The 70459-nt window shown below is 47.3% G+C and overlaps 6 protein-coding genes across 10 annotated transcripts in view; all 6 read right to left on the bottom strand.

Annotated features, from left to right (window-relative positions):
• Window positions 1–3124, bottom strand: part of LOC149465097 (gastrula zinc finger protein XlCGF53.1-like) — a 3994-nt gene extending 870 nt beyond the window's left edge. The window contains exon 1 of one of the 2 annotated variants that reach the window (XM_089673752.1): window positions 3041–3124. The gene's annotated coding sequence lies outside the window, so the exon portion shown is untranslated. Of the gene's footprint in view, window positions 1–1864; window positions 3021–3040 lie in introns of those variants that run through there. The other variant, XM_089673753.1, reaches the window with a different exon arrangement.
• LOC149465096 (uncharacterized) overlaps window positions 1–14165 on the bottom strand; it is a 21319-nt gene extending 7154 nt beyond the window's left edge. Inside the window, exons 1-6 of one of the 3 annotated variants that reach the window (XM_089673652.1) lie at window positions 14046–14165; window positions 13628–13929; window positions 13342–13539; window positions 13016–13234; window positions 12761–12896; window positions 11046–12460 (exon numbers count right to left, since the gene is read on the bottom strand). In XM_089673652.1, coding sequence (XP_089529778.1) covers window positions 11478–12460; window positions 12761–12896; window positions 13016–13234; window positions 13342–13539; window positions 13628–13929; window positions 14046–14130 — 1923 coding nt within the window. In that variant the 5' untranslated portion in view covers window positions 14131–14165 and the 3' untranslated portion in view covers window positions 11046–11477. Of the gene's footprint in view, window positions 1–11045; window positions 12461–12760; window positions 12897–13015; window positions 13316–13341; window positions 13540–13627; window positions 13930–14045 lie in introns of those variants that run through there. The other 2 variants (XM_089673649.1, XM_089673654.1) reach the window with 2 other exon arrangements.
• Window positions 14166–25975: 11810 nt separating this feature from the next.
• Window positions 25976–30122, bottom strand: LOC149465095 (uncharacterized). Of its 2 annotated transcripts, none has more exons than XM_089673682.1 (7): window positions 29960–30122; window positions 29748–29845; window positions 29306–29668; window positions 28990–29217; window positions 28606–28908; window positions 28315–28450; window positions 25976–28054 (listed from the first exon to the last, which is right to left on the bottom strand). In XM_089673682.1, the coding sequence occupies exons 1-7, from the start codon at window positions 30042–30044 to the stop codon at window positions 27417–27419; spliced, it is 1851 nt and encodes a 616-aa protein (XP_089529808.1). In that variant the 5' UTR covers window positions 30045–30122; the 3' UTR covers window positions 25976–27416. The 2 variants fall into 2 exon arrangements, with proteins under 2 accessions (XP_089529808.1, XP_089529809.1); XM_089673683.1 differs by having other exon boundaries at window positions 28708–28908; window positions 29960–30120.
• Window positions 30074–31511, bottom strand: LOC149465094 (uncharacterized). The gene is made up of 3 exons (XM_089673748.1): window positions 31435–31511; window positions 30661–30769; window positions 30074–30304 (listed from the first exon to the last, which is right to left on the bottom strand). The coding sequence occupies exons 2-3, from the start codon at window positions 30742–30744 to the stop codon at window positions 30074–30076; spliced, it is 315 nt and encodes a 104-aa protein (XP_089529874.1). The 5' UTR covers window positions 30745–30769; window positions 31435–31511.
• An 11481-nt stretch (window positions 31512–42992) lies between these two features.
• On the bottom strand, window positions 42993–60653 carry LOC149465092 (uncharacterized). The gene is given in 8 exon segments (XM_089673760.1): window positions 42993–45165; window positions 54973–56704; window positions 56972–57113; window positions 57237–57634; window positions 57751–57874; window positions 57961–58128; window positions 58331–58447; window positions 60244–60653. Coding segments are annotated over 7 exon segments (4011 nt in total). The 5' UTR covers window positions 58415–58447; window positions 60244–60653; the 3' UTR covers window positions 42993–43802.
• LOC149465093 (gastrula zinc finger protein XlCGF66.1-like) lies at window positions 45758–46671 on the bottom strand. Its single transcript, XM_089673779.1, has 4 exons — window positions 46560–46671; window positions 46263–46430; window positions 46053–46176; window positions 45758–45936 (listed from the first exon to the last, which is right to left on the bottom strand). The coding sequence occupies exons 1-4, from the start codon at window positions 46641–46643 to the stop codon at window positions 45758–45760; spliced, it is 555 nt and encodes a 184-aa protein (XP_089529905.1). The 5' UTR covers window positions 46644–46671.
• Window positions 60654–70459: the final 9806 nt, after the last annotated feature.

Genomic DNA, 70459 nt, shown 5'->3' with positions numbered 1-70459 from the left:
AACATTCAGTTTAGGGTTTGCTATGGTTTTAGGGGTCTGGGAGTCTATTGAGCTTTACTACCAGTAAAGAAATCTGAATAAGATTGTCAAACACTCCTCCATCACATATTCCCATTGAGGGACGTTTGCAATGTCAATTTTTATTGAAAGTAATCTTTTTTTCCATAAGCTTCCTTGCCGTTTAAGCTCATTTATATAAGGCGCAGACAAGATGGCAAGGATTTGGTATGTTTTTGGGGCTCCTGTACCCTCTCACCTCTCACCATTGTCTATCGGTTTCTAATTGATTAATTGACAAACACTCCTCCATCCCATACTCCAATAAATTTAAAGCAAGCTTTGACATTGCAGAGTGCCGACCTCCAATTTATATCTAAAGCATCAATTTTTTACATAAGGATCCTGGCCCTTTATCTAAGGCGCAGACAAGACAGCATCTACTGACAATGCTCCTGACTTCCTCATCCAGGAAATGTTCCTCCCAGACTGACTACTACTCTGTCCTCCCTGTAATATGTTCCCTCCACCAATCTCTCCACTATAGTGTCTTCTCTCCCTAAACTCCCATTCCTGCACCCATCTTCTCCACACAAAATACGTCTTTCCTATCTAATGACACCTCAAAGCAACTCATTCACTCCCAGCTTATCTCCCATCTTAACTACTGAAACTCTCTTCTGTTGGCTGACCTCTACATAGACTATCCCCCCTCCAGTCCATCATGAATGCTTCTACCAGACTCATCCACCTGACCAATTGCTCAGTGTTCTCCACCCCTCTCTGCCAATCCATCCACTGGCCTGAGTTCAGTGTCCTCCACCCCTCTCTGCCAATCCCTCCACTGGCCTCCGTTCAGTGTCCTCCACCCCTCTCTGCCAATCCCTCCACCGGCTTCCATTCAGTGTCCTCCACCCCTCTCTGCCAACCCCTCCACTGGTTTCCATTCAGTGTCCACCTCACATTGCCAATCCCTCCACTGACCTCCATTCAGTGTCCTTTCCTTTGTACCAATCCCTCCAGTGGCCTATATTTAGTGCCCTCCACCCCTCTCTACCAATCCCTCCACTGCCCTCCATTCAGTGACTTCCACCCCTCTCTGCTAATCCCTTCACTGGCTTCCATTCAGTGTCCTTCACCCCTCTCTGCCAATCCCTTCACTGGCCTCCACCCCTTTCTGCCAATCCCTGCAGTGGCTTCCATTCAGTGTCCTCCACCCCTCTCTGCCAATCCTTCCACTGGAATCCATTCACTGTCCTCCACCCCTCTCTGCCAATCCCTCCACTGGAATCCATTCAGTGTCCTCCACCCCTCTCTGCCAATCCCTCCACTGGTTTCCATTCAGTGTCCACCTCCCATTGCCAATCCCTCCACTGACCTCCATTCAGTGTCCTTTCCTTTGTACCAATCCCTCCAGTGGCCTATATCCATTCACTGGCCTCCACTCCTTTCTGCCAATCCCTGCACTGGCTTCCATTCAGTGTCCTTCACCCCTCTCTGCCAATCCCTTCACTGGCCTCCACCCCTTTCTGCCAATCCCTGCAGTGGCTCCCATTCAGTGTCCTCCACCCCTTTCTGCCAATCCCTCCAGTGGCTCCCATTCAGTGTCCTCCACCTCTCTCTGCCAATCCCTCCACTGGCCTCCACCCCTTTCTGCCAATCCCTGCAGTGGCTACCATTCAGTGTCCTCCACCCCTCTCTGCCAGTTCCTGCACTGGATTCCATTCCATAAAAACATTTAAAATACTAACAACATACAAAGCCATCCATAGATCTGCCCTGAGCTACACTACCAGCTTTGTCTTGGTATATACTCCTCTGCACTCCTCCCATGACCTCCTGATCTCCACCTCCCTCCCATGCTCACCTCCGGGACTTCTCCAGAGCCTCTCCGGCAAGGAAACCAAGAGCAGGTATCCTGTGAAACAGTCGTAACCAGAAATGTGTGGACTTGTACGGAGATCACCAGGTAGACATATGATATAAAATAATTAAATTTATTAAGAATAAAGTTAATAACCCCAAAATGAACGAACCTCCAAGATACCAAAACCAAAGAATCTTAGGGGTGACCTAACAAACAACAAGCAACTACCAAACCAAATATATAGAGAGCAGGATACGAGAAGCGTAGTCGGTGTCAGAACTAGGGTCATACTCAGGAGATCAGGCAGAGGGGGCAAGCCAGGACAGGGAGAGGGTACCCGGGAACAGGAGCATGGAGGCAGGTTGGGGGGGATCAGGGTCAAGGTTCACAGTTTGCAGAATAGGGGGGCAGAACTTCAAAGCAAAGGGGAGTAGCGCAGGCCAAGCTAAATATGCTCCCAGCAATCAGCAGGTGATGACTAATTACCATGAGCTTTTGGCTGCTGAGAGACACCCTCTGGTGGACACCAGAATTACCTCCTGCAGGTCTTGGAGCCACAGTGCCACCAGCAGGTGAACCAATTCCGCCTACAGGTATTGGAGCCACAGTGCCACCGGCAGGGGAACAACTTCCGCCTACAGGTCTTGGAGCCACAGTGCCACCGGCAGGTGAACCAATTCCGCCTGCAGGTCCTGGAGCCACAGTGCCACCGGCAGGTGAACCAATTCCGCCTACAGGTCTTGGAACCACAGTGCCACCGGCAGGTGAACCAATTCAGCCTACAGGTCCTGGAGCCACAGTGCCTCCGTCAGGTGAACCAATTCCGCCTACAGGTCTTGGAACCACAGTGCCACCAGCAGGTGAACCAATTCCGCCTACAAAGACCCACAGTGCCACCGGCAGGTGAACCAATTCCGCCTACAGGTCCTGGAGCCACAGTGCCACCGTCAGGTGAACCAATTCCGCCTACAGGTCTTGGAACCACAGTGCCACCGTCAGGTGAACCAATTCCTCCTACAGGTCTTGGAACCACAGTGCCACCGGCAGGTGAACCAATTCCGCCTACAGGTCTTGCAGCCACAGTGCCACCAGCAGGTGAACCAATTCCTGACACTCTCCCATCCTCTGAAAATGTCTATCCCAATCTATGTTAATATAAAATATGATCTTTTTTACCTCCTCTGCTGCCAGTTCCAGTAATGTCTCCTCTCTACTTCCTCCCGACTCCTCTCACTTCCTGTCTGTCCCTGACATCACTTCCTGTCTACCATACAGACTTCCTGTCTGTGTAGAAGTGAGATCCCCACCTTGTGGTGATTGCAACGTCTCGTAGTGTGAACACGTCCTTGTGCTGTTTTATGTATGAACTATACAGCCATAAGATCACCGATAAGTAAAGAGAAAACAATTGTCAAAATGGTTACAATGGCATCTGAAAGTGGGTGGGATAGTTTAGGTGGCAAGTGAACATGTTGTCCCTAAAGTTGACGTGTTGAAAGCAGAAAAAATGGGCATCACAGTTTGTTGTGTATGGGGCTGTGTAGCTGCAGATCAGTCAGGTTGTCCATGCTGACCCATGTCTACAGACAAAAGTGCCTACAATTGGCATGTGAGCTTCAGAACTGGACCAGTAATGGAAGAAGGTGTCCATGCTGACCCGTGTCCACAGCCAAAAGTGCCTACAATGGGCACGTGAGCATCAGAACTGGACCAGTAATGGAAGAAGGTGTCCATGCTGACCCATGTAGCCAAAAGTGCCTACAATTAGCATGTGAGCTTCAGAACTGGACCAGTAATGGAAGAAGGTGTCCATGCTGACCCGGGTCTACAGCTAAATGTGCCTACAATTGGCACGTGAGCTTCAGAACTGGACCAGTAATGGAAGAAGGTGTCCTGGTCTGATGAGTCATGTGGATGGCTGGGTGGGTGTGCGTCACTTACCTGGGGAAGAGATGGTATCAGGATTCAGTATGGGAAGAAGACAAGCTAGTGGAGGCGGTGTGATGCTTTGGGCGATGTTCTGCTGGGAAACCTTGGTCATGCCACTCATGTGGATGTTACTATGACACGTAACACCTAGCTAAGCATTGTTGGTAACCAAGTACACCTCTTCATGGAAACGGTATTCCCCGATAGAGGCCTCTTTCAGCAGGATAATGCACATTGCAAAAAAGGTTCAAGAATACTTTGAGGAAAACAACAAGTTCAAGGCTTTGACTTGGACTCCAAATTCTCTAGATCTCAATCCATCAAGCATCTGTGGGATGTGCTGGAAAAAACAAGTCCCCCATCTCACGAGGACTGAAAGAGTCTGCTACTGATGGAGTGGCAATATGGCAAGAGAGGTAGAAAAGATGCTGTCCTCAGCAGATCTCCACAGTACAGCCTTGTCTGCTGTACACCAGGCATGGACATCCTCAGCTGGCAATGAACCCAGAAGTCTCCACACCCAAAGGTGTACGTAGGCCTGTGCCGTGGGCAGTGGATGCCAGATGTGGACCTCCTGGCCTCTAGGTTCAACTAAAACCTGGGCAGGTTTGTCTACAGGTGTTATTAAACCTTTCCTCCCTTAAAACTCCTTCCTTCGAAATGGATGGAGCTCTGGAGATCATGATAGGTTTGAACCATTCCTTGTGGATGTGGTACCCTGAGCTGATCAAACTTCTGGCAGACACTATGTGGGCTCTTACATATCGTTTGCATCTTTTGTGTTGAGGAACAGTTTACCACCTTGCTTCACAGTTGCTGGCTTTAATAGTTTGACTATTGAAGCCTAAGTTGTGAGAGATAGAGGCATCTCTGAAGCAAGGATTTTCACAATGCTAAAACATGGTAGTCTTGCTTTCCTAAAGGTCTACTATCACATATGAAAGGTATACGTAGCACTGTGTGAGGTACGGAAGTTTCATCCAAGGAAATTGTTTGTGGTACAAATCCAGACCTTTTTGGAAATGGGTCTGGGGCAGCCTTCAACCCTTTAAGGGTCAGCTTCTGTGTATGTGATAAGGTTCCAGAGACCACTGGCTTCCCATTCTTTGGTCAAGACTTTTGTTCAGGATGCTTTCCATGTGACTCCCTCAGTTCCCTCCCTTTAAATCCATAGGACTGGGAAGGATCCACCTCTCAATGGTTACCCAATACCCATCCGTTACACCAAACATATGAAATGACTGCAAAGGATCCCCCTCTCAATGGTTACCCAATACCCTACCCTTACGCCAGGGGTCTCCAAACTTCCTAAACAAAGGGCCGTTTAACTGCTTTTCAGACTTTAGGGTGGCCGGACTGTGGCCAGTGAAAGTAGAAAATGACCCTGCATCAATGGGAGTCCACAATGCCTCTGGCTTGGTAGTCAGTGAAATTTAAAAAATGTGGTCAGTAGGAGGAGGAATAGTGCCCCATCATTGGTATTAGTGAGAGGAATAATGCCCCATCGTTGTTAGTGGCAAAAACAGTGCACCATCATTGGTGTCAGTGGGAGGAATAATACCCCACCGTTGGTGTCATTGAAAGGAATAGTGCATCATCATTGGTGTCACTAGAAGGAATAGTGCCTCAAGGGCCAGACAAAAGCAAGCAAAGGGCCAAATCCAGCCCTCGGGCCACAGTTTTGAGACCACCGCCTTACACCAAACCTATGAAATGACTGCGAAGGATCCCCCTCTCAATGGTTACCCAACACCCTACCCTTACACCAAATATATGAAATGACTGCGAAAGATCCCCCTCTCAATGGTTACCCAACACCCTTCCCATACACCAAACATATGAAACGACTGCGAAGGATCCCCCTCTCAATGGTTACCCAACACCCTTCCCTTACACCAAACATATGAAACGGCTGCGAAGGATCCCCCTCTCAATGGTTACCCAACACCCTTCCCTTACATCAAACATATGAAACGGCTGCGAAGGATCCCCCTCTCAATGGTTACCCAACACCCTTCCCTTACACCAAACATATGAAACGGCTGCGAAGGATCCCCCTCGTAATGGTTACCCAACACCCTTCCCTTACACCAAACATATGAAACGACTGCGAAGGATCCCCCTCTCATTGGTTACCCAACACCCTTCCCTTACACCAAACATATGAAACGACTGCAAAGGATCCCCCTCTCAATAGTTACCCAATACCCTTTCTGTACACCAAACATATGAAATGACTGCAAAGGATCCCCCTCTCAATGGTTACCCAATACCCTTACCTTGTACCACTATACTGTACATAGCCTGTGTAGAGAACACAGCTACGGGAGGGACCCAATACACTCCATCCACTACAGGCTGCCTACTGGATGGGGCTACAAACTTCTTAGATACAAGTCCTGCAACAAAAAACTGAAAGGAGGACAGTGTCTTGGGACAACACTAAAATTCCATTATAAGAGTTAACGTGAGACTGCCAAGATCAAGAACCGTTTTTCCTGCCATCACGTAATGCTGTGAGTCCTGTTCATTAAGGACCAGCTATAACAGAGGTTCAATGACTTTCAGTGTATCACTATTACATAGAGATCATTGTCAATATTCATCAGCTTGTAAAGCATAGATAGCATTTGAATGTGTGTGTACGTAAGCATTTATAAAGTACTCTATTTGCCTCGTATTATTAAAATAGTTACATACTGTAGGTGTTTACATAATTGGTAAAGTTTAAAGTGTTACTAAACCCAGGACCCTGCATTCACTATATCCGCTCTCCCCGGACCCCGCATTCACTATATCCGCTCTCCCCGTACCCCGTATTCACTATATCCGCTCTCTCCGGAGCCTGCGTTCACTATATCCGCTCTCCCCAGACCCCGCATTCACTATATCTGCTCTCCCCGGACCCCATATTCACTATATCCGCTCTCCCGGACCTCGCATTCACTATATCCGCTCTCCCCGGACCCCGCATTCACTATATCCGCTCTCCCCGGACCCCACATTCACTATATCCGCTCTCCCCTGGACTCCGCATTTACTATATCCGCTCTCCCCGGACTCCACATTCACTATATCCGCTCTCCCCTGGACTCCGCATTTACTATATCCGCTCTCCCCGGACCCCGCATTCACTATATCCGCTCTCCCCGTACCCCGTATTCACTATATCCGCTCTCTCCGGAGCCTGCGTTCACTATATCCGCTCTCCCCAGACCCCGCATTCACTATATCCGCTCTCCCCGGACCCCGCATTCACTATATCCGCTCTCCCCGGACCCCGCATTCACTATATCCGCTCTCCCCGGACCCCGCATTCACTATATCCGCTCTCCCCGGACCCCGCATTCACTATATCCGCTCTCCCCGGACTCCACATTCACTATATCCGCTCTCCCCTGGACTCCGCATTTACTATATCCGCTCTCCCCGGACCCCGCATTCACTATATCCGCTCTCCCCGTACCCCGTATTCACTATATCCGCTCTCCCCGGACCCCGCATTCACTATATCCGCTCTCCCCGGACCCCGCATTCACTATATCCGCTCTCCCCTGACCCCGCATTCACTATATCCGCTCTCCCCTGGACTCCGCATTTACTATATCGGCTCTCCCCGGACCCCGCGTTCACTATATCCGCTCTCCCCGGACCCCGCATTCACTATATCCGCTCTCCCCGGACCCCGCATTCACTATATCCACTTTCCCCGTATCCCGCATTCACTATATACGGTCTTCCCGGACCTCGCATTCACTATATCCGCTCTCCCTGGACCCCGCATTCACTATATACGCTCTCCCAGTACCCCGCATTCACTATATCCGCTCTCCCCGGACCCCGCATTCCCTATATCCGCTCTCTCCGGACCCCGCACTCCCTTTATCCGCTCTCCCCGTACCCCACTATATCCGCTCTCCCCGGACCCCGCATTCACTATATCCGCTCTCTCCGGACCCCGCATTCACTATATTCACTGATCACACACTCCCCAAATAAAAATTAAAAAAAAAACCTCTCAAGTAATACCCACTAAACTGAGCATGTGCAGCTTACCCCTAAGGCTCTGTTCTATCAGCAGATGGATTGGGGACAGTATAAGTAGGGGAGGGGCAGAGAAGACAGGATCAAACAGCCGTTTTACACAGTGCAGAAGATTAGCCCCTTAGGTTCCCCAATGACTATAACAAACATGCTTTCCTATCTCTACAGACCAATTGTACTGTGGGGGGTTCAGGAACACTTTCATAGAGACACCAGTCCAACCTGTGTGTGTGGGGGTGTTGTATACACAGCAATCTCGTGCAGTAAAAGCGTATGAATATGTAATGGTTTATTGTACGACTCAGAGAAACAAAAAAAAAAGTAAAATGTCTTGTGCTTGGGGTGTGGAGGAATATTACGAGTGTACGGGTTTATGGACTGAAGAATTCACAACTGGAGTATACTACAGACATCCTGAGATCAATGAGAAGGGGGAGAGTCGGCTGTTCCAACAAGGACAAGCTGGGAACACCAAACTACTAAGACACAAGATGGAGATTATATCTGCATTTTTATCAGGGAAATATAAAAAGTCATTTTCTACATTCAGCCAGCAGGTGGCGCTCTCCAAACAAATGAAGCTGTCTGTGCAGGCTGATAACTACTCCACAGAAATTCTCAGTCGTGTAGTCTGATCTCCCCTTCATCATCTATATCTAGCCCCTCCCTCATCATGATATCTTCCTATGAAACTTCTGCTGAAGGTCAGGGGAGATCAGACTACACTGCTAGAGGGACCCAACCAGCAGTGACCCCCCCTCCCTCCTTCTCTCTCCCCCTGATGTCCTACATGGAAGCTTCTGCTGAAGGTCAAGGGAGATCAGACTACACGGCCAGAGGGACCCAACTAGCAGTGACCCCCCCCCTCCTCCTTCTCTCTCCTAGCAGAGGAAGCCAGACACAACTGTGAAGTCTTTAGTGATCTCTGATCTCCTTATAAAGTGTTTCTTCCATGATAAAGATCAGAGGAGCGCTCAGCCACGTGTTTTCTGAGGTGTATATCAAGGTGTGCTTCTTCCCAGTGTGAGATCTCTGATGTCCGGCAACATTGGTGTCAGTTGGAGGAATAGTGCCCCATCATTGGTGTCAGTAGGAGGAATAGTGCCCCATCATTGGTGTCAGTGGGAGGAATAGTGCCCCATCATTGGTGTCAGTGGGAGGAATAGTGCCCCATCATTGGAGTCAGTGGGAGGAATAGTGCCCCATCATTGGAGTCAGTGGGAGGAATAGTGTCCCATCATTGGTGTCAGTGGGAGGAATAGTGCCCCACCATTGGTGCCAGTGGGAGGAATAGTTCCCCATCATTGGGGTCAGTGGGAGGATTAGTGCCCCATCATTGGTGTCAGTGGGAGGAATAGTGCCCCATCATTGGTAGCAGTGGGAGGGATAGTGCCCCATCATTGGGGTCAGTGGGAGGAATAGTGCCCCATCATTGGTGTCAGTGGGAGGAATAGTGCCCCATCATTGGTATCAGTGAGAGGAATAGTGCCCCATCATTGGTATCAGTGGAATAGTGGCCCATCATTGGTGTCAGTGGGAGAAATAGTGCCCCATCGTGGGTATCAATAGGAAGAATAGTGCCCCATCATTGGTGTCAGTGGGAGGAATAGTGTCCCATCATTGGTGTCAGTGGGAGGAATAGTGCCCCATCATTGGTGTCAGTGGGAGGAATAGTGCCCCATCATTGGTATCAGTGGGAGGAATAGTGCCCCGTCATTGGGAGGAATAGTGCCCCATCATTTGTGTCAGTGGGAGGAATAGTGCCCCATCATTGGTGCCAGTGGGAGGAATAGTTCCCCATCATTGGTAGCAGTGGGAGGGATAGTGCCCCATCATTGGGGTCAGTGGGAGGAATAGTGCCCCATCATTGGTGTCAGTGGGAGGAATAGTGCCCCATCATTGGTATCAGTGAGAGGAATAGTGCCGTATCAGTGGAATAGTGCCCCATCATTGGTGTCAGTGGGAGAAATAGTGCACCATCGTGGGTATCAATAGGAAGAATAGTGCCCCATCATTGGTGTCAGTGGGAGGAATAGTGTCCCATCATTGGTGTCAGTGGGAGGAATAGTGCCCCGTCATTGGTATCAGTGGGAGGAATAGTGCCCCATCATTGGTGTCAGTGGGAGGAATAGTGCCCCATCATGGGTATCAATAGGAAGAATAGTGCCCCGTCATTGGTGTCAGTGGGGGGAATAGTGCCCCATCATGGGTATCAATAGGAAGAATAGTGCCCCGTTATTGGTGTCAGGGGGGGGAATAGTGCCCCATCATTGGTATCAGTGGGAGGAATAGTGCCCCATCATTGGTGTCAGTGGGAGGAATGGTGCTCCATCATTGGTGTCAGTGGGAGGAATAGTGCCCCATCATTGGTGTCAGTGGGAGGAATAGTGCCCCATCATTGGTGTCAGTGGGAGGAATAGTGCCCCATCATTGGTATCAGTGGGAGGAATAGTGCCCCATCATTGGTGTCAGTGGGAGGAATAGTGCCCCATCATTGGTATCAGTGGGAGGAATAGTGCCCCATCATTGGTGTCAGTGGGAGGAATAGTGCCCCATCCTTGATGTCAGTGGGAGGAATAGTGTCCCATCATGGCTATAAATAGGAGAAATAGTGTCCTTTTGTGGGTATCAGTGGCAGGAACTATGCCCCACTGTTGCTGACAGTGGGGGAAAATGCCCCAAGGGCCACATAAAATCAAGCAAAGGGACAAATGTGGCCCTTAGGCCGCAGTTTGGAGACAACTGCTTTAAATAATTGGTTGTTTTGTATATACTCCAAGGTTGCCTTAAAAATCCCCAAAAAATGTAAGGTGCAATTTTCTCTATTATGGAAACAGGAATGATGGCAACCATGCCCTACGCCTATGGAAAAAACATTTCCTGCACTCTGAACAGGAATACACCTTGAGGGTTGTATGGGTTGATGTTTGGTAAGACATGACTATGGAAAAACCATTTCCGCACTCTGGACACGAATACACCTTGAGGGTTGTGCGGGTTGAGGTTTGGTAAGACAAGACATTTCCCGCACACTGGATAGGAATACACCTTGAGGGTTGATGTTTGATAAGACATGAATATGGAAAAACATTTCCCGCACTCTGGATAGGAATACAGCTTGATTGTTGTGCAGGTTGACAAGTTCTCTTTTTTTGTGGATAAAAATTTCCCGCACGTTTTCGGGGTGAGCAAAGAGAGACGGCACCAATACTTTTAGTGTTTACTTCAGTAATGACAGATGCAAATAACAAATGTAACAATATTAGAAAATAGAACAAGAATGCTTCACCAAAGTTGCCTTTTTGGCCACGGAGTCCTGCCCGTTTTCGTGGCGTGGCACAGACCATCAGACCGGACGCATGCATGATGTAGATCTGGAAACTATCCGGTAGTCTATAGGACTTGTGTGGAAGGAAAGGACCAAGCCCCAGCCGACTCCCCTTGCAAGCAACATGACCTTTTAAGGACGTGGTCAGTTTGCAGTGACATTCCTTTGCTATGAAGTTAGCTAAGGTAACCAGGACATGGGAGGCTTTCTTTGATATTGCGAGACACCTTTAATATGGAGATATAACATTTCCCCATCCGTAGTTGTCTGATGTTCAGTAAGATCGGACTTTCAGACCAAGATGCCATGCGTCTACTCACCTGTGTGAGACCTGGAGTGTTTGTTAAAATCGTACTTGCGTGAAAAACATTTCCCGCACTCCAGGCAGGAATATGGCTTCTCCCCCGTGTGAGATCTCTGATGCACAACCAGCTCTGATTTTTGTACAAAACATCTCCCGCACTCAGGACAGGAGTATGGCTTTTCGCCCGTGTGAATCCTTCGATGTATATTAAGATGGGAATTCTGTGAAAAACATTTCCCGCACTCAGGGCAGGGATACGGCCTCTCACCCGTGTGAGTTGTCTGATGTTGTAGAAGGCCTGCTTTTTGTGTAAAACATTTCCCACACTCGGAACAGCAATATGGCTTTTCACCCGTGTGAGTCCTCTGATGTGTGTTAAGGTGGTACCTCTTTGAAAAACATTTCCCGCACTCAGGGCAGGAATAGGCCTTCTCACCCGCGTGAGATTTTTGATGGTTTACAAGATCTAATTTCCGTGACAAACATTTCCCACGTTCAGGACAAGAATACAGCTTCTCACCCGTGCGAGTTCTTTGATGTTTTACAAGGCCTGATTTTTTGGTAAAACATTTTCCACACTCAGGACAGGAATACGGCTTTTCACCCGTGTGAGATCTCTGATGTGAAGTAAGATGGGCCTTCTGTGAAAAACATTTCCCGCACTCGGGGCAGGAATATGGCTTCTCACCCGTGTGAGTTTTTTGATGTTTTGCACGGTTTGATTTTATCGCAAAACATTTCCCGCACTCAGCACAGGAATACGGCTTCTCCCCTGTGTGAGTTCTCTGATGTAAAACAAAGTCATATCTTCGTGGAAAACTCTTCCCGCACTGGGGGCAGGCAAATTTCTTCTGATGTTCAGAAGAACAGGACTTCGGAGAAAAACAGTTCCCACCTTCCTCCGTGTGATCTTCTGTGATGTCCTCATCTTCCATTTTACAACCTGGAGATAAAGTGAGACGATCCTTTGAGGGTTTCTCCATGGCGGGTCCTGGAAAAATAGAAAAACATCATCAATAGATAGGAGAGGGTTAGTTCACTACCATCAAGATTCCATCTGGATCAGGGAGATGGGAGGGAGCAGATGTTCTCTGTGGATGTCCCAACCAGCTGGGACTCTTCCCCTCTTCAATCAAAATTTGGTCCTCCCAGATCACTTCTACATTTACACCACCTTGTCAGAGGAGCAGGAACCAATGGGGGCTGCTTTTCACACAACCTCAAGTCTAGGCAATGGGTCATGTGATCTCTGATATACAAGAAGGTCCAAGTTCAGACTTGTGACCCTCACCTGTGCTGATCTCTGTAGGAGTGTCCTCCTCTATGAATGTCCTCCTCATTCCAGCCTCCTCCGTATATTGCTGATCATCCCTCACATACGTCTCTTCTACTTCACCCTCAACTTTCATGTTCATCACATCTTCACCCTAAACCAACAGAATGCCAGAAAATAACATAGAACATCTCATCTTGTAGAGTCCACACATCGTCTCCATATGTCAGAGTGTTCCATCACTTTATGTTCCCGACCCTCAACTCCACCTACCTGATGATGGTGAGGGATGGTGTGACCTTCCTGTGTGGAATCCCGGGAATACAGAGGACGGGGACATCTCTCTGGTGGGTTCCTCGTATTAGGTGGCTCCATTGCAATGTCTCTGTAGTGATCCTTGTGTCCTTTAGAAAACTCCTCCATCACTCCATACTCCTCATCCTCCTCTTTATACTCTTCTTTAACAATAATACAATCCCTGAGGTTTCCACACTAAATATATAAATACATTTACTGTAATAAGCATGCCATGTATAAATCATAACTACCAATAATTATCAACCACCTACCTGATGATGGTGAGGGATGGTGTGACCTACCTGTGTGGAATCCCGGGAATACAGAGGATGGGTACATCTCTCTGGTGGGTTCCTGTAGCTGGATAACTCCACCATGGTGTCCTGGTACAGATCTTTGTGTCCTTCTGGAATCTCTGACTCCTCCATCCCCCCATCCTCATCATCCTCCTCTTTTATCTCTTCTTTAACCTCAACTGTAGAATCTCTCAGGTTTCCACTCTGAATATATAATAAAATGACATCAATGGTAACAATGCAGATAATGTACAGATCCTAATGATACTATCAGTGATTGTTCCTCATCTACCTGATGATGGTGAGGGATGGTGTGACCTTCCTGTCTGGAATCCCGGGTATACAGAGGACAGGGACATCTCTCTGGTGGGTTCCCATGACTGGATCCATCTACCTCATGATGGTGAGGGATGGTGTGACCTTCCTGTGTGGAATCCCGGGAATACAGAGGACGGGAACATCTCTCTGGTGGGTTCCCATGACTGGATCCATCTACCTGATGATGGTGAGGGATGGTGTGACCTTCCTGTGTGGAATCCCAGGAATACAGAGGATGGAGACATCTCTCTGGTGGGTTCCCATGACTGGATCCATCTGTAAGAAACACACACACTGACTGAATCCATTGTTTCTATGCGTTTATCAGATGATGGGGGATCTAGGTGGATCCTCCGTACTGCTCTCTCCTTTCCAATAAAGTCTCCTCTTACCCGGTGATGTGAGGGGCGGCTGATTGTCCATCATGACGTCCTTGTAGAGGTCCTTGTGTCCTTCTAAATACTCCCACTCCTCCATGGAGAAATAGACAGTGACACCCTGACACCTTATAGGAACCTGACACACACAATGATACAGTCACCATCCAGACACATCCCTTGTCTGTTACTGGAGAATGTTCCAGAATTCCCAGCACCGCTCACCTCTCCGGTCAGCAGCTCCATCATCTTCTTGGTGACTTCTAGAATCTTCTGCATGTTGTGTCTCTCAGGGTTTAGGGAGTCACATGGAGGCACTGTGATGGTCATATGATCACCTGACTTCAGAAGAGGAAATCTCTGTATTGGGGAACCAACAGGAACATCATGTTAGACTCCCAGAATCCTCCTCACCTCTCCGGTCAGGTCTGTGTGATGTCATGTGACCTCCCAGAATCCTCCTCACCTCTCCGGTCAGGTCTGTGTTTTATTAATACACATGAGAATGATGTCATGTGACCTCCCAGAATCCTCCTCACCTCTCTGGTCAGGTCTGTGTTTTATTAATAGAGATGAGAGTGATGTCATGTGACCTCCCAGAATCCTCCTCACCTCTCCGGTCAGCAGGTAGATGATCTCCAGGGTGAAGTTTAGTATCCTCTCAGTCATGTGACTCTGGTCCTCCTCCATCCTCATTGGTCATGTGATCTATACAGGTTTCCTGTAGACCAATAATTGATATCAGAGAATGATCTGGACTGTACTGGTTGTACGATATTAGGATGGGGGGGGGTAATAATATGAGGGTTTCTATCATGGAGGAACGGCCCCCAGTAGGATTAGGGTCGGGGAGCCTTTAACCCTTTGGCCTGCCAGATCAGAAATTAAAAACAACACAGATCTTGCACGAAAAATTAAACGGGTTTCTATTTTCTTCGGTTCTAATAAGCTGAATACGTTCCCTCTTCCCTTTTTGTCTGTCAGTTTCTAATTTATTAATTGGCAAGCCCTCTTCCATCCCATAGTCCTATAGATATGAAGCAACCTTTGGGGGGCGGGCACTCTTGTCTGGAGGTATTGGCATCTTTTGAGATGTCAATTTTTATCCAAAGGGTCAATTTTTTAGATAAGTCACAGACAAGACGGCATCTACTGACCGCGCTCCTGACAGACTGCAGGTGAACCTGATTTCCCCATCCAGCTTTTTCCCTCTGATACTGACTACTTTTCTTTAGTAAGAACCGAGGAGAAGAATGTACACGGCTCAAAAACATAAAAGGAAGACTTTGTAATCAGAGTCTAGCATCAAGTAGATGACCCTCCTGGGATATGGATCTGGTCAGGTAAGTCGCAGAGGGGGTTGTTCATCAGTTTCAGCTGCTTTGGTGTTCATGAAATTTTCCAACAGGTGAACTAGATGTGCAACAATGAGACGACCCCCAAAACAGGAATGGTTTTACAGGTGTAGGCCACTGACATTTTTTCCCAACTCATCTTTTCTGTTTTTCACTGGTTTTGCATTTGGCTAGGGTCAGTGTCACCACTGGTAGCATGAGGCCATACCTGGACCCTACAGAGGTTGCACAGGCAGTCCAGCTCCTCCAGGATGGCACATCAATACGTGCCATTGCCAGAAGGTTTGCTGTGTCTCCCAGTCTCAAGAGCATGGAGGAGATTCCAGAAGACAGGCAGTTCCTCTAGGAGAGCTGGACAGGGCCATAGAAGGTCCTTAACCCATCAGCAGGACCGGTATCTGCTCCCTTGTGCAAGGAGGAACAGGATGAGCCCTGCCAGAGCCCTACAAAATGACCTCCAGCAGGCCACTGGTGTGAATGTCTCTGACCAATCAGAAACAGACTTCATGAGGGTGGCCTGAGGGCCCGACGTCCTCTAGTGGGCCCTGTTCTCACTGCCCGGCACCATAGAGCTGGATTGGCATTTGCCATTGAACCCCAGAATTGGCAGGTCTACCACTGGCACCCTGTGCTTTTCACAGATGAGAGCATGTTCCCCCTGAGCACGTGTCAGACGTGAAAGGGTCTGGAGAAGCCGTGGAGAACGTTCTGCTGCCTGTAACAAGGTTCAGCATGACCGCTATGGTGGTGGGTCAGTGATGGTCTGGGGAGGCATATCTATGGAGAGACACACAGACCTCTACAGGCTAGACAATGGCACCCTGACTGCCATTAGGTATGGGGATGAAATCCTTGGACCCATTTTCAGACCCTACACTGGTGCAGTGGGTCCTGGGTTCTTCCTGGTGCGGTGGGTCCTGGGTTCCTCCTGGTGCGGTGGGTCCTGGGTTCCTCCTGGTGCAGATAATGCTCGGCCACATGCGGTGATAGTATGCTGGCAGTTCCTGGAGGATGAAGGAATTGATACCATTGAATGGCCCCCACGCTCGCCTGACCTAAATTCAATAGAACACCTCTGGGATGTCATGTTTTGGTCCATCCGATGACGCCAGGTTGCGCTTCAGACTGTCCAGTGATGCCCTGGTCCAAATCTGGGTTGGAAATCCCCTAGGACACTATCCGTGGTCTCATTAGGAGCCTCTCCCGACGTTGTCAGGCATGCATACAAGCACGTGGGGGCCACACAGACTACTGCGGACCATTCTGAGTTGCTGCAATGACATTTCACCACAATGGACTTGCCTACTGCATCATTTCTTCACTTTGATTTTCGGGTGTCATTGAATTCAGTCCTCTGCAGGTCGATCATTTTCATTTCCATCAAACGATGGGGCGTCCTTACGTTCCTCACCCATCTCCCCATCCATGTCAGTATAGAGATCCAGCAGGAGATTTGTCCCCATTAAGATCTGATGGGTTTTCAAAGTCTTCCTTTCATTTTTTTTTACAAAACAGTTGCCTTCTTCTTGTCATTTGTTACCAACTTCCCTTCACAATCTTTTATGGGGCCAATCTGTTCTGACCTTCGGGTAATATATTTAAATAATTTTGGTTGGATTTTTTTTTCCTCTCCTCCGCTATGTGTCTCTCGTGGTTTATCTTAGCTGTCCTGATTAAGCTCTTACACATCTTATTGCATTTATTATATAGTTGGAATGCAGACAGTGACCCCTCTACCTCATATTTTTTGAAGGACATTTTGTTTGTCTTGAACATGTCTTTGCCACCCAGGTGTAACCTATGCTCTTTGATATTGGTTGCCCATTGGAATACACTGGACAATACCTCTACTTATTATGTACCTAAAGTTCTCCCAGTTTTCCTCAGTGTTCAATATTTCTAGGATTTGGTCCCATTTGATATCTTGAGCGCAGTTTAGAAACGTTGGTGCTTTCTATATCCTGTGTTCTTGTCCTACCCCCGTGTCTCCTCTTCCTATGATTTATGGTGAATGTGGTTATCCTGTGATCGCTGGTTCTCAGGTGGTCCCGTATTTCCACCTTGGTGACCGAATCCGTGTTATTTATAATGAATAGATCTAACAATGCATTCTTTCTAGTTGGGGCCTTCACCAATTGGCACATGAAGTTGTCCTGTAAGACATTTAAGAAACGATGAGCCTTGACCGAGTGGGTTGTTCCTTCTGCTCAGGAAATATCTGGATAGTTGAAGTCCCCCATGTGACGGGAGTGACTTTGGGTGGGGGGCCCATGGAACACATCCCCCTTTGGAGGTGGGGAGACCCCTGTCTCCGCTCCCCATATTCCCATTATGTGTGAGTCACCCTGTGCCTGTTAGGGGTACAGGGTTGAATGTCCTAGTATTGTGTGGACATGTCTAGGTGGGGTGGGGGGTTGTTTATTGGTTACTGCCACGTGGTCCCATTGTTCTATTATGGGATGTATGTGTTCCTGTATTGTCTACTGCCATGTGGTGTATCCCATTGTTCTATTGTGTGTCTTGGTTTGGTGGGGGGGGGTTCCCGGCAGCCCTTCCCCCTGAGGGGACGGCCTGCTGATGTGTTTCCTGTTACTGGTTGTATTTCCCCACCCTGTGTATATATCCTGTGTTAAAATAAAGCAGTCCACTTCCTGTGTTAAGACGAGTCTGGTGCTGTCTATTTCCTGTATGGTCAGCGGTGGTGTCCGTGGATAATGTTCGGACAGGGAAGCGGGAGTCTAACGGAAATACCCTAGCGCAGTCGGGGTCCGGTTCCATTACACCCCATTAGGATTACATTGCCATAACTGCAATGTAGGAAATCCAACTCCTCCTCGTCCTTCGTTTTAGGAGGCCTGTAGCATACCCCCCTACTATTCGTTTCCCACTTGTTTCTTCTCTTCGAAGTTCCACCCAAAGGGACTCCACCTCCTCCCTTGCCCCATTGGAAATGTCATACCTCACATTCACTAGCAAAGCATTCTTTATGTACAGGCATACCCCTCCTCCCCTTCTACCTTCCCTGTCCCTCCGATACAAGGAATACTCCTGGATAGGTGCTAGCCAGTCATGCGAGCTGTCAGACCAAGTTTCTGTTATTTCCACAAAGTCAAAAAGGGGAGTTGTGATGGAAAGGGGAGTTGTGATGGAAAGGGTAGGCTAAAGACATTGATATACAGGGTCAGCTGTGATGTTAAGGGGGGCTATCATGTGCTATTATAGTGCAAAACATGAGATTCGGACCTCTGTTGGAAGAAAATTTTACTGACCAGAGCTCTGTAGATTTTACAGAGGCCCCTGCTCTAAACTCTCATCTCCCCCCCTAAAATACATCCCTTCTAAACCAATGACACTTGAAATCAACTAATTCACTCCTAGCTCATCTTTCGTCTCGACTACTGCAACTCCTTTCCATTGGCTGGCCTATAAACAGGATATACCACCTTCAGTCTATCATGAATGATGCTACCAGACTCATCCACCTTACCAACCACTCAGTGTACCCCACCCCTCTCTGCCAATCCCTCCACTGGCTTCCATTCAGTGTCCTCCACCCCTCTCTGCCAATCCCTCCACTGGCCTCTATTCAGTGTCCTCCACCCCTCTCTGCCAATACCTCCACTGACCTCCATTCAGTGTCCTTCACCCCTCCCTGCCAATTGTTTCACTGGCTTCCATTCAGTGTCCTCCACCTCTCTCTGTCAATCCCTCCACTGGCTTCCATTCAGTGTCCTCCACCCCTCTCTGCCAATCCCTCCACTAGCTTCCATTCAGTGTCCTCCACCATTCTCTGCCAATCCCTCCACTGGCCTCCATTCAGTGTCCTCCACCCCTCTTTGCCAATCCCTCCAATGGCTTCCATTCAGTGTCCTCCACCCCTCTCTGCCAATCCCTCCACTGGCCTCCATTCAGTGTCCTCCACCCCTCTCTGCCAATCCCTCCACTGGCCTCCACCCCTCTCTGCCAATCCCTCCACTAGCTTCCATTCAGTGTCCTCCACCATTCTCTGCCAATCCCTCCACTGGCCTCCATTCAGTGTCCTCCACCCCTCTTTGCCAATCCCTCCAATGGCTTCCATTCAGTGTCCTCCACCCCTCTCTGCCAATCCCTCCACTGGCCTCCATTCAGTGTCCTCCACCCCTCTCTGCCAATCCCTCCACTGGCCTCCACCCCTCTCTGCCAATCCCTCCACTGGCTTCCACAAATCTAATAAATAAAATTCAAAATACTAACGGCAACATACAAAGCCATCCATAGTTCTGCCCTGAGATACATCACCAACTTCATCTAAATATATCACCCAAACCACCTCCTCCACATCGTCTATGACCTTTTGATCTCTATCTTCCTCAAAACCTCCTCCAATACTCATCTCCAGGACTTCTCCCATCCTCTGGAACTCCCTACCACAATCTGTATAAATTAAAATCAGATCTTATTACCTCCTCTGCTGCCAGTTCCAGTAATGTCTCCTCTCTACTTCCTCCCGACTCACCTCTCAGCCCGAACTTCCTTTTTATATCTGACATCACTTCCTGTCTTTCCCTGACATCGCCTCCTGTCTTCTATAGAGACTTCCTCTCCGGATAGAAGTGAGAGCCCCACCTTGTGGAGCTCAGAAGAACTGCAGCCCCGAGTACCGTCTCGTAGTGTGACCCCGGCCTTGTGCTGGGTGTGTATGGACTGTACACCGATCAGCCATCACATTAAGGTCACTGACAGGTTAAGTGAATGATGGGATTTTTGTTACTCACCATAAATTCCCTTTCTCCAAGTTCAGTGACGGACACAGCTCTTCTAATTTCTGACCATAGGGTTTACAGTGCCACCTACAGGAATAGGACACTAGGCAAAAAAAGAGCACAGGACCACCTAGTCCTAGAGGTAGTCCTAGTTGATATAATCCACCTCTTTGCTAGGTAATCACAAAGCCGTGGCAGAAGTATGAACTCCAAAAAATGGTGACCATCAATGAAGCTGTGTCCATCAATGAGCTGTGTCCATCAATGAAGCTGTGTCCATCAATGAAGTTGTGTCCATCAATGAAGTTGTGTCCATCAATGAAGTTGTGTCCATCAATGAGCTGTGTCCATCAATGAAGATGTCCATCAATGAAGTTGTGTCCATCAATCAAGCTGTGTCCATCAATGAAGCTGTGTCCATCAATGAAGCTGTGTCCATCAATGAAGCTGTGTCCATCAATGAAGTTGTGTCCATCAATGAGCTGTGTCCATCAATGAAGATGTCCATCAATGAAGTTGTGTCCATCAATCAAGCTGTGTCCATCAATGAGCTGTGTCCATTAGTGAAGATGTCCATCAATGAAGCTGTGTCCATCAATGAGCTGTGTCCATCACTGAAGCTGTGTCCATCAAGGAAGATGTCCATTAATGGAGCTGTGTCCATCAATGAGCTGTGTCCATCAATCAAGCTGTGTCCATCAATCAAGCTGTGTCCATCAATCAAGCTGTGTCCATCAATCAAGCTGTGTCCATCAATCAAGCTGTGTCCATCAATCAAGCTGTGTCCATCAATGAGCTGTGTCCATCAACGAAGTCAGAGAAAGGGATTTTACGTTGAGTAACAAAAATCCAGTTTTCTCTTATGTTCATTGACAGACACAGCCCTTCTGATTCTTGACCATAGGGACATCCCAACGCAAGGTGTCTCAGGAAGAGGGTAGGCAAACCAAAAATGAGGAAGCCTAAACAGCTGCTTGCAAAACCTTGTGGCTAAAGCAATTATCTGAAGACACAAACAAATCAACTTGTAAAATATATTTATTTTCTTATTAAATTGTGCACAGAGGATCAGGAAGCTTTCTTGCAAACTTGAGACACAGACGCCTCAGGTCTAAACACGCAGAAGGCACTAATTGTCCTGGTGGAGCATACCAGTATGGGGAAGAGAAGGGCCCAACCCTAACGGCCTATGTCAGCACAATCAACTGCCAACTCCAATGGGTTATAGTAGCAGAGGAGGCTGCCAGGCCTTTTCTTGGATCATCCATGAGCACAAAGAGAGAATCGAACCTCTCAAAGGAGGTCACAGCAGACAAGCACATATGAACAGCTCGGACCACACCTAAGGAGTGCATTCCAGCCACCTTAGAATACAATGACCATTAACCCAAGGAAGGCAGGACAATGTCCTCATGCAGGTGAAACGTCGACACCACCTTCAGAGAAAAGGAAGAGTACAGACAGTGAACTACCTTTTCCTTGTGGAAGACCAGATAGGTCACATAAAGCCATCAGTTCCGATACCTGCCGCACAAAAGTGATGCAAACCAAGAAGGCTACCTTTGTAAAAAAATAAGCAGGGGAATATCCCAAATTCTCCCAAAGGGGGGCTTCTGCAGGACTGAAAGACCAAGTTCAGGTCCCATGTCAGCAATGGGGAACAAAAAGGAGGTGCCCCTAGAAAAGTGGATCAAGGAATGCGTGGCCGAGAGATGTCAAAAAAAGGGCAGAAACCTTTCTAATGGTATTCAAAGGCAAGCTATTGTGCAAAGCCCAATGGAGAATGGCCAAAACCTGAGCCACCAATAAGGAACATGGACAGACACCCAGAGCCTCGCACCGGGCAATATAAGCTTTCCAGGTGTGACAATATTATCATTTTAGAGGAAGACTTGCATGCCTTCAACTTTGTAGAGAGCACCAAACCTGACAACCCTGTTCCACAAAACCTGGCTTTAATAGCCATGCCATACAAGCCATGTTAAAGTAGAGTGGTAGACTGGACCCTGGGACAGGTGGTCCTCCCAAGAGGCAATCGCCAGGGAGCATCCATGACCAGCCACACCATGTCACCATGCCAGAGAGGACAAGGCCAGTCTGGGGCTACCAGAAGGATCTTTGGCCTCCATCCTGCACAGCAGGTGAAGGAGCAGCTTGGGAAGAGGAAGGACAAAAAAGAGACGATACTGGTCCCACGGTGCCAATGAGCACATCCATTGCACCGTGTTCTTGCTACAAACTGAATGTGGTCGTCCAGGGTTTCGAGAGACTTGTTTGATGTCAACATGATTTCCCTTTTGCAGAATTCTCATATGGCACTATGCATATGAAACTGCCTTGAAGGCTCACATCATAAGACTCAGATCCTGCATGCAAAGCCACAAGGGAGGACGGCTTGTGGGGAAGGAGTAGTTGGACCACAGTTCGAAGCTTTCAGAGCTCATCTGTCAGGAGAAACACTGTGGCCTGCTTCGAGTCGAGACTCAGGCCCAGATAATTCAGCCTCCTGGTCAGGGTCAGTGCAGACTTCTTGAGGTTCAGGACCCATCCAAGGTCCTGCAGGGAGCGCATCATAATCTCCACGTTGTCCGTCATTGAGACCTGGGAGTCTGCCCACAGGACCAGGCCATCCAGCTAAACCATCACGGAACACCCCCAGTTGTTTCAGTAATGTCAGGACTGAGGCCAGCACCTTAGAGAACACCCGAGGGGCTGAGGTCAACCAAAAGGGGAGCACAACAAAATAATAATTTGCGCCCGCCCACTGAAAAAAAAGTAACCACTAATGTCCCTTGTAGATGGGAATGTGTGGGTATGCAAACATGAGGTCTATGGATGCCAAAAAATCCCCCTGATGAAGAGAAGCCACTACCAAATGGATGGAAGACATCCTGAACCAACTCACCTGCACAAAGCAATTAGAGGCCATATCTGTCCATAATCAGCCTTTGTTGGAGTTGTGAACAGGTTGGAGTAAAACCCCTGGATATATTCAGGCTCGGGCACAGGGACTATCAATTCTTGGTGCAGTAGATCCAGCACAGGGCCCGAAGACATGATGGTAGAAGGCAAAGACTTGTGGGAAAAAGTTTCTATGGTGGATAAAAAAACTCTAACCTGTTGCCAGCCACAGCCAGTTCAATAACCCACTTGCCTGGAAGGGAGATCCATGGGCCAAAGAACCAGCGAAGAGAACCCCTCACCCTGGAAATGGGTGGGGATAAATCTTTATACTAGGACTAGAGGACTTATCTGCAGACTTGGTGGGCTTGTGTGTCCAGGAGCGCTTGGCACCATCCACAGGGGTCTTGAAGGGCATGGGGCCCTTGTCAGATTAGCAAGGGGAATAAAAAAGCCTCTTGTGAGCAGTAAAGGAAGGCCCTTTTTTTTGGCCTGTGGGAGGAAGGTACTCTTACCTCATGTGGGGCTCTTGATGATGTCATCCAAGGTTGCACCAAATAGACGGTTTTCCCGAAAGGGAAGATCCGCCAAGGCCTTTTTAGAATTCTGGTCAGCAGACCAGCCTTTAACCCTTAGCACCATCAAGGGTCAGCTTTCTGTGTGTGTGACAAGGTTCCAGAGACCACTGGCTTCCCATTCTCTGATCAAAGCCTTTGTTCTGGATGTTTTCCAAGTGGCTCCGCCCGTTCCCTCCCCTGTAAATCCATAAGATTTACATTTGGTTTGTTTGCAGCTTCAAAAAACAAATTTTAAACCTGCCAAGGATTATCCTTCTTCCACTCTCACTCCCAAGGTTGTGTCAGGGAAGGATGCCAGCCTTTGACGAAACACGTAGGGTGGGTCTAAAACACAGCGAAGAACTGCTGTCAGCCTGTACAGAGTTAAAACGCATTTAGAATGCATTTAAATGGAGAGTGATTTTACCAGATTTTGAGGAACTAAATGTTTTGTGGATTTCCACTATTGTGAGCATTTCTTCCTTTGTTCGTTTATGGTTGCCGGCATTGCGAGTCGGAGATTTAACACTGGAAGTGCCTGGGAGGAGCTGCGCTGGAGGGTTCATTTGTTATGCCGGTCATGACTGCTCTGTATTTGGGGGTCATGGCGTTCTGGTAGGCACCAGGATCACCTTTCACTGGGAGAGATGGCTATTTTGGAGGATCCTTGCTTACGATCTTCACTAGGATTCATGGACTTTTTACTCCATTGTGGCCCTTGAGGAAATGCACATTTTTGGTCTTTCCTAATATTGGTTTACTTTTTATTTCTTCGTTAAACCATTTGGAAATATTTTTACATTTATATTCTTTGTTGTAATCACCCTGCTATCAAAGAATGAGATACTGAATGTACTCCTTTAGAACACATGGAATAACGGACAGCCCGTGATGAATGTAATCATTACGTATTTAACTGGAGTACTTTGATGCACTGCATGAGCACCGATCGCTCCAGAGGTCAGTTGTAGGATCCTGGATCACTAACTTATGACTGTGATGGATCCCCCTCTCAGCAGCAACCCAACACCCGAACCCTTACACCACACACGGAGCTGTGGGAGGGACCCAACAGGCTCCTCCCACTTCCTGAAAAAAACCTACTGGATGGTAAAGGTTTTGTCTATATACCCACCACATGTTCCTGGAAACACGGCTCATCAATAGCAGGTGCTGCAGCGACCACCAGCTGGGAACTGGAAACATCACAAGCAAATGTACATATTTGCTAGCACACCATGGATCTCCAAATATGGTCCAAAGAAGTTTTTATTGCAGAAGGATCACTTCACAGAAGAAAGTTCAACGTTTCGGAGCCACGCAGAATCCCTTCGTCAGGCATGTGATGACAAAAGGCCTGTAGCAAAAAATCTAAATGTAGGACTCTATCTTGGGACAACACTAAAGCCCCAATTATAAGAATAAAAGAGAGTGCCAAGACCAAGGGCCTGCTTTTTTGTGAATACATAATACTGGGAGTCCTGTTCACGAAGGAAATTGTGGACCAGCCATAACAGAGGTTAAATGACTTTTAGTGCACCCCTGTTGCATACAGATAGTCACTTTTTTCAGCTAGTAAAGGACAGATGTGTGTATGTATATACACTTACTTTATGTGACCAATCACAGTAGGTCACATGACAGTTGTATACAATGGATGGCTTCCTTCTTGCCATCCATTGTATACTAGTGTCTAGCTGTTAATGGTCACAGCTAATCACATGCACATGTCATGTGATTAGTTGTGGCCAAATCACAGCTAAGCACGAAAAAAAAAAAAAAAAGAAAACCCTGAATGAATCGATGTCATTCAGGTAAATGCTTGCTTATATCAAAGTAATTCTTTGCTATAAGCAAATTGTGTAAAAAAAAAAATACTGATCACTTCCCCAAAGTAGTACAATGTTACTATGGTAACATTGTACTACTTTGGTCATAGTGAAATATGAAAAAAAAAAAATATATATATATTTTTTTCCCATACTGTCACCAGTCAGTGTCCCTGATCACCGCCATGCCAGTTATATGATGACGCTGTACTGCACTGGTGACAAGATGTAAAAAAAAAAAAAAATTGTGAAATTAATTTTTTTAATTTTCCGAAAACTTATGACAAAAAAAAAAAAACAACTTAAAAAAACTCGCCATGCCTCTTATGAAGTACGCTGGACTGTCTACTTTGCAAAAAGGGGTCATTTGGGGATATCTGTACTATTCTGACATTCTTGGACCTCAAGAAATTAGATTGGCTGTCAGTACTTCAGGATTGATCAATATTCAGATCTATACCATAGTTTGTGAACTCTATAACTTTCCTACAAGCTAAAAAATACATCCTAATTTGGGTTATTTTCACCAAAGACATGGAGCAGAATACATCTCGGCCTAAATTTATGAAGAACAATTATTTATTTGCAAACTTTTATAACAGAAAATGTCCTGTAAATGTCCTGTTTATTAAGGAAATTATGGACCAGTTATAACAGAGGTAAAATAACTTTTAGTGCATCCCTATTGCATAGAGATTATAGCTATTATTTTCCTAAGCTAGGAGAGGATGGATAGCATTTGAATGTGCACACGTACAGTATGCATATTTATAGTCCTCTAATATGTCTTGTATCTTTTTTTCTGGGAATGTAAATCGTTCGTATATACAGCAACCTTGTCCAGTAAAAGCATATTAATATAATAATGGGGGTTGTTTCCTTAGGTTACTGCAAGAATCAGAGAAACAAAAAAAGAAAAAGCAAAATATCTTGTGGTTGGAGATTATGATGGGAATTACGCGTGTATGGTTCTATGAACTGCTGAAATTATAACTGGATCATACTACAGACGATCTGAGATTTATGAGGGGGGGAAAAGAGGCTGTTTTAACAAAAACAATCTGATACAAAAAAAAAAAAAAAAATTACTAAAACACGAGATTAAGGATGCATTTGTACTTTTATTAGGTAAATATAAAATGTTACATCTAGAAATGTCATATGTTCTACTTTCAGCCAGCAGGCGGCGCTCTCCAAGCAAATGATCTTGCCTGTGCAGGCTGATGACTACTGCACAGAAATTGGCAGTCTTGTAATGTAGTCTGATCTCCCCTTCTCTCTATTCCATATCTAGATTCTCTCTTACCAGTATTTCTGCCTATGAAAGTTCTTGAACGTCAGGGGAGATCAGACTACACAGCTAGAGGGACCCCAACCAACAATGACCCCCCCTCCTTCTCTCTCACCATGATGTCCTCCGTAAAAGCTTTTGCTGAAGGTCAGGGGAGATCAGACTATACTGCTAAGGGGACCCAACCAGCAGTGACACCCCCCCCCTTCTCACCATGATGTCCTCCATGGAAGCTTCTGCTGAAGGTCAGGGGAGATCACACTACACTGCTAGTGAGACCCAACCAGCAGTGACCCCCCCTTCTCTCTCCTAGCAGAGGAAGCCAGACACAACTTTGAAGTCTTTAGTGATCTCTGATCTCCTTATAAAGTGTTTCTTCCATGATAAAGATCAGAGGAGCGCTCAGCCACGTGTTTTCTGAGGTGTATATCAAGGTGTGCTTCTTCACAGTGTGAGATCTCTGATGTACGGCAACATATCATCCATAGAGAAGACATTTCCCACACTCAGGATACTAATACCCCTCGTAGGTGGTGCGAGTACTCCGATGTTTCAGAAGATAGGACTTCTGTGAAAAACATTTCCCACACTCAGGGCAAGAATACACCTTTACACCTCTGTGAGTTGTTTAAATGTTTTACAAGGACTTTTTTCCCCTCAAACATTTTCCACACTCATGACAGGAATGCGGTTTCTCACCTCTGCCAAACCTCAGATGTTTGTTAAGACTGGACTTGAGAGAATAACATATCCCTCACTCAAGGCAAGAATACGGCTTCTACCCTGGGTGAGATCTTTGATGTGTAACAAGGTCGGATTTCCTTGAACAACATGCCCTGCACTGAGGCTGGAATATGTCTTCTCATACGTGTGAGCTTTTTGATGTGCTACAAGAACTGATTTTTCCGTGAAACATCTCCCGCACTCAGAACAGGAATACGGCTTTTCACCCGTGTGAGACCGCTGATGCGAAATAAGATGGGCCTTCTGTGAAAAACATCTCCCGCACTCAGAGCAACAAAACGGCTTCTCCCCCGTGTGAACTCTTTGATGTTTTGCAACGTTTGATTTTATTGCAAAACATTTCCCGCACTCAGGACAGGAATACGGCTTCTCTCCTGTGTGAGTTCTTTGATGTAAAACAAAGTCATATCTTCGCGGAAAACTCTTCCCGCACTCAGGGCAGGCATGTTTCTTCTCACCCGTCTGCAATCTCTGATGTTCAGAAGGACAGGACTTCGGTGAATGTGAATGTTCCTCCATTTGATCTCCTGGGATGTCCTCATCTTCCATTGTACAACCTGGAGATAAAGTGAGACGATCCTTTGAGGGTTTCTCCATGGCGGGTCCTGGAAAAATAGAAAAACATCATCAAGAGATAGGAGAGGGTTAGTTCACTTCCATCAAGATTCCATCTGGATCAGGGAGATAGGGGGGAGCAGATGTTCTCTGTGGATGTCCCAACCAGCTGGGACTCCCTCTTCAAAGAGCCTTTGGTCCTCCCAGGTCACTTCTACATTTACACCGCCTTGTCAGAGGAGCAGGAACAATGGGGGCTGGGGGGAGGCGGTAACAGAGTAGAGATAAGAGAAGGATATATCCTGGTCACCTGTGCTGATCTCTGTAGGAGTGTCCTCCTCTATGAATGTCCTCCTCATTCCAGCCTCCTCTGTATATTGCTGATCATCCCTCACATACGTCTCTTCTACTTCACCCTCAACTTTCATGTTCATCAGATCTTCACCCTAAACCAACAGAATGGCAGAAAATAACATCTGTAACATAGAAGGATTTATGATGTGAGATCACATAGAACATCTCATCTTGTAGAGTCCACACATCGTCTCCACATGTCAGAGTGTTCCATCATTGTATGTTCCCGACCCTCAACTCCACCTACCTGATGATGGTGAGGGATGGCGTGACCTTCCTGTGTGGAATCCCAGGAATACAGAGGACGGGGACATCTCTCTGGTGGGTTCCCATGACTGGATCCACCTACCTGATGATGGTGAGGGATGGTGTGATCTTCTTGTGTGGAATCCCGGGAATACAGAGGACGGGAACATCTCTCTGGTGGGTTCCTGGTGTTAGGTGGCTCCATCATATCCTTGTGTCCATCTGAAAACTCCTCCATCACTCCATACTCCTCATCTTTATACTCTTCTTTAACATTAATATTGTAATCCCCAAGGATTCCACTCTGCAATATTATTACAAAACATTAAATGTAACCTACATGCTGTGTATAAAATAAAACTACCAAAGATTGTCAATCATCTACCTGATGATGGTGAGGGATGATATGACCTTCCTGTGTGGAATCCCAGGAATACAGAGGATGTGGACATCTCTCTGATGGGTTCCTGTAGCTGGGTGACCCCTCCATGGAGTCTTGGTACAGATCTTTGTGTCCTTCTGGAATCTCTGACTCCTCCATCACCCCATCCTCATCATCCTCCTCTTTTATCTCTTCTTTGACCTCAACTGTAGGATCTCTTGGGTTTCCTCTCTGAATATATAATAAAATGACATCAATGGTAACAATGCAGATAATGTACAGATCCTAATGATACTATCAGTGATTGTTCCTCACCTACCTGATCAAGTTTTGCATAGTTGTGATCTTCCTGTGTGGAATCCCAGGAATACAAAGGACGGGAACATCTCTCTGGTGAGGTTCTGTCATTAGGTGGCTCCATCATGCAAATATTGTGTTCTTCAGAAAGGTTCTTCATCACCCCATCCTCATCAACCTCCTCTTTTATCCGTTCTTTAATATTGACTGGTTTAAAATCCTGAGGAAACAGAGGATGGGGACATCTCTCTGGTGGATTCCCATTATCAGGTGGCTCCATCATATCCTTGGGATCTTCTGAAAGCTCCTCCATCACTCCATACTCCTCATCCTCCTCTTTAAACTCTTTTTTAACAACAATATTATCATCCCCGACGATTCCACTCTGAAAATATAATAAAACATTAATTGTAACAAAAATGCTGTGTATAAATCACAACTACAAATAATTGTCAATGATCTACCTGATGATGGTGAGGGATGGTGTGACCTTCCTGTGTGGAATCCCAGGAATACAGAGGACAGGGACATCTCTCTGGTGGGTTCCCATGACTGGATCCATCTGTAGGAAACACACACTGACTGAATCCATTGTTTCTATGTGTTTATCAGATGATGGGGGATCTAGGTGGATCCTCCGTACTGCTCTCTCCTTTCCAATAAAGTCTCCTCTTACCTGGTGATGTGAGGGGCGGCTGATTGTCCATCATGACGTCCTTGTAGAGGTCCTTGTGTCCTTCTAAATACTCCCACTCCTCCATGGAGAAATAGACAGTGACACCATGACACCTTATAGGGACCTGACACACACAGTGATACAGTCACCATCCAGACACATCCCTTGTCTGTTACTGGAGAATGTCCCAGAATTCCCGGCACCGCTCACCTCTCCTGTCAGCAGCTCCATCATCTTCTTGGTGACTTCTAGAATCTTCTCCATGTTGTGTCTCTCAGGGTTTAGGGAGTCACATGGAGGCACTGTGATGGTCATATGATCACCTGACTTCAGAGGAGAAAATCTCTGTATTGGGGAACCAATAGGAACATCATGTTAGACTCCCAGAATCCTCCTTATCTCTCCGGTCAGGTCTGTGTGATGTCATGTGACCTCCCAGAATCCTCCTCACCTCTCCGGTCAGGTCTGTGTGATGTCATGTGACCTCCCAGAATCCTCCTCACCTCTCCGGTCAGGTCTGTGTTTTATTAATAGAGATAAGAGTGATGTCATGTAACCTCCCAGAATCCTCCTCACATCTCTGGTCAGGTCTGTGTGATGTCATGTGACCTCCCAGAATCCTCCTCACCTCTCCGGTCAGGTCTGTGTTTTATTAATAGAGATGAGAGTGATGTCATGTGACCTCCCAGAATCCTCCTCACCTCTCCGGTCAGCAGGTAGATGATTTCCATGGTGAGGTTTAGTATCCTCTCAGTCATGTGCCTCCGGTCCTCCTCCATCCTCATTGGTTATGCGATCTATACAGGTTTCCTGTAGACCAATAATTGATAACAGAGAATGATGATGGGCTATCCTTCCTTCAGTCTATCATGAATGCAGCTACCAGACATCTTACCAACCACTCAGTGTCCTCCATTCAGTGTCCTCCACCTCTCTGCCAATCCCTCCACTGGCTCCCATTAAGTGTCCTCCAACCCTCTGCCAATCCCTCCACTGGCCTCCATTCAGTGTCCTCCACCCCTCTCTGCCAATCCCTCCACTAGCTCCCATTCACTGTCCTCCACCCCTCTCTGCCAATCCCTCCATTGGCTCCCATTCAGTGTCCTCCACTCCTCTCTGCCAGTCCCTCCATTCAGTGTCCTCCACCCCTCTCTGCCAATCCCTCCACTGGCTCCCATTCAGTGTCCTCCACCCCTCTCTGCCAATCCCTCCACTAGCCTCCATTCACCTAATAAATAAAATTCAAAATACTAACAACATTCAAACACATCCATAGATCTTCCCTGAGATACATCACCAACTTTGTCTCAGTATATTACCCAAACCATCCTCTCCGCTCCTCCCATATGACCTCCTAATATCCATCTCTCTCATCACCTCCTCTCATGCTCATCTTCAGGACTTCTCCAGAGCCTCACCGATCCTCTAGAACTCCCTACCCCAATCTACGTAAATAGAAAATCAGATCTTATTACCTCTTCTGTTACCACTTCGAGCAATGTCTCCTCTCTACTTCCTCACCCAGAATGTCTTATTTATAGTTGACATCACTTCCTGTCTACCATAGAGACTTCCTGTTTGGGTAGAAGTGAGATCACCACCTTGTGGAACTCAGGGGAACTTGAACCCCGAGAAACGTATCGTAGTGTGAACACAGCCTTGTGTTGTGTATGTACTGTACACCAATCAGCCATGACATTAGGATCACTGGCAGGTAAAGCAAACATTGCTTATCGAACATCTGAATGTCAATGGGATATATTAGGCAGAAAGCGAACATGTTATCCCTGAAGTCAATGTGCTGAAAGCAGAAAAAAGGTAATCACGGTTTGACGTGTATTCACATGGATGTTATTTTGAAATGGACTACCTACCTAAACATTGCTGCTGACCAAGTACACCCCTTCATGGAAATGATATAACCTTATAGCAGGGACCTGTTGCAGCAGGACAGTATACCCTGGACTGATGAACCATGTCTTCTTTTGCATCATGTAGATGGACGGGTGGGTGGGTGTCACTTTTCAGGAGAAGAGATGGCACTAGGATGCAGTATGGGAAGATGGCAAGCTTGTGCAGCCAATGTGATGCTTTGGGCAATGTTCTGCTGGGAAACCTTGGGTCCTGCTGGGAAACTTTGGATCCTGTGGGGAAAACTTGGTTCCTGCTGGGAAACCTTGGTTCCTGCTGGGAAACCTTAGTTCCTGCTGGGAAACCTTGGGTCCTGCTGGGAAATCTTGGGTCCTGCTGGGAAACCTTGGGTCCTGCTGGGAAACCTTGAGTCCTGCTGGGAAACCTTGGGTCCTGCCATTTACATGGATGTTATTTTGAAATGGACTACCTACCTAAACATTGCTGCTGACCAAGTACACCCCTTCATGGAAATAATATAACCTGATAGCAGGGACCTGTTGCAGCAGAACAGTACACCCTGGACTGATGAACCCCGTCTTCTGTTGCATCATGTAGATGGCCAGGTGGTGGGTGTCACTTTCCAGTTGAAGAGATGGCACTAGGATGCAGTATGGGAAGATGGCAAGCTTATGCAGCCAATGTGATGCTTTGGGCAATGTTCTGCTGGGAAACCTTGGGTCCTTCTGGGAAACCTTGGGTCCCACTAGGAAACCTTAGATCCCGCTGGGAAACCTTGGGTCACGCTCGGAAAAATTGGGTCCCACTGGGAAACCTTGGGTCCCGCAGGGAAACCTTGAGTCCCGCTGGGAAATCTTGGTTCCTGCTGGGAAACCTTGGGTCCTGCTGGGAAACCTTGAGTCCTGCTGGGAAATCTTGGTTCCTGCTGGGAACCCTTGGTTCCTGCTAAGAAACCTTGGTTCCTGCTGGGAAATCTTGGGTCCTGCTGGGAAACCTTAGATCCTGCCATTCACATGGATGTTATTTTGAAATGGACTACCTACCTAAACATTGCTGCTGACTAAGTACACCCCTTCATGGAAATGATATAATCTGATAGCAGGGACCTGTTTCAGCAGGACAGTGCACCCTGGTCTGATGAACCACATCTTCTTTTGAATCATGTAGATGGCCAGGTGGGTGGGTGTCACTTTTCAGAAGAGATGGCACTAGGATGCAGTACGGGAAGATGACAAGCTTGTGCAGCCAATGTGATGCTTTGGGCAATATTCTGCTGGGAAACCTTGGGTCCTGCTGGGAAACCTTGGGTCCTTCTGGGAAACCATGGGTTCCAATAGGAAACCTTGGATCCTGCTGGGAAACCTTGGGTCCCGCTGGGAAATCTTGGGTCCCACTGGGAAACCTTGAGTCCCGCTGGGAAACCTTGCGTCCCGCTGGGAAACCTTGGGTCCCGCTGGGAAATCTTGGTTCCTGCTGGGAAACCTTGAGTCCTGCTGGGAAACCTTGGGTCCTGCTGGGAAACCTTGGGTCCTGCTAAGAAACCTTGGTTCCTGCTAGGAAATCTTGGGTCCTGCTGGGAAACCTTGGATCCTGCCATTCACATGGATGTTATTTTGAAATGGACTACCTACCTAAACATTGCTGCTGAGCAAGTACACCCCTTCATGGAAATGATATAACCTTATAGCAGGGACCTGTTGCAGCAGGACAGTATACCCTGGACTGATGAACCATGTCTTCTTTTGCATCATGTAGATGGACGGGTGGGTGGGTGTCACTTTTCAGGAGAAGAGATGGCACTAGGATGCAGTATGGGAAGATGGCAAGCTTGTGCAGCCAATGTGATGCTTTGGGCAATGTTCTGCTGGGAAACGTTGGGTCCTGCTGGGAAACTTTGGATCCTGTGGGGAAAACTTGGTTCCTGCTGGGAAACCTTGGTTCCTGCTGGGAAACCTTGGTTCCTGCTGGAAAACCTTAGTTCCTGCTGGGAAACCTTGGGTCCTGCTGGGAAATCTTGGGTCCTGCTGGGAAACCTTGGGTCCTGCTGGGAAACCTTGAGTCCTGCTGGGAAACCTTGGGTCCTGCTGGGAAATCTTGCGTCCTGCTGGGAAACCTTGGGTCCTGCCATTTACATGGATGTTATTTTGAAATGGACTACCTACCTAAACATTGCTGCTGACCCAGTACACCCCTTCATGGAAATAATATAACCTGATAGCAGGGACCTGTTGCAGCAGAACAGTACACCCTGGACTGATGAACCCCGTCTTCTGTTGCATCATGTAGATGGCCAGGTGGGTGGGTGTCACTTTCCAGTTGAAGAGATGGCACTAGGATGCAGTATGGGAAGATGGCAATCTTATGCAGCCAATGTGATGCTTTGGGCAATGTTCTGCTGGGAAACCTTGGGTCCTGCTGGGAAACCTTGGGTCCTTCTGGGAAACCTTGGTTCCCACTAGGAAACCTTAGATCCCGCTGGGAAACCTTGGGTCACGCTCAGAAAAATTGGGTCCCACTGGGAAACCTTGGGTTCCGCAGGGAAACCTTGAGTCCCACTGGGAAATCTTGGTTCCTGCTGGGAAACCTTGGGTCCTGCTGGGAAACCTTGAGTCCTGCTGGGAAATCTTGGTTCCTGCTGGGAACCCTTGGTTCCTGCTAAGAAACCTTGGTTCCTGCTGGGAAATCTTGGGTCCTGCTGGGAAACCTTGGATCCTGCCATTCACATGGATGTTATTTTGAAATGGACTACCTACCTAAACATTGCTGCTGACTAAGTACACCCCTTCATGGAAATGATATAATCTGATAGCAGGGACCTGTTTCAGCAGGACAGTGCACCCTGGTGTGATGAACCACATCTTCTTTTGAATCATGTAGATGGCCAGGTGGGTGGGTGTCACTTTTCAGAAGAGATGGCACTAGGATGCAGTACGGGAAGATGACAAGCTTGTGCAGCCAATGTGATGCTTTGGGCAATACTCTGCTGGGAAACCTTGGGTCCTGCTGGGAAACCTTGGGTCCTTCTGGGAAACCATGAGTTCCAATAGGAAACCTTGGATCCTGCTGGGAAACCTTGGGTCCCGCTCGGAAACCTTGAGTCCCGCTGGGAAACCTTGAGTCCCGCTGGGAAACCTTGGGTCCCGCTGGGAAATCTTGGTTCCTGCTGGGAAACCTTGAGTCCTGCTGGGAAACCTTGGGTCCTGCTGGGAAACCTTGGGTCCTGCTAAGAAACCTTGGTTCCTGCTAGGAAATCTTGGGTCCTGCTGGGAAACCTTGGATCCTGCCATTCACATGGATGTTATTTTGAAATGGACTACCTACCTAAACATTGCTGCTGAGCAAGTACACCTCTTCATGGAAATGATATAATCTGATAGCAGGGACCTGTTTCAGCAGGACAGTGCACCCTAAACTGATGAACCACATCTTCTTTTGAATCATGTAGATGGCCAGGTGGGTGGGTATTACTTTTCAGGAGAAGTGATGGCACTAGGATGCAGTATGGGAAGATGACAAGCTTGTGCAGCCAATGTGATGCTTTGGGCAATGTTCTGCTGGGAAACCTTGGGTCCTGCTGGGAAACCTTGGGTCCCTCTGGGAAACCTTGGGTCCCGCTGGGAAACCTTGGGTCCCGCTGGGAAACCTTGGGTCCCGCTGGGAAACCTTGGGTCCCGCTGGGAAACCTTGGTTCCCGCTGGGAAACCTTGGGTCCCGCTGGGAAACCTTGGGTCCCGCTGGGAAACCTTGAGTCCCGCTGGGAAACCTTGAGTCCTTCTGGGAAACCTTGGATCCTGCTGGGAAACCTTGGGTCCTGCTGGGAAACTTTGGGTGCTGCTGGGAAACCTTGAGTCCTGCTTGGAAATCTTGGTTCCTGCTGGGAAACCTTGAGTCCTGCTGGGAAACCTTGAGTCCTGCTAGAAAACCTTGGATCCTGCTAGGAAACTTGTTCTGCTGGGAGACCTTGAGTCCTGCTGGGAAATCTTGGTTCCTACTGGGAAACCTTGGGTCCTGCTGGGAAACCTTGGGTCCTGCTGGGAAACCTTGGGTCCTGCTGGGAAACCTTGAGTCCTGCTGGGAAACCTTGAGTCCTGCTAGGAAACCTTGAGTCCTGCTGGGAAACCTTGGATCCTGCTGGGAAACCTTGGGTTCTGCTGGGAAACCTTGGGTTCTGCTGGGAAACCTTGAGTCCTGCTTGGAAACCTTGGGTCCTGCTCGGAAACCTTGTCAGGGACAAAAAAAAACCAGCCAGATCTGCAAGTAAAAGCACTGAACAGTGGTGACACTGAATGGTGGTGACACTGAACTACTCTGATGACAGTATTTCAAAAAATTTCAGAAAGAACAATTCAAATTTTGATCGGTCAAAAATATATCAACCAATTCAAAATCTGTGAAGAATAGCTGGTTGTTAAGGAGCGGGCTGGCAAGACAGCTGCCGCATCCCTAACAACTGATGACTCAGCTTCCCCCCCCCTCTTTCCTGAACAATACCATGGCACATGCTTTCAACATGGGGGGGCTTTTGGGGCATGGGGGATCCCCGCCAAATCACCTTGTTGATGGGGACAAGCGCCTCTTCCCCACAACCCTAGCTCAGTGGTTGTGGGGTCTGCAGGGGGATGACTTATCAAAACCTGGTCCCCAGATCCTGCCCCCCCCCCATGTGAATGAGTAGGGGGTGCCAGTTAAAATAGCACATGGCAGAATAGCAAAAATAAGCCTTGGTCATTAACCACTTCCAGTCCGGACACTTCCCCCCCTTCCAGTCCGGACACTTTCCCCCCCCCCCCTTTCCAGTCTGGACACTTTCACCCCCTTCCAGTCCGGACACTTCCCCCCCCCCCTTCCTGTCTGGACACTTCCCCCCCCCTTCCATTCCAAACACTTTCCCCCCCTTCCAGTCCGGACGCTTTCCCCCCCTTCCAGTCCGGACGCTTCCCCCCCCTTCCAGTCCGGACACTTCCCCACCCTTCCAGTTCGGACACTTTCCCTCCCCTTCCAGTCCGGACACTTTCCCCCCCTTCCAGTCCGGACACTTTCCCCCCCCCCCCCTTCCAGTCTGGACACTTTCACCCCCTTTCAGTCCGGACACTTTCCCTCCCCTTCCAGTCCAGACACTTTTCCCCCTTCCAGTCTGGACCCCTCCCCCCCCCCTCCCAGTTCGGACACTTTCCACCCCCTTCCAGTCCGGACACTACCCCCCCCCTTCCAGTCCGGTCACTTTCCCCCCCCCCCTTCCAGTCCAGACACTTTCACCCCCTTCCAGTCCGGACACTTTCACCCCCCCTTCCAGTCCGGACACTTTCACCCCCTTCCAGTCCGGACACTTTCCACCCTCTTCCAGTCTGGACACTTTCACCCCCTTCCAGTCCGGACACTTTCAACCCTTCCAGTCCGGACACTTTCCCCCCCTTCCAGTCCGGACACTTTCAACCCTTCCAGTCCGGACACATTCCTCCCCCTTCCAGTCCATACACTTTCAACCCTTCCAGTCCAGACACTTCCCCCTCCTTCCAGTCCGGGCACTTTCACCCCCTTCCAGTCCGGGCACTTTCACCCCCTTCCAGTCCGGACTTTCACTCCTTTCCAGTCCGACATTTTCACCCCCTTCCAGTCTGGACACGTCCCCCCCCTTCCAGTCCGGACACTTTCCACCCTCTTCCAGTCCGGACACTTTCCACCCTCTTCCAGTCCGGACACTTTCACCCCCTTCCAGTCCGGACACTTTCACTCCATTCCAGTACGGACACTTTTACCCCCTTCCAGTCCGACATTTTCACCCCCTTCCAGTCCGGACACTTCCCCTTCTTCCAGTCCGGACACTTTCACCCCCTTCCAGTCCAGACATTTTCCTCCCTTTCCAGTCCGGACACTTTCCCCTGCTTCCAGTCCGGACACTGTCACCCCCTTCCAGTCCGGACACTTTCACCTCTTCCTGTCCAGGCCAATTTTCAGCTTTTAGTGCTATCACACTTTGAATGACAATTGCGCGGTCATGCAACACTGTACCCATATGAATTTTTTAGCATTTTTTTGATACAGATACAACTTTATTTTGGTTATTTGGTTATTTATTCACCACTGGGATTTTTATTTTTTTTGCTATGTAAATGAAAAAGTGCAAAAATTTTGAAAAAAGTGTTTTTCTTATAAAAAATGTTGCACATAAATAATATTTCATCATAAATCTTGGCCAAAATTTATTCCGTTATCTTTTTAGTAAAAAAAAAAAACCCAAATTAGTTTATAACCAAAAATTATAATTTAATTTTTTTATATTATTATTCATGTTTTTTTTTTTTTTTACATACTGTCACCCTAACAGTACAGTGTCACCATGGTGACACTGTACTACTTGTGTGGGGTGATGAAGATTTTTTTTTTTTTACACCCATGAAGGCTGTAAAAGAAATCATTTCTCCTTCTCTTTGGCTGCATTCCTGCAGCCATTGAGAAATGCTGTGTGAGCTGTGATTGGTCACAGCTTGTCACATGGTACAAGGCTGCTGTGACTAGCCCTGTACCATGTGATCTCTGTGATCATTCACAGGTTTCACATGTAGTAAGCAATGATGTCAGAAGTGACATCTTGCTTACTACTCTGCATGTGATCACTGATTGGCCAATCAGTGATCACATGATCAGGACCTCGTACGACAATCGGTGTTCCACTGTGTCCGGAGGACACAGCGGGCACCGGATCGTGGTGCTGCACGCTCTCAGGGATTGAGCACAGCTTGAAAATGCGTATCTCTATTGCATAGAGTTTGTTAATTTTCTTCAGCTAGTAAAGGATAGCTAGCATTTGAATATGTGTATGTATTCATATTTATATTTTACTCCATATGCCTCGTATTGTTATTTTCTGTGAACGTAAACAGTTTGTATACACAGCAAACTGGGAGTCCTGTTCATTAGGGAAATCGTGGAGCAGCTATAACAGATGCTGTCAGGAATGGACTTGCCAATAATGGTGGGACTCACCTGCCTTGTGGGCTGCAGTACCAGGGCTGGCCAGCGGGTGCTCTCAGCAACCAGAGACTCAACCCTGCAGTCAGCCAAACACCTGAAGCTGATTACGGAGGTGTATTTAAGGGATGGCCAGACCTGCAGTCTGGGCCTTGGTGTGTGTTTTTCCTGGGCCCCTGTATCTTGTTACCTGCATTCCTGTTCCTGTTCCTGCTTGACTTACTCGTTGCCTACCCTGCCTGACCCTGACCTCTGCTGTCTTCTCCTGTTTGATCCCTGGCTTGTGACCCCGACCATTCTCTGCCTGACCCCCATACCTACCTGCCCGTTAGTTGCTGTACCGGGCTCGTGACCTGACTACTCTCTGCCTGTTCCTACCTGCCCGATTGTTATTGACACGGCCTGCCTGACTACGCTTGCATTGTATGTATTGTTATCTGTGGGTGGTTTGGTTTGGTTCATTTGCACTGTGTTTATGTTTTAGTATTGCACTGCGTTTTGTATTGTTAGTATTAATAAATTATATTGTTTATAACATATCTGAAGCCTGAGTTTCCCTGCGTCAGTTCACATACCTCTGGTCGTACCCTGGAGCCCTGACATTACACCAAGGCCAATCCTGACCAGAAGTGGCTGCACAGGAAAGGCATCTTGGCTTGTTGCTGGGAAGGATGGATCTTGATGAGGTTGTGTATTTGTCGCAGCTCTTTTTTGATGACAGAGAATATGCTTATCAGACTCTGAGGGAGTATACCCGGGATCAACTGCTAGAATGTATACGGATCGCTCATGTTCTAGTAGATCAGGGCACAGAGTTCTCTGAGGTGCAACCTTTGATTCAGGTTTGTGTAGAGTTGGCTTCATCTGGTACCCCTGAAAGCAGGAATGACTTTTTGCCACCATTTAGTGCAGACCAGGTAGAGTCCCTGGTATGGTTATTAGAGGATGATGTGGATTGCTTCTTGGAGCATTATGCTGCATGTTCACCACAGGTATTAAGGGATTGTATAAACGCAGTGCAGTCTTTGACCAGACAGGCTTTGTGTAAGCTCAACTTTGTTCAACCCATACTGCAGACATGGTCAGACTTGTTGCACCCAGCCTCAGTCAGCTTGCAACGTCATTCCTCTGCTCAAGGCACTCTTCCTGCATCCCCGACAGCACCCCCAGTGACGGCCCAGTATACTCTGCTAACTACCACATACCAGTCCCCGGCTCCCACTCGCTGCACCTATCCTTTCTTTGGCCCTGTGGAGAGGTCCGCTGTGGCGGCTGCTCCCGCCTCTGTTCCACCTTCCAGCTCTTCTCTGTCCTCAGCTGCTCCATTTGTTTGCAGACCTGCGTTTACTTACAGTGCTCCAGTAGGTAAAACCAGAAAAAAGCGAAAATTCTTTCCAACCAGTACCATCCTGCCAGTATCCAAACCGGTGAGCCTGCCGTCTGAGAACCTGCCTTCCGTGGTTCAGCCTGGTGCCTCGGCACCCGCACTTCAGCCTGATGTCTGTACCCAGCCTGATGAACTGATCCAGCCTGATGATCCTATCACGCCTGATGACCCAGTGCCCGCTGTCATACCTGGTGACCCGATGCCCGCTGTCGAGCCAGACGATCCAATGCCTGATGACCCAGTGCCCGCTGTCAAACCTGGTGACCCGATGCCCGCTGTCGAGCCAGACGATCCAATGCCTGATAACCCAGTGCCCGCTGTCATGCCTGGTGACCCAATGCCCGCTGTCGAGCCAGACGATCCAGCGCCAGATGACCCGGTGCCTGCTGTCGAGCCAGACGATCTGGTACCTGATGACCCGGTGCCCGCCTGGGGGCCCGGTGCCTGTCGCTCCGCCTGGGGGCCCGGTGCCTGTCGCTCCACCTGGGGGCCCGGTGCCTGCCGCCCCTCCTGGGGGCCCGGTGCCCGCCGCCCCGCCTGGGGGCCCGGCGCCCGCCGCTCCGCCTGGGGGCCCGGCGCCCGCTGCTCCGCCTGGGGGCCCGGTGCCCGCCTCTCCGCCTGGGGGCCCGGTGCCCGCCGCTCCACCTGGTGGCCCGGTGCCTGCCGCTCCGCCTGGGGGCCCGGTGCCTGCTGCTCCGCCTGGTGGCCCGGTGCCTGCTGCCCCGCCTGGTGATCCGGTGCCTGCTGCTCTGGTGCCTGCTGCTCTGCCTGGTGGCCCGGTGCCTGCTGCTCCGCCTGGTGATCTGGTGTCCAGCCCGATGTGCCTCTGCCCGGAGTCCAGCCCGATGTGCCTCTGCCCGGAGTCCAGCCCGATGTGTCTCTGCCCGGTGTCCAGCCCGATGTGCCTCTGCCCGGAGTCCAGCCCGATGTGCCTCTGCCCGGAGTCCAGCCCGATGTGCCAGTCTTTGATATCCCGCCAGTTACCAGACCCGGGCGGTGGAACATTTTACCCAGCTAGGACTGTTTGGAGCGTCCTGAGGCCTCTCCTTGAGGGGGGGGGGGGTACTGTCAGGAATGGACTTGCCAATAATGGTGGGACTCACCTGCCTTGTGGGCTGCAGTACCAGGGCTGGCCAGCGGGTGCTCTCACCAATCAGAGACTCAACCCTGCAGTCAGCCAAACACCTGAAGCTGATTACGGAGGTGTATTTAAGGGATGGCCAGACCTGCAGTCTGGGCCTTGGTGTTTGTTTTTCCATGGGCCCCTGTATCTTGTTACCTGCATTCCTGTTCCTGCCTGACTTACTCGTTGCCTACCCTGCCTGATCCTGACCTCTGCTGTCTTCTCCTGTTTGATCCCTGGCTTGTGACCCCGACCATTCTCTGCCTGACCCCTTGTACCTACCTGCCCATTAGTTGCTGTACCCGGCTCGTGACCTGACTACTCTCTGCCTGCTCCTCCTGTTCCTACCTGCCCAATTGTTATTGACCCGGCCTGCCTGACTACGCTTGCATTGTATGTATTGTTATCTGGGGGGTGGTTGGGTTTGGTTCGTTTGCACTGTGTTTATGTTTTAGTATTGCACTGCGTTTTGTATTGTTAGTATTAATAAATTATATTGTTTATAACATATCTGAAGCCTGCGTTTCCCTGCGTCAGTTCACATACCTCTGGTCATACCTGGAGCCCTGACAGATGCTAAGTGACTTTTAGTGTATTGCTGTTGAGATCACAGACTGATAGTTTATTCAGCAATGAAAAAAAAGGAAACAGTAGATAGCATGTGAATGTGAGCATGTATTTATATTTATATTACTCCATATGCCTCGTATTGTTTTTTTCTGTGAACATAAATAGTTTGTATACACAGCAATCTTAATGCTGGAAGTCCTGTTCATGAAGGAAATTGTGGACCAGCTATAACAGATGCTAAGTGACTTTTAGTGTATCCCTGTTGAGATCGGAGATTGTTAATTTTCTTCAGCTAGTAAAGGGTAGATATCATATGAATGTGTGCATGTATGCATGTTTATATTACTCCATATGCCTTGTATTGTTTTATTTCTGTCAATGTAAACAGTTTGTATACACAGCAATCTTAATCCTGGGAGTCCTGTTCATTAGGGAAATTGTGGACCAGGTATAACAGAAGTTAAATGACTTTCAGCGTATCTCTGTTGTGTAGAGATGATAAGTGACTTTTAGTGTATCTCTGTTGGGATCGGATATTGTTAATTTTTTTCAGCTAGTAAAGGATAGATAGCATTTGAATGTGTGCATGCATGCATATTTATATGATTCCATATTCCCTGTAGTGTTCTTTCCTGTGAATGTAAGTAGTTTTTATACACAGCAATTTTAATACTGTAAGCCCTGTTCATTAGGGAAATCGTGGACCAGGTATAACAGGAGTTAAGTATCTTTTAGTGTATCCCTATTGAGATCGGAGATTGTTAATTTTCAGCTAGTAAAGGATAGATATCATATGAATGTGTGCATGTATTCATATTTATATTACTCCATATGCCTCGTATTGTTTTTTTTTCTGTGAACATAGTTTATATACTCAGCAATCTTAATGCAGGGAGTCCTGTTCATTGAGGAAACCGTGGACCAGCTAGTTCAGTAAAAGCATATATAGTAATGAATTTATAATTGGAGTATACCGCAGACATCATGAGATTTATGAAAAGAGGGAAAGTCAGTTGTTCTAACAAGTACAAGCTGGTAACAAAAAACTACTAAAAGACACAAGACCAAGATTATATTTGCATTTTGTAGTCAAACAATAATAACACGTAACATCTGGTAATGTCATCATTTCTACTTCCCGCAAGCAGAGCAGGTGGAGCTCTTCAAGCAAATGAAGCTGCCTGTGCAGGCTGATGACTACTGCACAGAAATTCTCAGGCTTGCAATGTAGTCTGATCTCCCCTTCTCTCTCCTCCATATCTATCACCATAAGGTCTTCCTATGAACCTACAGCTGAAGGTCAGGGGAGAACAGACTACACGGCTAGGGGGACCCAACCAGCAGTAACGCCCCCCCCTCCTCCTTATCTCTCACCATGATGTCCTCCATGGAAGCTTCTGCTGAAGGTCAGGGGAGATCAGACTACACTGCTAAAGGGACCAAACCAGCAGTGACCCCCCCTCCCCTCCTCTCTCCTAGCAGAGGAAGCCAGACACAACGTTGAAGTCTTTAGTGATCTCTGATCTCCTTATAAAGTGTTTCTTTCATGACAAAGATCAGAGGAGCGCTCAGACACGTGTTTTCTGAGGTGTATATCAAGGTGTGCTTCTTCTCAGTGTGAGATCTCTGATGTATGGCAACATATCATCCATATAGAAGACATTTCCCGCACTCAGGACACTAATGCACCTCGAGGGTTGTATGGGTTCTCTGATGTTTGGTAAGACAAAACCATGAAAAACATTTCCCGCACTCAGGATAGCAATACAGCTTCTGAGATTGCTGATGCTTGTCTGATTTTTGCAAATGAAAATTTCCCACACAGAGGGCAGAACAACAGCTTTCCCCCTGTGTAGCATATCTGATGTTCAGTAAGATTGGACCTTCATGAAGGACATTTTCTACACTAAGAAGCCATGCGTCTACTCACCTGTGGGAGAACAACAGTGTTTGTTAAAATCGTTCTTGAGTGAAAAACATTTCTCGCAGTCTGGGCAGGAATATGGCTTCTCCCCTGTGTGAGATCTTTGATGTTTAACAAGGTCTGAATTCTGTAAAAAACATTTCCCGCACTCAGGGCAGGAATACGGCTTTTCACCCGTGTGACTTCTCTTATGTACATTAAGATGGGAATTCCGTGAAAAACATTTCCCACACTCAGGGCAGGAATACGGCTTCTCCCCTGTGTGAGATCTTTCATGATTAACAAGGTCTGAATTCTGTAAAAAACATTTCCCGCACTTTGGGCAGGAATATGGCTTCTCCCCCGTGTGAGATCTTTGATGTTTAACAAGGTCCGATTTCTGTGAAAAACATTTCACGCACTCAGGGCAGGAATACGGCTTTTCACCCGTGTGACTTCTCCGATGTACATTAAGATGGGAATTCCGTGAAAAACATTTCCCGCACTCGGGGCAGGAATACGGCTTCTCCCCTGTGTGAGATCTTTGATGTTTAACAAGGTCTGAATTCTGTAAAAAACATTTCTCGCACTCAGAACAGGGATACGGCTTTTCACCCGTGTGAATTCTCCGATGTAGTGTAAGATGGGCATTCTATGAAAAACATTTCCCGCACTCAGGCCAGGAATATGCCTTCTCACCCGTATGAGTTGTCTGATGTTGTAGAAGGCCTGCTTTTTGTATAAAACATTTTCTACACTCGGGGCAGGAGTACGGCTTTTCTCCTGTGTGAATCCTTTCATGTGTAATTAGATGGTTCTTCTGTAAAAAACATTTACCGCACTCAGGGCAGGAATAAATCTTCTCATCCGTGTGAGTTCTTTGATGTTTTCCAAGGCCTTTTTTTTCTCTAAAACATTTTCCACACTCAGAACAGGAATGCGGTTTCTCACCTGTTTGAGACATCAGATGATTGTTAAGATAGGATTTGAGAGAAAAACATTTCCCGCACTCAGGGCAACAATATGCCTTCTCACCCATGTGAATTCTATGATGTTTTACAAGGTCTGATTTTTCTGAGAAACATGTTCCACACTCAGGACAAGGATCTGGCTTTTCACCTGTGTGAGACCTCTGATGTGTAAGAAGATGGGCCTTCTGTGAAAAACATTTCCCACACTCAGGGCAAGAAAATGCCTTCTCCCCTGTGTGAGTTCTTTGATGTTTTTCAAGATTTGATTTTACTGCAAAACATTTCCCACACTCAGGACAGGAATATGGCTTCTCCCCCGTGTGAGTTCTTTGATGTAAAACAAACTCATATCTCCGTGGAAAACTCTTCTCGCACTCGGGGCAGGCATGTTTCTTCTTACCCGTGTGACATCTCTGATGTTTAGAAGGACAGGACTTTGGTGAATGTTCCTCCATGTGATCTCCTGTGATGTCCTCATCTTCCATTTTAAAACCTGGAGATAAAGTGAGACGATCCTTTGAGGGTTTCTCCATGGAGGGTCCTGGAAAGACCCTCAATGGAGAGGGTTAGTTCACTTCCATCAAGATTCCATCTGGATCAGGGAGATAGGAGGGAGCAGATGTTCTCTGTGGATGTCCCAACCAGCTGGGACTCTTCCCCTCTTCAGTCAAAGGGCCTTTTCTCCTCCCAGATCACTTCTACATTTACACCGCCTTGTCAGAGGAGCAGGAACCAATGGGGGCTGGGGGGGCGGTAACAGAGCAGAGAGAAGAGAAGAATATATTCTGGTTACCTGTGCTGATCTCTGTAGGAGTGTCCTCCTCTATGAATGTCCTCCTCATTCCAGCCTCCTCCGTATATTGCTGATCATTCCTCACATACGTCTCTTCTACTTCACCCTCAACTTTCATGTTCATCAGATCTTCACCCTAAACCAACAGAATGGCAGAAAATAACATCTGTAACATACAAGGATTTATGATGTGAGATCACATAGAACATCTCATCTTGTAGAGTCCACACATCGTCTCCACATGTCAGAGTGTTCCATCCCTTCATGTCCCCGACCCTCAACTCCACCTACCTGATGATGGTGAGGGAATGTGTGACCTTCTTGTGTGGAATCCCGGGAATACAGAGGACGGGGACATCTCTCTGGTGGGTTCCCATGACTGGATCCATCTGTAGGAAACACACACACGGACTGAATCCATTGTTTCTATGTGTTTATCAGATGATGGGGGATCTAGGTGGAGCCTCCATACTGCTCTCTCCTTTCCAATAAAGTCTCCTCTTACCCGGTGATGTGAGGGGCAGCTGATTGTCCATCATGATGTCCTTGTAGAGGTCCTTGTGTCCTTCTAAATACTCCCACTCCTCCATGGAGAAATAGACAGTGACACCCTGACACCTTACAGGAACCTGACACACACAATGATACAGTCACCATCCAGACACATCCCTTGTCTGTTACTGGAGAATGTCCCCGAATTCCCGGCACCACTCGCCTCTCCTGTCAGCAGATGGACTATCATGGTGGTCAGTTCCAGGATCTTCTGCTCTTTGTTCCTCTCAGGTATGGGAGAACGAGGGGGAGGCACCATGGTGGGGCTCTGGGTCCTGCTCCATCCTCCTGAGATTGGCTCCCCACTAGACTTCTTCACTGCAACATAATCCTACAGATTAGGAGAAAGAGAAACCGATATCAATCATCTGACATCATCTACATGTCTACAAGAAGAACATGGTCTATTGGCCAGACTAGACCAGAGTGATGACATGTGACCTCCCAGAATCCTCCTCACCTCTCCGGTCAGCAGGTAAATGATCTTCAGGGTGAGGTTTAGTATCCTCTCAGTCATGTGACTCCGGTCCTCCTCCATCCTCATTGGTCATGTGATCTATACAGGTTTCCTGTAGACCAATAATTGATAACCGAGAATGATCTGGACTGTACTGGTTGTACAATATTAGGATGGGGGGAGGGGGGATGATATGAGGGTCTCTATCATGGAAGAACGGTCGCCAGTGGGATTACACACAGAGGAACATTCAGTTTAGGGTTTTTCTGTTTTGGGGGTCTGGGACTCTCTTACCCTTTGGGCTGCTGGATTAGAAATTCCATTTCATATGTAAAATCTATTGCGTTTTGGGCTGTTTCTAAGTATTTAATCTGCTGCTAAAAAAGATTCCATTTATGTCTATCAGTTTCAAACTCGGCACAAACAAGACGGCCTCTACTGACAACGCTCCTGCCAGACTGACTACTCCTCTTTCCTCTCTGTAATATGTTCCCTCCACCAATCTCTCCCCTATAGTGTCTTCTCTCCCTAAACTCCCATTCCTGCACCCATCTTCTCCACACAAAATACGTCCTTCTTATCCAATGACACCTCAAAGCAACTCATTCACTCCCAGCTTATCTCCCATCTTGACTACTGAAACTTCCTTCTATTGGCCGCTTCAGTCCATCATGAATGCTTCTACCAGACTCATCCACCTTACCAACCGCTCAGTGTCCTCCACCCCTCTCTGCCAATCCCTCCACTGGCCTCCATTCAGCGTCCTCCACCCCTCTCTACCAATCCCTCCACTGGCTTCCAGTCAGTGTCCTCCACCACTCTCTGCCAATCCCTCCACTGACTTCCATTCAGTGTCCTCCACCCCTCTCTGCCAATCCTTCCACTGGCTTCCATTCAGTGTCCTCCACCCCTCTCTGCCAATCCCTCCTCTGGCTTCCATTCAGTGTCCTCCACCCTTTCTGCCAATCCCTTTACTGACCTCCATTCCATATCCTCCACCCCTCTCTGCCAATCCTTCCACTGGCCTCCATTCAGTGTCCTCCACCCCTCTCTGTCAATCCCTTCACTGGCCTCCATTCAGTGTCCTCCACCCCTCTCTGCTAATCCCTCCACTGGCCTCCATTCAGTGTCCTCCACCCCTCTCTGCCAATCCCTCCACTGGCCTCCATTCAGTGTCCTCCACCCCTCTCTGCCAATCCCTCCACTGGCCTCCATTCAGTGTCCTCCACCCCTCTCTGCCAATCCCTCCACTGACTTCCATTCAGTGTCCTCCACCCCTCTCTGCCAATCCTTCCTCTGGCTTCCATTCAGTGTCCTCCACCCCTCTCTGCCAATCCCTCCACTGACCTCCATTCTGTATCCTCCACCCCAATCTGCCAATCCCTCCACTGACCTCCATTCCGTATCCTCCACCCCTCCACTGGCTTCCACTAATTCAAAATACTAACAATAACATACAAAGCCATCCATCGCTCTGTCCTGAGATACAACACCAACTTTGTCTCAATATATCACCCAAACCATCATCTTCGCTCCTCCAATAACCTTCTGCTCTCCATCTCCCCCATCACCTCCTCCCATGCTCACCTTTGAGTTTGCTCTACAGCCTCACAGATCCTCTGGAACTCCCTACCCCAGTCTATGCAAATATAAAATCAGATCTTATTACCTCCTCTTCTGCCAGTTTCAGCAATGTCTCCTCTCTACTTTCTCTGACTCGCTGCCCATGCCAAACTTCCTATTTATACCTGACATCACTTCCTGTCTGTATCTGACATCACTTCCTGTCTGTATCTGACATCACTTCTTGTCTTAAATAGAAACTTCCTGTCTGGATAGAAGTGAGATCACCACCTTGTTTTTCAGGGGTTGGGCTTGGCCCCCTAGTTCCAGTGAAGGGAACTCTTAAGGTGACATCTTGGACAATTTCATGCTCCCAACTTTTTGGGAGGAGTTTGGGGATGGCCCCTTCCTGTTCCAACATGACTGCGCACCAGTGCACAAAGCAAGGTCCATAAAGACATGGAGGAGTCAGTTTGGGGTGGAGGAACTTGACTGGCCTGCACAGAGTCCTGACCTCAACCCCACAGAACACCTTTGGGATGAATTAGAGCGGAGACTGCGAGCCAGGCCTCCTCCCCCGACATCAGTGCCTGACCTGACAAATGTGCTTCTGGAAGAATGGTCCAACCTTCCCATAGACACCCTCCTAAACCTTGTGGATGACCTTCCCAGAAGAGTTGAAGCTGTTATAGCTGCAAAGGGCGGGGCCAACTCAATATTGAACCCTACGGACTAAGACTGGGGGGGCCATTAAAGGTCATGTGCGTGGAAAGGCCAGCCGATCAATATTGAACCCTACGGACTAAGACTGGGAGGCCATTAAAGGTCATGTGTGGCTCAATACTTGGGGCAGTATAGTGTGTTAGGCCAGGGGTGTCAAACTCAATTTCATCGTGGGCCAACATCAGCATTATGGTTGCCCTCAAAGGGCTAGTTGTATCTGTAAGACTAGATGATCAGAGCATGCCACCCCCCCCCCTTACATCAAATGTCAAGAACCCCCCACCACCGTCAGAATTCAAGAGTTCCCCACCCTCCGTTACATCACACGCAGTCCACCCCTCTGACCTTGGGTTGCTGCTGGGAAAAAGCTGGGGGCAGAGCTGAGAACCAGAAAGTGCAGAGTCTGGAGGAGGATTAGAGTAGGGCTGGAGTCAGCTGCCTAATTCTGCTGAATGCAGAGACTTGGGGGGAATTCAGAGACGAGGGGGTGCACAGAAAGGCACAGGATCTGTAGGAGGAATTCTGTCCTCCTCTCTGCTGCTGACTGCTGAGACATGTGTATTAGGCAGAAAGTGAACATGTTGTCCATGAAGCTGAAAGCAGAAAAAAATGATCTTCACAGTTTGTTGTGTATGGAGCTGTGTTCTGCCTTCAGCAGGGAAAACCATTTTGCAATAATAAATCTGGCCAGTAGATGGAGCCTAGAATAAATTGACTGTTTTGCAGAAACTGGCTAATAAAACTCCCATCATCCTTCCTTCTAAGAAAAGGAAACAAGCGCATCCTGGGAGCTCAGACTCCATTGCAAAAACTGAGGGAAAAGAACCAGCCATGATTTTCTGCAGCACATATTGTGGACGGAACTTACATTCTCTACAGGCAGCATCGCTGGTGAGCATGAACTCACTACCATCCGCGGCTTAATAATTTCATTGTGTTTTGTACGTTTCATACATCGATTGTATGTAGTTCACATTTGTTTTTCCCAATAGTTTCACCCCGCCGTTTTGTTAATAAAGCTTCAAGATTCCATTTAGTCTGGCTTTTTTCAGAATAGGAGGGTCTAGCTGCATGTCGAACTGCACCCAGGGAAATGTGTAGCGAGGACAGAGCAGGCTGTGTAGCCGCAGACCAGTCAAGGTGCCTAGGCTGACCCATGTCAACAGCCAAATGCGGTTCCAATGGGTACACGAGCATCAGAATGGGACCACGGAGCAATGGAAGAAGGTGGCCTTCTCTGATGGATCTTGTTTTCTTTTCCATCGTGTTGATATCTGGGTGTGCATGTCACTTACCCGGCAAGAGATGGCACCAGGATGCAAGAAGACGAGCCAGCAGAGGCAGTGTGATGCTTTGGGCAATGTTCCACTGGGGAATCTTGGGTCCTGCCATCCATGTGGATGTTACTGTGACCAGGGGCGGAGTGACAACTCATGGGGCCCCCGGGCAATAGGGGATCATGGGGTCCCTGCCCAAACTCAAAAAAGCCTATGAAAAAGGTACCAGGGGCATCTCATGGGGCCCCCTACTGACCCTGTGCCCCCGGGCAGTGCCCGAGTTTCCAAATGGTCAGTCCGCCCAACTGTGACACATACCACCTTTCTAAACAGTGACCATGTCCATGGAAACGGTGTTCCCTAATGGCAGTGGCCTCTTTTAGTGGGATAACGCACCCTGCCACACTGCAAAAATGGTTCAAGAATTGTTTGAGGAGAATAACAAGTTTGAGGTGTTGAGTTGGCCTCCAAATTCTGCAGATATTAATCTATCAATCACCTTTGGAATGTGCTGGAAAAACAAGTCCAATCCATGGAGGCCCCACCTCGCAACTTGAAGGAATTGCTACTGATGCCTGACTGCAACACAAAGGTGTTCTAGGACCTGTGCCAGGGGCAGTGGATGCCAGATTTGGACCTCCTGGCCTCCGGGGTATACAAAAATCTGGGAAGGTTTGTTCCGAGGTGTTATTAAGCATTTCCTTCCCTAAAACTTCCTCCTTGGCGATGGATGGAACTCTAGTGATCATGATAGATTTGAACAGGTCCATATAAGCGTGGTGTCATAGGTCTTGGATGCCAGATGTGGACCTCTTGGCCTTCAGGCCAGAGCGCTAAGTACATGTGTTCAGAAGTTCCTCTCGTTGCCGCATCGAGGCCCTCTCGCGGGATCATCTGATAATCCCATGAAAGTATCCCCTCTCACAAAATCTCCCATAGAGAGATACGCGGGAACTGTCCAGTGGGGATCCCCCCGTATCAAGGACTGTGGGTGGTGGCTGGAGACCACAAGCAGAGTATTGGCAGCCGTAGATTTATGGTACGTTTTAGTTCTTAAGCTCTTACCCTCAATAGAGATCAGGAGATCAAGAAACGAAATTTCCCTGCGATCAAAAGTTTATGTCAGTCTGATGTTTCGATTGTTTGCATTGAGGTCAACCAAAAAATCATGAAGTTCCTGCCCTGTACCTTCCCAGAGCATGAGGACATCATCGATGTTCCTCAGCCACAGGGATACATAGTCGAGGTACATCGAGGAGCAATATACAATCTCCTCCTCCTACCATCCAGGGTGGAGGCAGGCACACGCTGGTGCCCAAGGGGCCCCCATCAAGGTCCCTCAAATCTGGCAGTAGTAATTCCTCAAGAATTGAAAGAAATTGTTGTTGAGAGCAAAATCCAACAACTCCAAGAGAAATTCATTTTGTGCTCCCGTACTTGGGTAGCTCATTTCCAAAAAGTGAGCCACGGCACCGATCCAACGAATCGTGGGGGATGGAGGTATAAAGGGACTCCACATCTATACCCACCAGTATTGTCCCTGTCTGAACCTCCACCTGAGCAATCTTGACTAGGACATCTCTGGTATCCTGAATATATGACACCATCACCATCTCTTTAATTAAAGCGTCCAAGTATTTTCTGGTAGGTTCCAGGGGTCCCCGTATAGCCGATACAATAGGCCTTCCTGGTGGATTTCCCAACTTTTGTGTACCTTGGGGATAATATATATGATGGGGACATTATAATCGTCAACACGCAAAGAACCCCGTTCTTTTTTGGTGATAAGACCCTCCTCACAGGCCAGAGATCATTTCTGATTGAGAGACAAGACCAGCAAGGGGAATGGATCCCCCCTAGCTTTGTATATATAGATGAATCTTGGCGTTGCCTCTTAACTTCCAGCCCATATTGTGGGTGAAACTCGTTGACGGGACAACGTTGTGTCACCCGTGTCCTGGACACCCAGACTCGGCTCTACCAACTTGCCTCGCCACACTGGACAAGCAATTGCAGTCACGTGCGTATTCATCTTCACATGGAAAGTGATTCCAGCAACACCACACAGCAGGCCGACATCCGTCAGAGCCAGTGACCGTACTTGGAGAGGTGAGCTTGTACATCTGGACCAGGTTGTGACCGTATCAGGGTGTATCCCCTGGACTGTGGTTGTTCTATTGAGCCCTGCACGCCTGGTAATTCTTTTCACTTACATGCAACCTAGACTGCATATGCTGACACGTGACCCACTCTGACACATGACCCACTCTTGGTGTTTATCCAGGGGCCAGCACGTTTATTGCGTTTTGTTGCAGATGAGATTGCATTATTCACCCATCACCATCAGTACCCATCATAGGGCCTCTTGGCCTCCACTTAATGTTGGGAGTCCTGTTCATTAGGGAAATTGTAGGCCAGGTATAACAGAGGTACAATGACTTTTAGGGTATCTCTATTGTGTAGAGATGATTGTTCATTTTCTTCAGCTAGTAAAGGATAGATAGCATATAAATGTGTGCATGTATGCATATTTATATTACTCCATATTCCCTGTATTGTTTTATTTCTATGAATGTAAATAGTTTGTATACACATCAATCTTAATCCTGGGAGTCCTGTTCATTAGGGAATGAATATGTGTATGTATTCATAATGATATATTACTCTATATGCCTTGTATTGTTTTTTTCTGTGAACGTAGTTTGTATACACAGCTATCTTAATGCTGGGAATCCTGTTCATTAGGGAAATCGTGGACCAGCTATAACAGAAGTTAAATGACTTTCAGCGTATCTATGTTTTGTAGAGATGATAAGTGACTTTTAGTGTATCTTTGTTGAGATCGGATATTGTTAATTTTCTTCAGCTAGTAAAGGATAGACAGCATTTGAATGTGTGCATGCATGCACATTTATATATTACTCCATATGCCTTGTATTGTTTTTTTCTGTGAACGTAAATAGTTTGTATACACACCAATCTTAATACTGTAATTCCTGTTCATTAGGGAAATTATGAACCAGCTATAACAGATGCTAAGTGACTTTTAGTGTATATTTGTTGAGATCGGATATTGTTAATTTTCATCAGCTTGTAAGGGATAGATAGCATTTCAGTGTGCATGTATTCATATTTATATTACTCCATATGTCTCGTATTGTTTTTTTCAGTAAATGAAAATAGTTTGTATACACAGCAATCTTAATACTGGGAGTCCTGTTCATTAGAGAAATCGTGGACCAGCTATAACAGAGGTTAAATGACTTTCAGCGTATCTCTGTAGTGTAGAGAGTGTTAATTTTCTTCAGCTAGTAAAGGATAGATAGCATATAAATGTGTGCATGTATTCATATTTATATTACTCCATATTCCCCGTATTGTTTTTTTTCTATGAACGTAAATAGTTTGTATACATAGCAGTCATAATACTGTAAGTCCTGTTCATTAGGGAAATCGTGGACCAGCTATAACAGAGGTTAAATTATTTTCAGCGTATCTCTGTTGTGTAGAGATGATAAGTGACTTTTAGTGTATCTCTGTTGAGATCGGATATTGTTAATTTTCTTCAGCTAGTAAAGGATAGATAGCATTTGAATGTGTGCATGCATGCATATTTATATGATTCCATATTCCCTGTAGTGTTTTTTCCTGTGAATGTAAATAGTTTGTATACACAGCAATCTTAATACTGTAATTCCTGTTGATTAGGGAAATAGTGGAGCAGCTATAACAGATGCTAAGTGACTTTTAGTGTATCCCTATTGAGATCGGAGATTGTTAATTTTCAGCTAGTAAAGGATAGATATCATATGAATGTGTGCATGTATTCATATTTATATTACTCCATATGCCTCGTATTGTTTTTTTTCTGTGAACATAGTTTATATACTCAGCAATCTTAATGCAGGGAGTCCTGTTCATTGAGGAAACCATGGACCAGCTAGTTCAGTAAAAGCATATATAGTAATGTACTTATAATTGGAGTATACTGCAGACGTCATGAGATTTATGAAAAGAGGGAAAGTCAGTTGTTCTAACAAGTACAAGCTGGTAACAAAAAACTACTAAAAGACACAAGACCAAGATTATATTTGCATTTTGTAATCAGACAATAATAACACGTTACATCTGGAAATGTCATCATTTCTACTTTCCGCCAGCAGAGCAAGTGGAGCTCTCCAAGCAAATGAAGCTGCCTGTGCAGGCTGATGACTACTGCACAGAAATTCTCAGGCTTGCAATGTAGTCTGATCTCCCCTTCTCTCTCCATATCTATCACCATAAGGTCTTCCTATGAACCTACAGCTGAAGGTCAGGGGAGAACAGACTACACGACTAGAGGGACCCAATAAGTAGTGCCCCCCCTTCTCTCTCACTATGATGTCCTCCATGGAAGCTTCTGCTGAAGATCAGGGGAGATCAGACTACACTGCTAGAGGGACCCAACAAGCTGTGACCCTCCCCCCTCCTCTCTCACTATGATGTCCTCCATAGAAGCTTCTGCTGAAGGTCAGGGGAGATCAGACTACACTGCTAGAGGGACCCAACCAGCAGTGACCCCCTCCTTCTCTCTCACCATGATGTCCTCCATGGAAGCTTCTGCTGAAGGTCAAGGGAGATCAGACTACACTGCTAGAGGGATCCAACCAGCAGTGACCCCCCTTCTTCTCTCTTACCATGATGTCCTCCATGGAAGCTTCTGCTGAAGGTCAGGGAAGATCAGACTACACTGCTAGAGGGACCCAACCAGCATTAATGCCAGATTAAGCCAGAAAGAAATTTATGAGGACAAAACATTTTCATGACGGGCATTTTCTACACTGAAGTTATGTGTCTTCTCACCTGTGTGAGACCTGGTATGTTTGTTAAAATCGCTCTTGAGTGAAAAACATTTCCCGCACTCTGGGCAGGAATACGGTTTCTCCCCTGTGTGAGATCTTTGATGTTTAACAAGATCTGATTTCTGTGAAAAACATTTTCCACACTGAGGACAGGGATATGGCTTTTCACCCGTGTGACTTCTCCGATGTACATTAAGACAAAAATTCCGTGAAAAACATTTCCCGCACTCAGGGCAAGAATACGGCTTCTCCCCCGTATGAGTTTTTTGATGCTGTACAAGGACTGCTTTTTGTCTAAAACATTTCCCACACTCAAGGCAAGAATAGGGCTTCTCCCCCATGTGAGATCTTTGATGTTCAACAAGCTCTGAATTCTCTAGAAAATATTTTCCGCACTTAGAACAGGAATACGGCTTTTCACCCATGTGAATTCTCCGATGCAGTTTAAGATAGGAATTCCGTGAAAAACATTTCCCGCACTCTGGGCAGAAATACGGCTTTTCTCCCGTGTGAATCCTTTCATGTGTAATAAGATGGCACTTCTGTATAAAACATTTCCCGCACTCAGGGCAGGAATAAGTTTTCTCACCTGTGTGAATTCTCCGATGTTTTCCAAGGCTTCTTTTTTCTCTAAAACATTTTCCACACTCAGAACACAAATACGGTTTCTCACCTGTGTGAGATGTCAGATGACTGTTAAGATAGGTCTTGAGAGAAAAACATTTCCCGCACTCAGGGCAAGAATATGGCTTCTCGCCTGTGTGAGATATTTGATGTTTGACAAGATATTTCTTCTGTGAAAAACATTTCCCGCACTCGGGGCAAGAATATGCCTTCTCACTTGTGTGAATTCTATGATGTTTTACAAGCACTGATTTTGCTGCGAAACATTTCCCACACTCAGGACAAGTATATGGCTTTTCACCCGTGTGAGACCTTTGATGTGTAATAAGATGACCCTTCTCTGAAAAACATTTTTCACACTCAGAGCAAGAATATGGCTTCTCGCCTGTGTGAGATATTTGATGTTTGACAAGATATTTCTTCTGTGAAAAACATTTCCCGCACTCGGGGCAAGAATATGCCTTCTCACTCGTGTGAATTCTATGATGTTTTACAAGCACTGATTTTGCTGCGAAACATTTCCCACACTCAGGACAAGTATAGGGCTTTTCACCCGTGTGAGACCTTTGATGTGTAATAAGATGACCCTTCTGTGAAAAACATTTCCCGCACTCAGGGCAGGAAAATGCCTTCTCCCCCGTGTGAGTTCTTTGATGTTTTGCAAGATTTGATTTTATTGTAAAACATTTCCCGCACTCAGGACAGGAATACGGCTTCTCCCCTGTGTGAGTTCTTTGATGTTTTACAAGATTTGATTTTATTGCAAAACATTTCCCACACTCAGGACAGGAATACGGCTTCTCCCCCGTGTGAGTTCTTTGATGTTTTGCAAGATTTGATTTTACTGCAAAACATTTCCCGCACACAGCACAGGAATATGGCTTCTCTCCCGTGTGAGTTCTTTGATGTAAAACAAACTCATATCTCCGTGGAAAACTCTTCCCGCACTCAGGGCAGGCATGTTTCTTCTCACCCATGTGACATCTCTGATGTTCAGAAGGACAGGACTTCAGTGAATGTGAATGTTCCTCCATGTGATCTCCTGGGATGTCCTCATCTTCCATTTTACAACCTGGAGATAAAGTGAGATGATCCTTTGAGGGTTTCTCCATGGCGGGTCCTGGAAAAATAGAAAAACATCATCAATAGATAGGAGAGGGTTAGTTCACTTCCATCAAGACTCCATCTGGATCAGGGAGATAGGAGGGAGCAGATGTTCTCTGTGGATGTCCCAACCAGCTGGGACTCCTCCCCTCTTCAAAGGGCCTTTGGTCCTCCCAGATCACTTCTACATTTACACCACCTTGTCAGAGGAGCAGGAACCAATGGGGGCTGGGAGGGGGGGCGGTAACAGAGCAGAGATAAGAGAAGAATATATTCTGGTCACCTGTGCTGATCTCTGTAGGAGTGTCCTCCTCTATGAATGTCCTCCTCATTCCAGCCTCCTCCGTATATTGCTGATCATCCCTCACATACGTCTCTTCTACTTCTGATTTCACCTCGAATTCTATATCGATTGGATCTCCACTCTACATCAAGAGAAGGAGAGAAAATATCATCTGTAAGATAGAAGATTTATTATTTTGACATCACATAGAAAGTCCGCACATCGTCTCCATGAGTCCATGTTCTAGATTCTCCGTCCCACCAACCTTGTAATAGTGAGGGATGGTGTGACCTTCCTGTGTGGAATCCCGGGAATCCAGAGGACATCTATCTGGTGGGTTCCCATGACTGGATCCATCTACCAGATGATGGTGAGGGATGGTGTGACCTTCCTGTGTGGAATCCCGGGAATACAGAGGACGGGGACATCTCTCAGGTGGGTTCCCATGACTGGATCCATCTACCAGATGATGGTGAGGGATGGTGTGACCTTCCTGTGTGGAATCCCGGGAATACAGAGGACGGGGACATCTCTCGGGTGGGTTCCCATGACTGGATCCATCTACCAGATGATGGTGAGGGATGGTGTGACCTTCCTGTGTGGAATCCCGGGAATACAGAGGACGGGGACATCTCTCTGGTGGGTTCCCATGACTGGATCCATCTGTAGGAAACACACACACGGACTGAATCCATTGTTTCTATGTGTTTATCAGATGATGGGGGATCTAGGTGGACCCTCCGTACTGCTCTCTCCTTTACAATAAAGTCTCCTCTTACCCGCTGATGTGAGGGGCGGCTGATTGTCCATCATGACGTCCTTGTAGAGGTCCTTGTGTCCTTCTAAATACTCCCACTCCTCCATGGAGAAATAGACAGTGACACCCTGACACCTTATAGGAACCTGACACACACAATGATACAGTCACCATCCAGACACATCCCTTGTCTGTTACTGGAGAATGTCCCCGAATTCCCGGCACCTCTCACCTCTCCTGTCAGCAGATGGACCATCATGGTGGTCAGTTCCAGGATCTTCTGCTCTTTGTTCCTCTCAGGTATCGGAGAATGAGGGGGAGGCACCATGGTGGGGCTCTGGGTCCTGCTCCATCCTCCTGAGATTGGCTTCCCACTAGACTTCTTCACTACAACATAATCCTACAGATCAGGAGAAAGAGAAACCGATATCAATCATATGACATCATCTACATGTCTACAAGAAGAACATGGTCTATTGGCCAGACTAGACCAGAGTGATGTCATGTGACCTCCCAGAATCCTCCTCACCTCTCCGGTCGGGTCTGTGTTTTATTAATAGAGATGAGAGTGATGACATGTGACCTCCCAGAATCCTCCTCACCTCTCTGGTCAGCAGGTAGATGATCTCCAGGGTGAGGTTTAGTATCCTCTCAGTCATGTGACTCCGGTCCTCCTCCATCCTCATTGGTCATGTGATCTATACAGGTTTTCTGTAGACCTATAATTGATAACCGAGAATGATCTGGACTGTACTGGTTGTACAATATTAGGATGGGGGGATGATATGAGGGTCTCTATCATGGGAGAACGGTCCCCACTGGGATTACACACAGAGGAACATGCTGTTTAGGGTTTTTCTGTTTTTTCTGTTTTGGGGGTCTGGGACTCTCTTACCCTTTGGGCTGCTTAATTAGACATTCCATTTCATATGTAAAATCTATTGTGTTTTGGGCTGTTTATAAGTATTTAATCTGCTGCCAAAAAAAAATGAAAAAGATTCCATTTATGTCTATCAGTTTCAAACTCGGCACAAACAAGACGGCCTCCACCAATCTCTCCCCTATAGTGTCTTCTCTCCCTAAACTCCCATTCCTGCACCCATCTTCTCCACACAAAATACGTCCTTCTTATCCAATGACACCTCAAAGCAACTCATTCACTCCCAGCTTATCTCCCATCTTGACTACTGAAACTTCCTTCCATTGGCCGCTTCAGTCCATCATGAATGCTTCTACCAGACTCATCCACCTTACCAACCGCTCAGTGTCCTCCACCCCTCTCTGCCAATCCCTCCACTGGCCTCCATTCAGCGTCCTCCACCCCTCTCTACCAATCCCTCCACTGGCTTCCAGTCAGTGTCCTCCACCACTCTCTGCCAATCCCTCCACTGACCTCCATTCAGCGTCCTCCAATCCTCTTTGCCAATCCCTCCACTGGCCTCCCTTCAGTGTCCTCCACCACTCTCTGCCAATCCCTCCACTGGCTTCCATTCAGTGTCCTTCACCCCTCTCTGCCAATCCCTCCACTGGCTTCCATTCAGTGTCCTCCTCCCCTCTCTACCAATCCCTCCACTGGTCTCCATGCAGTGTCCTCCTCCCCTCTCTGCCAATCCCTCCACTGGTCTCCATGCAGTGTCCTCCTCCCCTCTCTGCCAATCCCTCCACTGGTCTCCATTCAGTGTCCTCCTCCCCTCTCTGCCAACTCCCCCACTGGTCTCCATTCAGTGTCCTTCACCCATCTCTGCCAATCCCCCCACTGGCTCTCAGTGTCTTCCACCCCTCTCTGCCAATCCCTCCACTGGCCTCCATTTAGTGTCCTCCACCCCTCTCTGCCAATCCCTCTACTGGTCTCCATTCAGTGTCCTCTACTCCTCTCTCCCAATCCCTCCACTGGCTTCCATTCAGTGTCCTCCACCCCTCTCTGCCAATCCCTCCACTGGCTTCCATTCAGTGTCCTCCACCCCTCTCTGCCAATCCCTCCACTGGCTTCCATTCAGTGTCCTCCACCCTTCTCTGCCAATCCCTCCACTGGCTTCCATTCAGTGTCCTCCACCCTTCTCTGCCAATCCCTTCACTGGCTTCCATTTAGTGTCCCTCACCCCTCTCTGCCAATCCCTTCACTGGCTTCCATTCAGTGTCCTCCACCCCTCTCTGCCAATCACTTCACTGGCTTCCATTCACTGTCCTCCACCCCTCTCTGCCAATCCCTCCACTGGTCTCCATTCAGTGTCCTCCTACCCTCTCTGCCAATCCCTCCACTGGGTTCTAACTCAATAAATACAATTCAAAATACTAACAACATACAAAGCCATCCAAGGATCTGCCCTGAGATACATCACCAATTTTGTTTCAAGATATCATCCAAACTGTCCTCTCCACCCCTCCAAAGACCTTCTGACCTCCATCTCCCCCATTACCTTCTCCCATGCTCACCTCCGGGACTTCTCCAGAGCCTCACAGATCCTGTGGAACTCCCTACCCCAATCTGTGTAAATAGACAATATGATCTTATTACCTCCTCTGCTGCCAGTTCCAGCAACGTCTCCTCTCTACATCTTCCAGACTCGCTGCTCACCCCCAAACCTCTTATTTATACCTGACATCACTTCCTGCCTTCCATAGAGACTTCCTGTCTGGGTGAGATCACCACCTTGAGGATCTCAGAGGAACTGTCTGGTAGTGTGACCCCGGCCTTGTGGTGGTCTGTGTATGGACTGTACACCGATCAGACATAACATGAAGATCACTGATAGGTGAAGTGAATTCCATGGATTAGATTCGTTCACACCAGAAATTTTCATTCAGTTTCATTTCAGATTCATTCATCGAAGAATTTAATTTCGTCATATTTGTTATGATGACCAGATTCATCTTCTGGATTTGTTTGGTTTGTATATTCGTTGGTCCACTTAAATTTGAGAAACTTTGAAGTTTTTTTTTGGAAGATTGCTATATATTCGATATATTATTGAATCAGATGGATTCGAATCAGAAGGAATCAATATTTTTGGATGCTAGTCCAACCCACCGAGAGAAATGGCATAAGCTGATTGGACAGTGTTGACTGGCGCCATGTGCCTTCAAATAAACGAATGGAATGAAATTTGGAACCGTTTATTGTCCGAATCTGAAGGATCTCCATTCAGTGTCCTCCACCCCTCTCTGCCAGTCCCTCCACTGACCTCCATTCAGTGTACTTCACCCCTCTCTGCCAATCCCTCCACTGGCTTCCATTCAGTGTTCTCCACCCCTCTCTGCCAATACCTCCACTGGTTTCCATTCAGTGTCCTCCACCCCTCTCTGCCAATCCCTCCACTGGCTTCCATTCAGTGTCCTCCACCCCTCTCTGCCAATCCCTCCACTGGCTTCCATTCAGTGTCCTCCACCCCTCTCTGCCAATCCCTTCACTGGCTTCCATTCAGTGTCCCTCACCCTTCTCTGCCAATCCCTTCACTGGCCTCCATTCAGTGTCCTCCACCCCTCTCTGCCAATCACATCACTAGCTTCCATTCACTGTCCTCCACCCCTCTCTGCCAATCCCTCCACTGGCTTCCATTCACTGTCCTCCACCCCTCTCTGCCAATCCCTCCACTGGCTTCCATTCAGCATCCTCCACCTCTCTCTGCCAATCCCTCCACTGGCTTCCATTCAGTGTCCTCCACCCCTCTCTGTCAATACCTCCACTGGTTTCCAGTGTCCTCCACCCCTCTCTGCCAATCCCTCCACTGGTCTCCATGCAGTGTCCTTCTCCCCTCTCTGCCAATCCCTCCACTGGTCTCCATTTAGTGTCCTCCTCCCCTCTCTGCCAACTCCCCCACTGGTCTCCATTCAGTGTCCTTCACCCATCTCTGCCAATCCCCCTACTGGCTCTCAGTGTCCTCCACCCCTCTCTGCCAATCCCTCCACTGGCCTCCATTTAGTGTCCTCCACCCCTCTCTGCCAATCCCTCTACTGGTCTCCAATCAGTGTCCTCTACTCCACTCTCCCAATCCCTGCACTGGCTTCCATTCAGTGTCCTCCACCCCTCTCTGCCAATCCCTCCACTGGCTTCCATTCAGTGTCCTCCACCCCTCTCTGCCAATCCCTCCACTGGCTTCCATTCAGTGTCCTCCACCCCTCTCTGCCAATCCCTCCACTGGCTTCCATTCAGTGTCCTCCACCCCTCTCTGCTAATCCCTCCACTGGCTTCCATTCAGTGTCCTCCACCCCTCTCTGCCAATCACTTCACTGGTTTCCATTCAGTGTCCCTCACCCCTCTCTGCCAATCCCTTCACTGGCCTCCATTCAGTGTCCTCCACCCCTCTCTGCCAATCACTTCACTGGCTTCCATTCACTGTCCTCCACCCCTCTCTGCCAATCCCTCCACTGGCTTCCATTCACTGTCCTCCACCCCTCTCTGCCAATCCCTCCACTGGCTTCCATTCAGCATCCTCCACCTCTCTCTGCCAATCCCTCCACTGGTCTCCATTCAGTGTCTTCCACCCCTCTCTGCAAATTTCTCCACTGGTCTCCATTCAGTGTCCTCAATCCCTCCACTGGTCTCCATTTAGTGCCCTCCTACCCTCTCTGCCAATCCCTCCACTGGGTTCTCACTCAATAAATACAACTCAAAATACTAACAACATACAAAGCCATCCAAGGATCTGCCCTGAGATACATCACCAATTTTGTTTCAATATATCATCCAAACTGTCCTCTCCACCCCTCCAAAGACCTTCTGACCTCCATCTCCCCCATTACCTTCTCCCATGCTCACCTCCGGGACTTCTCCAGAGCCTCACAGATCCTGTGGAACTCCCTACCCCAATCTGTGTAAATAGACAATATGATCCTATTACCTCCTCTGCTGCCAGTTCCAGCAACGTCTCCTCTCTACATCTTCCAGACTCGCTGCTCACCCCCAAACCTCTTATTTATACCTGACATCACTTCCTGCCTTCCATAGAGACTTCCTGTCTGGGTGAGATTACCACCTTGAGGATCTCAGAGGAACTGTCTGGTAGTGTGACCCCGGCCTTGTGGTGGTCTGTGTATGGACTGTACACCGATCAGACATAACATGAAGATCACTGATAGGTGAAGTGAATTCCATGGATTAGATTCGTTCACACCAGAAATTTTCATTTAGTTTCATTTCAGATTCATTCATCGAAGAATTTAATTTCGTCATATTTGTTATGATGACCAGATTCATCTTCTGGATTTGTTTGGTTTGTATATTCGTTGGTCCACTTACATTTGAGAAACTTTGAAGTTTTTTTTGGAAGATTGCTATATATTCGATATATTATTGAATCAGATGGATTCGAATCAGAAGGAATCAATATTTTTGGACGCTAGTCCAACCCACCGAGAGAAATGGCATAAGCTGATTGGACAGTGTTGACTGGCGCCATGTGCCTTCGAATTAACGAATGGAACAAAATTTGGAACCGTTTATTGTCCGAATCTGAATGATCTCCATTCAGTGTCCTCCACTCCTCTCTGCCAGTCCCTCCACTGGCCTCCATTCAGTGTCCTCCACTCCTCTCTGCCAATCCCTCCACTGGCCTCCATTCAGTGTCCTCCACCCCTCTCTGCCAATCAATCCACTGGCCTCCACTCAGCGTCCTCCACCCCTATCTGCCAATCCCTCCACTGGCCTTCATTGAGTGTCCTCCACCCCTCTCAACTAATCCTTCCACTGGCTTCCATTCAGTGTCCTCCACCTTTCTCTACTAATCCTTCCACTGGCTTCCATTCAGTGTCCTCCACCCCTCTCTACTAATCCTTCCACTGGTCTCCATTCAGTGTCCTCCATCCTCTCTGTCAATCCCTCCACTGCCCTCCATTCAGTGTCCTTCACCCCTCTCTGCCAATCCCACCACTGGCCTCCAATCAGTGTCCTCCACTCCTCTCTGCCAATCCCTCCACTTGCCTCCATTCAGTGTCCTCCACCCCTCTCTGCCTAATAAATTTTGAAACTTGAATTCATTTCCCCGTGGGCCTGAACTGCAATCACATCACATGATGTCATCTGACTGAAACCAATGCATTTGTTATTTTTGTTATAACTTTTTTTTGATTCATTGAATGTCATTACTATGTTCATTTGGAGATTCATATTGATCTGGATTTTTGAAAATGAAATCTCCATCCAAAAGGGTCTTATTAAAATGGTTGTAAACCTCAGACATGAAATATGAACAAAGCCTATCCCTCTATAGTGTGTACTTGTTTCTATCCAGAGCACTGTCATTTATTGCTGCTTCATTCCTCTCCTATCAGCATAAACTACTTCTGACAAATTTTCCTGACACCAAGAAATATATGGTGACAGGGGGAACCTTCATCAGATTGACATCCTCAGCTCTGTTTCTATGTGATGGGGGTGGTGTCCCTTCCCTCCAATCAGATCCAAGAGCTCTCCTCCCTGAGTGCTTCAGTGTGTATTTTTAGCTCTCTGTCCCCTCTCTTCTGAACTCTCAGATAAGCCTTATAAATTCATGACTTTGAATGGCTGTAGAGAACAGAGGGCTGCAGATGAACAGGTACAACTTATGTAGAAGGATTTGTTTCATCTTTGTGTATTACCTGAGGATAGTCCTTTCACTGGATATATGGAAGGGTTCAAAAGCACTTTAAGCCTTTCCTACCTTAAAACTCCTTCCTTGTTTGCTTTGCAGTATGGAGATAGATGGAACTCTGGTGGTCCTGATAGCTATGAATCGGCCCACATGGACGTGGGATCTGATCAAACTCCTGGCATGAGAGATTGTCTGCATCTTCTGTCTCAAGGACCAGTTTGCCACCATGTTTCACAGTTGCTGGCAGTAATGGTAATTATTCAAAGAAACTGTTCATAGGGTGAATCCCGGCCTTTTTGGAAATGGGTTTGGGCCAGCCTTCAACCCTTAGCACCATCAATGATCAGCTTTCTGGGTGTGACAAGGTCCCAGAGACCACCGGCTTCCCATTCTCCAAGACCTTTGTTCCAGATGTTTTTCATGTGACGCTCCCAATTCCTCAAAGCCATAGGATTTGGTTCCCTTGGCACTTTAAAACACCTTTTTAAACCTGTCATGGATTTTTCTTCATCCACTTTCGCTCACAAGGTCGTGTCAGCGGAGGACATCAGCTTTTGAAGAAATGTTCAGGACGGGGCCAGGACACGGTGACATTATCCACCCTACTGGATGGGGCTACAGGCTTTTTAGATACAAGGCCTATAGCAAAAAGCTGAAAGAAGGATTCTACCTTGGAACCACACTAAAGCTCTATTATCAATGGTAGAGAGAGACTGCCAAGATCAAGAACCAATTTTCCTGTGATCACTTAATCCTGGGAGTCCTGTTCATTAGGGAAATCGTAGACCAGCTATAATAGAGGTTAAATGACTATCACGTACCTGGTGATGGAGGCCAATGGAGAGAGGGCTTCCCTTGCGGCTAAGTTCCGGACTCCCCTGAGAGTGGGACAGCGGGAGTCAGGCCCAAAGTTGCACAGGTCGCCTGTAGGAGTGCTGGTTGGTGGTCCGCTCAGAAGCACAGCTGGCGCACGGAGATAGGTCTGCAGACAGCAGGCACCTGTACGTGGTATGCAAGCCCTTCCAGGAATAAGAGATTTACTGGGTAGTCGGTTCAAGCCAAGGTCAGGTACCAGGTGGGAATCAGAGCAGACGTAGTCAGGAGGGATAACCGAGGTCATATACAGATGAGCAAGAGAAAGAGTATCCGTAAGCCAGGCCGAGGTCAGATCAGGGGTAAAGCAGAGTAGACAGGTCCAGGAGCAAGCCGAGTCGGTAACAGGAAATCACAGGTCAGAATCACAGGGAACAGGGCACGGGGAGCTAGAGATCATCCAGCAACTTGAGGAAGTGATGAGCCTCCTTATAAAGGCTGTCTGGCACCAAACTGAGGCTGATGTGTACTTCTGCGGCCATGCAGAGTACTGGCAGAAATGCCAGATCTTCCAGAACTTCTGCAGTGGACAGGACCCTGACAATGACTTTTAGTGTATCGCTGTTATGTAGAGATGATTGTTTTTTTCTGTGAACATAAATAGTTTGTATACACAGCAATCTTAATACTGGGAGTCCTGTTCATTAGGGAAATTGTGGACCAGGTATAACAGAGGTTAAATGACTTTCTGTGTATCCCTGTTGTGTAGAGATGATTGTTAATTTTCTTCAGCTAGTAAAAGATAGATAGCATTTGAATGTGTGTATGTACAGTATTCATATTTATCGTAGTCTAAACGCCTCATACTATTGTTTTGTGATGGTAAATAGTTTGTATATACAGCAATCTTGTTCACTGAAAGCTTATGAATACAGCTCCATTATAAGAGTTAAGGAGAGACTGTCAGGATCAAGAACTTATTTTCCTGCGATCATTTAATGCTGGGAATCCTATTCATGAAGGAAATTGTGGACCTGCTATACCAGAGGTTAAATGACTTTCAGTGTATTTCTATTGCATAGAGATGATTGTTGATTTTCTTCAGCTAGTAAAGGATAGATAGGATTTGAATGTGGGAATGTATGCATAGTACTCTTTATGCTTCATATGATTTTTTTCTGTGAATGTAAATAGTTTTTATATACACTAATCTTGTTCACTAAAAGCATTGTAATATACAGTATCTTCCAGAAGTGAGTCCCCCCTCCCCCGCACTGTATACAATGTATATATATATACACACGCACACACAGTATCTTTCAAAAATTAGTCCCCCCCTCCCCCAGACTGTATACAATGTGTGTATATATATATATACACACACACAGTATCTCCCAAAAGTGAGTCCCCCCCTCCCCCAGACTGTATACAATGTGTATATATATACACACACACACAGTATCTCCCGGAAGTGAGTCCCCCCCTCCCCTGGACTGTATACAATGTGTATATATATACACATACACACAGTATCTCCCAGAAATGAGTCCCCCCCTCCCCCGGACTGTATACAACGTGTGTGTATATATATATATATATATATATATATATATATATATATATACACACAGTATCTCCCAGAAGTGAGTCCCCTCTTCCCCCCGGACTGTATGCAATGTATGTATATATATATACACAGTATCTCCCAGAAATGAGTCTCCCCCCTCCCCCAGACTGTATGCAATATATATATATATATATATATATATATTATATACACAGTATCTCCCAGAAATGAGTCCCCCCTCCCCCGGACTGTATACAACGTATATATATATATATACATACACACAGTATCTCCCAGAAGTGAGTCCCCCCTCCCCCAGACTGTATGCAATGAATATATATATATATGCACACACACAGTATCTCCCAGAAGTGAGCCCCCCCTCCCCCGGACTGTATAATATATATATATATATACACATATACACACAGTATCTCCCAGACGTGAGCCTCCCCCTCACATTTGTATCAATATTTGATTCTCTTTTCATGTGACAACACTGAAGCAATGACACTTTGCTACAATGTGACGTAGTCAGTGTACAGCTTTGCAGTAAATTTGCTGTCCCCTCAAAACACACTGCCATTAATGTCTAAACTGCTGGCAACAAAAGTGAGTCACCCCTAAGTGACAAGGTCCAAATTGGGCCCAAAGTGTCAATATTTTGTGTGGCCGCCGTTATTTTCCAGCACTGCCTTAACCCTCTTAGGCATGGCGGTCACCAGAGCTTCACAGGTTGCCACTGAAGTCCTTTTCCACTCCTCCATGACGTCATCACGGAGCTGGTGGATGTTGGAGACCTTGCCAAGATCAATAACTTATTTTCCTGCGATCACCTAATGCTGGGAGTCCTGTTCATGAAGGAAATTGTGGACCTGCTATAACAGAGGTTAAATGACTTTGTGTATCTCTATTGTGTAGAGATGGTTGTTCATTTTCTTCAGCTAGTAAAGGATAGATAGGATTTGAATGTATGTACAGTATGCATAGTACTTTATATGCTTCATATTTTTTTGTGAATGTAAATAGTTTGTATATACAGCAATCTTGTTCACTAAAAGCATTTTAATATAGCTCCATTATAAGAGTTAAGGAGAGACTGCCAAGATCAAGAATTTATATTCCTGCGATCACTTAATGCTGGGAGTCCTGTTCATTAAGGAAATTGTGGACCAGCTATAACAGAGGTTAAATGACTTTCAGTGTATCTCTATTGCGTAGAGATTATTGCTCTGCTTCTGTTAGAAATCACAGGGCCAGGTACAGCCTACCTGGCAAGGCCCCCTTAACCCCTCATGAAAATATCAAAACAAAATTTTTGCTAGTGGATACAAACATAAACATAACTTACAAATTTCCTGCTAACTCTAAAAGATAAAACTGTATTGAGTTAATAACTAAAGCTCTGTATATGAATGAGGTCTTGGGGCTCATTCACATGGGCGTGTGGCATGCACAGCATTTTTTTTATGTGTCTGGAGCAGTGTGCACACAGCCTATGCTACGCTATGGGGACACAGCGCCTGTATGAACACAGCTTCAGGTACTAATTTGACGAGTGTGTGGGTGCAGAGACAGTGTGGATTGGGGGTGCTCCACCCACACCTTCACACCTATCAAATTAGCACCTGCAGCTGTGTTCATACAATTGCTGTGTCCCCTTAGAGCAATAGGTGGCTCCAGCTGCACAAACTGCTCTTCAACACAGTATGGGCCAGAGCCCTTAGCATTTTATACCAATTTTTTTTCACAATGCATTGGGGGGGGGGGGGGGTAGTTGGTGGATTTGGTGAAGCGTCAGGGGTCTAACCAGACTGGTGGTGTCTCATTTTACAGGAAGAGAAAGGTACTGAGGACTTATCTCTACAGCCCCAGGTGCACTGCAGATAAATGAATATGGGAAGAGCTCTGCGCAGAGTCTCCCTGCTCATTCACACACTGAAGCATAGTAAGACAGTTTTCTATGCTTCATTTATGAACACAGTGAGTGATGGGTACAGATCACTCATTGTGTTCATTCAGAAAAGGGCCCGCTTTCCATCCTGAAACATCATCCCTTTTTGCCCACAGCAGCCAGTGGGAGGAAGAGGTTGGGAAGCCAGTAGCACTGGTGGGGGGGCACACAGATGGAAGAAGATAATAAAGGGGGATTGCTGCAGTGGGGGCATTTACTGAAATCGATCTCCTGTGACAGCTGAAAGTCAGCGAGGAGAGAGGAAGAGAAGCCGGCTGTCAGCAGCCAAAAGGTCAGCCATAGAGGATTGGTTCCAGTAAATGTCCCCCCCCCCCCACTGCACCGATTGTTCCCTCCTGTCCAGGATCCCATTCCCCCTGCTTCTCAGCTGCCTGGGCCCCCCTTTCGAACTGATAGGGCCATGGCTCCCTGTTACGTGGAGATCATAGTCAATTTTTCTTCCGCTACTGTAGCTATAACTATGTGCCTGAGCACATTCCACTTTTCTTGACAGAGCACGTCACCTTGAGACAACACTAAAGCTCCAATAAAAGAGTAAGAGAGAGACGGTCAAGATCAAGAACTTGTTCTTCTGTGATCACTTAATGCAGGGAGTCCTGTTCATTCTGGAAATCGTGGACCAGCTATAACACAGGCTAAATGACTTTTAGTGTATCCATAATGCATAGAGATTATTGTAGATTTTCTTCAGCAAGAAAAAGATAGATAGCTTTTCACTGTGTGTATGGAAATTTACAGTACTCCATTGGCCCTGTATTTTTTTTCTCCTGTAAATGTAAATAAACACAGCAATCTTGTTCACTGAAAGCATAATATTATAGTAATGATTTGGTTTCCTTGGGTTTAATTTTCCTTGGGTTTAATCCAAGAATCAGAGAGCTGAAAAAAAAGAAAATGCTAAATATCTTGTGCTTGTAGGTGGTGAGGGTGCGGAGGAGGAATTACGGGAGGAACGACAGATGGGTCTATGGACTGATGGACTTATCATTGGAGTATACTACAGACGTCCTGAGGTCTATGAGAAGGGGGAGAGTCGGCTGTTCCAACAAGGTGATGGTGCGGAGGAGGAATTACGGGAGGAAAGATAGATGGGTCTATGGACTGATGGACTTATCATTGGAGTATACTACAGACGTCCTGAGGTCTATGAGAAGGGGGAGAGTCGGCTGTTCCAACAAGGTGATGGTGCGGAGGAGGAATTACGGGAGGAAAGATAGATGGGTCTATGGACTGATGGACTTATCATTGGACTATACTACAGACGTCCTGAGGTCTATGAGAAGGGGGAGAGTCGTCTGTTCCAACAAGGACAAGCTGGGGACACCCAACTACTAAGACACAAGATGGAGACTAAAACCTACAGGATGGGCCGTACTTGTAGTGTTAGGAAATGGAGAAGGAGAAAAGAGGAAAAGGAGACTGGAGGAGAAGCAACAGAAGAAAAGAGGAAATGGGAAGAGAAGAATGACCTTGTGGTTGGAGGTGGTGATGATGCGGAGGAGGAATTACGGGAGGAATGCTAGATGGTCTATGGACTGATGGACTTATCATTGGCGTATACTAGAGACATCCTGAGATCTATGAGAAAGGGGAGAGTCGGCTGTTCCAACAAGGTGATGGTGCGGAGGAGGAATTACGGGAGGAATGATAGATGGGTCTATAGACTGATGGACTCATCATTGGAGTATACTACAGACGTCCTGAGGTCTATGAGAAGGGGGAGAGTCGGCTGTTCCAACAAGGACAAGCTGGGAACACCAAACTACTAAGACACAAGATGAAGACTAAAACCTACAGGATGGGCCGTACT

The sequence above is a fragment of the Staurois parvus genome, unplaced genomic scaffold, assembly GCF_062004578.1.
Source record: "Staurois parvus isolate SC_StPar_1 unplaced genomic scaffold, SC_StPar_1.0 ptg000144l, whole genome shotgun sequence".
Lineage (NCBI taxonomy): Eukaryota > Metazoa > Chordata > Amphibia > Anura > Ranidae > Staurois > Staurois parvus.
The sequence above is the reverse complement of the archived record's forward strand: the minus strand, read 5'-3'. Positions and strand labels throughout refer to the sequence as shown.

What these genes read in the sequence shown, in the direction of transcription:
- LOC149465095 (XM_089673682.1), bottom strand. Translation starts at nt 30,044, where the DNA reads ATGGAGGAGTGGGAGTATTTAGAAGGACACAAGGACCTCTACAAGGAC. An exon ending in GCCGCCCCTCACATCACCAG is followed by an intron (nt 29,846 to 29,959) that starts GTAAGAGGAGAC and finishes TGTTTCCTACAG; the next exon opens with ATGGATCCAGTCATGGGAAC. An exon ending in ACTATGCAAAACTTGATCAG is followed by an intron (nt 29,218 to 29,305) that starts GTAGGTGAGGAA and finishes TTATATATTCAG; the next exon opens with AGAGGAAACCCAAGAGATCC.
- LOC149465094 (XM_089673748.1), bottom strand. Translation starts at nt 30,744, where the DNA reads ATGAGGATGGAGGAGGACCGGAGGCACATGACTGAGAGGATACTAAAC. An exon ending in TCTACCTGCTGACCGGAGAG is followed by an intron (nt 30,305 to 30,660) that starts GTGAGGAGGATT and finishes TCCCCAATACAG; the next exon opens with AGATTTTCTCCTCTGAAGTC.
- LOC149465093 (XM_089673779.1), bottom strand. Translation starts at nt 46,643, where the DNA reads ATGAGGATGGAGGAGGACCGGAGTCACATGACTGAGAGGATACTAAAC. An exon ending in TTTACCTGCTGACCGGAGAG is followed by an intron (nt 46,431 to 46,559) that starts GTGAGGAGGATT and finishes CCTAATCTGTAG; the next exon opens with GATTATGTTGCAGTGAAGAA. An exon ending in GCTGCCCCTCACATCACCGG is followed by an intron (nt 45,937 to 46,052) that starts GTAAGAGGAGAC and finishes TGTTTCCTACAG; the next exon opens with ATGGATCCAGTCATGGGAAC.